General features: G+C 39.4%; 1 protein-coding gene across 6 annotated transcripts; it reads right to left on the bottom strand.

The window, feature by feature from the left end:
• Positions 1-17,761: 17,761 nt before the first annotated feature.
• MTX2 (metaxin 2) lies at positions 17,762-71,174 on the bottom strand. 6 transcript variants are annotated; one of them, XM_038422711.2, is made up of 11 exons: positions 70,990-71,044; positions 47,507-47,554; positions 46,474-46,520; positions 34,403-34,442; positions 27,360-27,432; positions 24,175-24,251; positions 23,206-23,298; positions 22,637-22,675; positions 22,099-22,224; positions 21,317-21,393; positions 17,762-18,279 (listed from the first exon to the last, which is right to left on the bottom strand). In XM_038422711.2, exons 3-11 carry the CDS (start codon positions 46,494-46,496, stop codon positions 18,069-18,071), a joined length of 759 nt encoding a protein of 252 aa, XP_038278639.1. In that variant the 5' UTR covers positions 46,497-46,520; positions 47,507-47,554; positions 70,990-71,044; the 3' UTR covers positions 17,762-18,068. The 6 variants fall into 6 exon arrangements, with proteins under 6 accessions (XP_038278639.1, XP_043361314.1, XP_038278637.1 ...); XM_043505379.1 differs by lacking the exon at positions 70,990-71,044 and adding an exon at positions 50,161-50,177; XM_038422709.2 differs by lacking the exon at positions 34,403-34,442 and having other exon boundaries at positions 70,990-71,174.
• Positions 71,175-72,089: the final 915 nt, after the last annotated feature.

Genomic DNA, 72,089 nt, shown 5'->3' with positions numbered 1-72,089 from the left:
GGTTACTGGCAAAAAGTAGCATCAGCCTCATATAATCCAATCCAGTGACTAACATCCCTGGTTTTGGACTAGTAATACAGATGCTGGAGCAAATTATTTGGGCTGAAGATGCCACTGGAAGATAAAATAAGGAAAATCCAGGGCAGCCTGCCCTAGTGTCATTTCAGGCTACTGCCCTTAGATTCAAAACCATTAAGAGGGATCTGGGATGATGGGGCTTGATACATGTAACTTGTCTACATAAGACACGTGAGTACAAACGCCTCTGCTCCAGGTCAATGAGGAATCACCATTCAGCATGAGCAAAGCCCTTTGAACCATCTAGGGATAGGATAACAATCGAACTGTTACTTATGTTAGCAGAGTGAATTGTATTGAACAACTTCTGCTATTAGTTCCCTGGCAAATCTGTATAAATTCTACTGATCATAGCCCACAGGCCAATAAAGGGAGAAATTCTGCTATCCAGGTTGCTAACATTTGGAATAAGACTTCTACATCCTTGCTGATGAAACAAACAGCCTTTTCTGAGGCACACTCTGCAGGGTTCTTATTTTTGCATACAATAGTGATCATGTCCCCAAACCTGCTTGGAGGCCAAGAAGAGAGGGAGTTGTCTAAGGTTTCAGTGAACGTGGAGACCAATATTTTTTCCACACTAGTTTGTAAAATTCAACCTTATGCCTCTCATGGCCCAGGGAGCCTGCTCTACGTCATCAGTCGAAATGTTATTTTCCATAATTCATGAGCATTGGAGCAAGGCTAGGCACTGGGATCTTGGTTAAGTACTCATTAATTTCCTCTGCGTTTTTAGAAATGTCAGAGGTGTAAAGCTGAGAATAATAAAAGTCAAATTTCTTAGATATATCTACTGTGTGAATAAGAATATTATACTGAGCATTTCTGATAGTATACAGCCTCTGCCGTGTGCTTGTGTCTTTAATTGGTATGCAAGGAGTTTATCTACTTTACCGCTGGCACTTATCAGAATAGATATAAAATGGTATAGCGATCATGGCTGCTTTCAAAGAAAAAGATATATTCTTTTCAAGGGTGTAAGTGTAATAAATCCTTCAGGTTTAAGGACTCTGTGGAAAAGCAGAGATTCTGTTCTGCTGACAACTGAATGTGGTAACTTTCCTCAAGGAAAATAAATCAGGCTTCTATATCAAAATATAGTAAAAAGTCATTGAAATGTGCTATTCCAGAACATGCAATACAGAATTTCTAACTAACTCATCTCACCAATTAAGATTCATTTACATCTCAGTTTGTTTTTCAAATAGTTAATGTAGGTGACCTGACATTGATTTAGAATATTTTCAGTCTGGAAATCTCTTGCTAAGCTACTGTTCTACTGAAAAACACTGTTTTAAAATAACCAACCAGCTTAAAAAAATACTAAAATGTTTTACAGGAATTAATTTACACTGAAAATAGGGAAAAAAGATTTAATCATCTCAAACTTTTGGCACTGCTGTAAAAAGATTAGCTAATAGCTTACTGTAAAATAACTACAGGAGACTGGAAGGATACTTTTATAAGGTTATTTTCTCACAGTATATTTGTGAAAATAATTAGATATTTTTGTGCTTGGATATTACAGTGATGAAGGCCACATAAATACCTAAATAGATGTGTTTAAATTGATCTGTCAGTATGGTACCTCCCAATGTGCACTTTTTCATATAAGCCTAGTAACTAAGGTTAACGTGAATTTAAATAACTTATTTTAGCCTGAAGAATGAACAAAAAAGTTAAATAACAGTATGGTCACCTCTGACAAATCTCCCAGCTATTAAAGAGCAGACTGCTCCTGAGTATCATTTGCTTGCGCTTTTTTTTTTTAAATCTTAGTAAGGCGCACCATACAGCATCTGACTACACATAATACAATTTGATTTGTGTTGCAGTGATCCTCCGAAGAACAAATCTGTAAAATTACAACATGTGAAAGTTTAACACAATGATATAAAATGGCAATGGCACGGTTCATATCTTAAACTGACAGTCTGATGGTGATTATTGCAAGGACAATGCCCTGCATATGTCAAATGATTTGCAAATAATGTATGTCACCTTATCCTCCATTATTGTTTTTGCAGAGGACATAAAGTGTGTCACTAATATTAAACTGTCTGCAAAAAAAAAAGCCTAGCTCAGCTTTTTCCTGGCTGAGAACGCAGAGCCATCTGCACAGAGACAAACATGCATATGGCCATCATTTGTCCAACATCTTACACAATGTGAAGGTTTTTACTTGAAATGCCAACCTGTGTGGCAGATGATGTATGTGTTTCCTCAGTCCTGTGATTACCAGCACGGGGCTGCTGTGCAGTGCTCTTCACCTCATCAGTTCCACAAGCTGCACTCCAAGGTGTGTGAAGCATTTGCAGCAAGATGGCTTCTGACATGCAGCAAGGCAAAAGCATTCTGGTGTGAATATTTGACTCCAGATTTTGTTCAAATCAGGGTCATATTCTGACCTGTAGACATTAGTGTGGGTAGAGATTTAGCACTACAAAACAGCAATTTGAAAACTAGAATGAATATATTTTAAAGATGGAAAGCAAAGGACAGTGCTGCTGTCTCCTGGGTGACTCCAGGCAAGGCGGGGAGTGGGGGTGGGGAGAGACTTTATAAATGACCTCCTTTTTTTGGAAATAAGCGGAGGCCAACACAATATTTATCATTACTATTTGTAAAAGTTGTACCATCCTCACAGCCAGGAACAAGATGGGTTCTTTGTCTAGTTCCTGAAATACTGAATTTATTTCTACTATAAAATACATTCAGAGAATAGCTTTAAAGGGTTATTTGCAGTGGGCTTTTGTTGTTCAAATATTATTAAAAGATGCAGTGTAGTGATCCGAGCAAGGAACTGGGAAACAAGACTCCCAAACTTCTATTTCAGATTCTGCCACTGACTCACTCTGACCTGTGACAATTTATTTAATGCCTCAGTTTGCACCTCTGTTAAACATATATAATGTCACCATTTACTGACACTACATGCCTACGTTCTGTGTGTGTGTTAAGTACTTCAAGATTGTTAGATGAAAATCACTAATTTCAGTGTAAGTTATTTATATTTTAAAATTACTATTGTTGTAGCCAAATGATTACAATTAACTTTAGTTCAACACAAAGCTTGACTTCACTAGAGTGTTTTGGAGGGTGCACTGAAAATATAGGGCTAATGAAGCTTCAAATCTATCCTTACCACTATGCATTGTCCTTTCTCTAAGTATTTTGAGCATTTTACATGTCATCATCTGTATGAAAAAAAATCCACTTCTTGCCCTATGCAGCTTTTCTGAGTCTGCCCATAAGTAAACAATTTATGCTCATTGTAGTTATTATACTATATAAGATAACTAAATGAGAAAATGCAAATGAAAAGGAAAAAGCTGCATTTTCCAAATGATTTTGCATCATTCATAATTCTGCTTTCCCATGTAATTTTCTCAAAACAAACAAAACCAAACCGCAGCATAGTGGCCTACCTAAATGAATTTGGCCCTTTCTGCCTAGTTACTGCAGTAACTGGAGATTAGAGTTAAATCTCTTACCTTAAGAGAGGTAGACATCAGACTGCAAAGCAGTCCATTGCACACACAGCGTGGTAACCTGCTTCCTGTAGCCATAGAGGTTTGAAACATTGCAGTCATGTGGCACTGTGAAGGTGGCAGGACTGCAGAAGCAGGCCCTGATATATGTATCTTTCATGAAGATGGCACAGGTCTCACCTCCCCTGCTTTTTCCAGTTATAGGATGAATGGCTGGCTCTGGGCAGAACATGCCACCGGGGCAAAAATGGACTGGAATTACAAAAGGCAGTCTGGAGGAAGGAGGGCCTTGGTAGGGTCCTGGAGACCCACAGGAAGCCAAACAAAATAGCATCCATAAGAACCAGTGGTGCAGGAGCTATTCAATCCTGCCACAAAGTCATTTCCGTGCGAACAGCAGCAGCTTCTGCAACAAAAAATAATTTTGGAGGAAGTTGTTTGACAGAAGCATGTTTGAGCATAACAATGTATGCCCTTGCACGCTGGCTCATGTTTATTATAATAGTGCTCAGAGACCCTACTCAGGATGGAGGCCTAATGCTGCGAGGCATTATACAACCAGTCCCCTTCCCCGCAAAATATTACAACCTAAGAAAGCAAGTGACATATGAAAGTGGGGGAAGAGGTAAAATCAAAACTACATGAAATGTAAATAAACAGATCAAGTACCAACTCTCTCCAGCTGGCCACCAACCTGGTGGTCACTGACTGGTTTTTTTAAAGTGCTGTAACAGAGGTGGGTCTTCAAAGAGTTAAAAGAGAAAAAAGCCCTTACAGATCAGTTCAGCTAAGACACTTCTTGATTAAGGAAGATTAATGGAAGAAAATGCAGACATGTTTGTGTGAGAAGCTAACCAATAGATGGAGTCCAGAGGCATTCTGGATATTAGGAAAGAGGTTACAATAATCAAGGCAGAAGACTAGGAGCTGGGTGAGACTTTAGACTGTATGGACAAAAAAGAAAGGACAGATGTTATAAACATTGTGGAGGAAAGAGTGGCAAGGTTTGGACAGTCTGGAAGTGCAAGGTGAGAGACTGAGGAAACAGAGATAAATCACTTTGTTAAGGGCTTGAGTGTCAGGAATAATGGTGTTGCTGTCAACAGTGATGGGGAGCAAGGGGGGGACGACCAGAGTTGGTTTAAAAGGAAAGATCAGTGTTCTTTCTTGGCAGGAGAGGTTGAAGTTGGCAGCGAGACATCGATGAGGAGATGTCAGACAGCTTGAGAAGCAGGATTAGATAGAGGGGGACTGGTCAGAATGCTGATCATGTGTCATTGGTGTAAGAAGGGGTAGTTGAATTGTACAATTAGATGAATTCACATAGAGAGAGGATGTGAAGTCAGCAGAGGAAGGGCCATAGGAACAGGCAGCTCTGGAGACCAGGCCATGTCAGAATTTGGTTGGATTAGCTGGATTTGGGACAGTTATTTTCCAGTACCTGTTGGAAGCTCAGTAATGAGGAGATTATGCCACTGCCTCTCCCCATATTGTCTGCAAGCTCATCCACTTCACCCACCTTCCTCACAACCAGTTCCGATGACAGCCCATTTAGGTAGATGGATGCTTCTTTCACTTGCAATGGCATTGGCTGTTTCTTCTCCTTGACCAGTTCATTGTAAAGCCTCTCATTTCTGCTTCTCCACTCCCATCTCTCCAAAATAGCATGCAACTCCACTCATGATTTCAAGTCAACCTCCATACATAGTAGATTGGAGGATACACTAATCTTAATGTTGACTAGAAGTAGTTGGTAGTTATTGTGCATGAACAGTAGGCACTTTCCCAGCATTAATAGCTTGTCTATTACAATGTTCTAAATTTGCAGCAATAGATAAGAGTACTTGACATTCTATATACAAAGAGCCTGCAACAGGACACGTTATAAGCAAATGAATTTGAGTTATTGGAAGCCACGGAGAGCCTCTAAAAACACTGAAGTTCTATTTTTCCTCTTCCCAACCTAGACAAAATTCAACCTGAATTTAGCCCTCATACACCCCTCTCCTTGGGTCAGACCCTGTTGAATCAAATTTCAGCTTGGTGTCAGTTTTTACATCTAATTGATAAATCCCTTGACAATAGAGTTTACAGGGAAAGTGCTGATTGACCAACCCTTCAAACTGGCCTTACTCAGGCAGGTCCAGTTACTGAGACAGGATGCGTTATGCCACCATAGCATGTGGGTTTAGAATTACAGGAGTAGATACAGAGACTATTCTAACATCAGAACCAAATGGCTGGTCTACACTTCAGATTTACTGGTATAATTGTCTGTCAGTGGTGCTTTTTTTTTTTTTTTTTTTAAAAAGCTAAACCAACTTAGTTATACAGGTAAAAGCCCGAATGTGGTTGCAGTTATACCAATATAAAGGTGCCTTATACCTGTATAACTTATTCTGTTCCCAAACCTTGTAAGCATTTTTATATTTGTATAACTGTATTCATGACCATGACAGGCAGACCTGTCATTCTGCTATAAAGGAAGCAGAACATCATTGTGCCACCTTGGACGACAGTCAGAGGAAATGTAGATACCAACTTGCCCTGGCAGTCTCCTGAACCCTACATGTGGAAATTGATTTCCAGACAGTCATACTGAAATACGAGTTGACGGTCCATCAAAAACAACTGTATCCTCATTAGGGGGGTTTGCTGCTTTAACCATACATGTATACTTAAAGTGTCAAACTTTCTGTTACAGGCAAACCCAAATAGTTAAGTAAACATTTCTTTTGAGGTATGCGCCAAGTATTGCATGATCACCCCCAAAACTTTTACTTTTAAAAAACATAAGGGGTTGTTGGGGTGCAAGTCCAATATTATGCACTTATTATGAGACTCAAAGATTACATGTTAACAAAATGGGAAGAGACAGAAGAGTGAGTAGCAAAGCATGATCTATATAGCAAAGTAAGACTAAGCAAGCTAGTATTCTTCACTTTCAACTCCTGCATTTATTGTAAGACCAGATAATGAGCAGCACTTTTTTCTTTTTTGTAACAATTCATTAATCAGAGAAATGATCCTTGCTAGTGTTTAGATGTTTTACTTAATTTGGTACTTCTGGCCCACTGCCCCACTAGTGCCAAAATTATTATTTCTCACCCAGCAGGTGATAAATAACTTCAGTCATGATTAATACCATGAATTTCTCAACCTGACTAATGCAAAAAACTTGAAACCTGCAGAACAAGTGGGTGATAATTGTTGCGAGAGCCATTGGAGCTATGCTCTGCTCCTAAAGAAAGTAAGCCACAGGAAATGAAGTGTTTGCTAGCAGCCCAGCTGATCCTAAGAGGCTTCATTAAGTGCAGCTCAGCAGCATTCTCCATGTTTAGATTTGTGATACTTCCCCCCCCCCCACAACACCAAGCTTTAATTATCTTTGAGAAACAGAAGACTGCCACGGTATTTTTTTCTGAAAAAGCCAGAGAAAATAGATAAATATCTCATTAACACAGTTCAATGTTGTAATATGTACTGGTTGCTAGATGTACAATATCTTCGCAACATAACTGAGAACTCCACTCTCAGGAAGAGGTTTTTAAATAAATTCAATGTTTCTGACAAAGCTGGCCAAAACATCGCTTATAGAACACAGCCTCACAGAAAGCCAAACAAAGTGGAACTATTTTCAGAGCGTGAAAAACAAACCACTGGCCTGGTATTGATGACCAGCTGAAACAAAACTGCATTGCTAAAAGAGCTGTGGGTGAAATCCTGCCTCCATTGAACTCAAAGGGAGTTTTGCGATGGACTCCAATGGAGCCAGGACGTCATCCTGTATCCTCTTGGCTATTTAGTTTGGCACAGAATGCAATAACCTTTGCTGCTAGGGACAGTGTTGCATTCAGTCTGCTTAGTCTACGTCCTTAAAATTCATCTCCTTGTTATTTTTTTTTCTTGCTTGTTAAGACAGTATTGGAATCCAGTTTCATTTATTGGTCCATAAAACAACTCTACAGCTGAAGTAACAATATGCTTGAGGTAACATAAGAAATTGAGGCTTAGTCAAAAAAAGGCTTCTCTTCCCCTTACACAAACAACTCCCAAACCATTTTGATTTATTGCTAAGATTGTAGACTTGGGTTCTTACAGCTTTCAGGGTGATAATCCCATTTTTATTAATTCTATGCAATAATGTAATTATTAGTTGCAGGAGTGAAACAGTCCATTGTAAAAAATTATTTAATAAAACCTTTACCTACAGAATACTCTAGATGTCTGATTACAGTAGTGCCCAGTAGCATTACAATTTTGTATATGGAGTCACAACAAAAATTATATTGTGTGGGTTCCATTTCTTTTCTCTCTGGCTTCCAGATCAAATGTTAGTTTGTAGGAAAAATGAAGCTTTGCCCAAATACCAGTGTTTGTCTTTGACCCACCATAAACTCAGGCTCACTAAAGGGTACTCCAAATCAGTGTAACTTTGTTTCATGCTTATAGGTACTTCCCCTTGTTTTCGGGCCCCAATTCTGGCCTGTTCCCTTTTGTAATTAAAGTGCATGATATAGTGCTGGCTGCTCTGAAAGAGGCCTTAATAGTGTCTGGAACCAGTCAGGTTGGTAAGCCACCAGGACCAACCAAGGGGTGCATCAAAGATAGCTCAACTTGCTCTAAGGGTATGTCTACAAAGCAAAAAGCTGTACAAAGGCTAGTTTATGTGAGCTGGCTTGAATCCACAGGTAACAACAGCACAGCACAGCCTCAGAGCCAAGTATGTATGCTGGGTCTGGGCTGGGATTGTATTACCCATTCTAAAGTCTGCGCTGCATTGTCTCTCATTACTATTGCTACCCACACTGGCTGGATTCAGGCTAGCTCGGGTAGCCTGTGCACAGCTTTTGCAGTGTAGACATACCCTTCATATGATCATGGCTCCATGACTTGGACAGTTAGTGAGACCAGTCCAACCATAATCCTATCAGCACTTATCGGGAAGCAGAACCTCTATTTTCACTAAAGCTTTTTGATTCATTTTAGTCACATCAAGGTGGGGAAAGAATTCACTACTTTTAAAACATTTAATACAGACTTACCATCTAAGAATCAAACTGTTAATTCTCAGGTGAAAAAGTCATTAAGAGTAAAACAATGTTCAAATATTCTATACACAATTTAAAATCAAGACTGTACACTCAGTTGTACGACACACGTTTTTACATATTTGAGTCTCATTTTAATCTTACCACTCAATTTCCAGTGGAATTAATCTTTGGAATGTTCAAAGATACCAAGTCATGGCATGAAAGCTACTGGTATTACTGTGTTAGAAGTCTTATTCAATTTCACATTTCTCTAAATTAAGTATATTTGTGATCATTCCAAGCCTTTGTGTTTTGTGTACACAAGGTAACCTTTGGGAGTTTGTTTCATTTCATAAATATTAAGGCCAGAAGGGACCATTGAGATCATCTAATCTGATTTTCTGCATAAAACAGACCGTAAAACTTCCCTGAATTAATTCCCACTTCAAATCCAATAGCTGAACTACAGCATTTTTTTTTTTTTAAAAGAAAGGACAGCCAATCTTTATTTAAAAAAGAGAGTCCAGAGATGGAGAATCTGCCATAAGCCCTGGTAAACTGTTCCAATGGTTCAATTACCCTATTCAAAATTTGCACTTTATTTCTAGTCTGAATGTGCTTAATTTCAACTTTCAGGCATTGGATCTTGTTATGCCTTTATCCGATAGAGTGAAGTACCTTCTATTTTCAAATTTCTGGTATTTACAGACTAATCAAATCACTCCTATGTCTCTTTGTTAAACTAAACAGATTGAGGTCTTTTGGGCCTGATCTACACTACAAAGTTAAGTCAACATAAATTCATGGAAGATAGGTCCATCAATGGCTATTAGACAGGATGGGCAGGGATGGTGTCCCTAGCCTCTGTTTGCCAGAAGCTGGGAATGAGCGACAGGGGGATGAATCACTTGATGATTACCTGTTCTGTTCATTCCCTCTGGGGCACCTGGCACTGACCATTGCCGAAAGACAGGATACTGGGCTAGCTGGACCTTTAGTTTGACCTAGTAGGGCCATTCTTATGTTCTTATGACATATGGTGCGTTAGGTCGAGTTAATAATTTGTGTGTCAACACTACTGCATCCCTTCCGCTGACCTAAAGAGCTTGTAAAGTCAATTTCTGTACTCCCCCTCTGCAAGAGGCGGAGCGCTTCAGTCGATATCCATGCATTGACATGGGGATAGTGTAGACACTGCACTACGTAATTCGAATGAATTGGCCTCCAAGTGGTGTCCCACAGTGCTCTGGAGAGCAATTTCAAATCCATTGCACTTCAGCCAGGTACATAGGACACAGCCGCCCATCTGTTAAAGTCCTGGGAACTTTTACATTTTCATTTCCTGTTTGATCGGCATGGAGAGCTCATCAGCACAGCTGACCATGGATGCTCAAGGCCGCAAACGCACTCCAGCATGGAGCGCACAGGAGGTGCTGGATCTTATTGTTGTGTGAGGAGAAGAGTCTGTGCAGGCAGGGCTCCAAACCAGCAGAAAAAATGCTAACATCTATGCCAAAATCGCACAGGGCATGGGGGAGAAGGGCTACACCAGGGCTACCCACAGTGCCGCATGAAAATAAAGGAGCTTTGGCAAGCATCCCACAAGACAAGGGAGGTAAAGAGTTGCTCTGGTACTGAGCCACAGACAGGCTGCTTCTATGAGGAGCTGCATGCGATTCTAGGCAGCATGCAGGACACGCAGGATGAGATGGTGCGGATTATGAGGGAGCAATCAGACATGCTGAGGTATCGGTTGAGGTTCAAGAAAGGCAGCTGGATGCCTGCTCCAACCTATGCTTAACCTGCTGCCATCGTCCCCAAGTTCCACATCCTCCTCTCCCAGACGTCCTAGGATGCAAGGGGGCGCAGGAAGTCCAGCATCTCTTGCACTCAACTCCAGTGGAGGGTACAAGGACCAGAAGGCGCCCATGCCCACACTTTGATTGTTATTGCAGTGAAATTTTAAGTAAGCTGTCCTTGTTTGTCGTTCCCCCCCACCACCAGTGTTATCAGCTCCTTAGCCCTAGCTTATCTCACTTTTCTTTGCTGTCTCTCAGTGTTTGTGAGCATAATAAAAATAAATGGATTGAGGAGAAAAGGCTCTTTATTCATTCAGTACACTGTGATTGGGTGGGTGTAGTTTACAGGGGAATACATGCAATGAAGGGGACAGCTTGGTAAGGAACAACACACAAGTGTCACATTACTGTGGCAGGTTTCAGAGTAGCAGCCGTATTGCTCTGTATCGCAAAAAGAAAAGGAGGACTTTTGGACCTTAGAGACTAACAAATTTATTTGAGCATAAGCTTTCGTGAGCTACAGCTCACTTCATCGGATGCATTCAGTGGAAAATTCCACTGAATGCATCCAATGAAGTGAGCTGTAGCTCACGAAAGCTTATGCTCAAATAAATGTGTTAGTCTCTAAGGTGCCACAAGTCCTCCTTTTCTTTTTACATTACTGTGGGTCATTGATGAAACTAGTTTTCAAAGCCTCACAGAGATGCAGTACACCTCGATGTGCTCTTCTTATTGCCCTGGTGTCTGGCTGCTCAAAATTGGCTGCCAGGTGATCTGCCTCAACCCCCCACCCCATCAGAAACTTTTCTCCCTTGTTTCACAGATATTATGGAGCACACAGCCACAACAATGGGGATATCGAGTGCCCTGGCTACTTGAATCACAGCAGATCTCACAGTAGATTTACCAACTCCGAACTGATTCCCTACTGATTCCTTCCACAGAGCTATTGCCACTTGCTTCTCCACAGTCACAGCAGCTCTCATTTTAGTATTGTTGCACTTCAGGGCTGGGAAAAGCTCTTCGAACAGTTCCATGAAAGCGGCCTTGAGCATTCAGAAGTTCTGCAGCCTCTGCTCATCATCCCATATCTGCATAACTATGCAGTCCTAGTCAGTGCTTGTTTCCTGGGCCCAGAAGTGGCACTCCATCGAGTCAAGGTGATGCGTGACTTACCAGCATCTGTGAATTGCTCCGCTCCATGGCTTCCAGCAGGGCTGCTTGTGTGGCATCACATTGTTCTGCGTGGTGACTCCTGCTTCTGCTGAGCAAATACTGCAGGATAAGGCGTGAGGTGTTTGTAATGCTCACAACAGTGTACAGCTGAGCAGGGTCCATGCTTGCTATGCTATGGCATCTGCGCAGGTAACCCAGACTTAGGAAAAAAGGCATGAAAAAGGCTTGGTTTGTTTGCCATTGATTTCAGGGAGGGAGGGAGGAATGCAAGTGCATCATCGGAGGCTAATGCCACGTTCCTATAACTACCTGCACAAATGTTTTCGTCCCATGAGGCATTGCAAGCCCAACCCAACATTCTACTCAACTCCATGCACTGTGGGAGCCATGAGTCGATGCAAGCCCTGCTAGTGAGGATGCACTCCACCGACACAATGAGCATAGTGAGCATAGTGGGGACATGCAAAATCGACTTGTTTAAATCAGAGGCTCATGTTGACTTAAATAAAATTGACCTAATTTTGTAGTGTAGACATACTCTGAGTATCTCACTATTAAGGCATATTCTAATCCTTTAATCATTCTTGAGGCTCTTTTCTTCTCCAATTGTTAACACTTTTCTTGAAGTGGGGATAGGTGTACACTTGGTGCTGGAGATGTGGTTTCCAGCTCGAGGAGATGTAAACGTTAGCTCATTATTTTTAGTGCACTAGCTCCATCAGAGCTAGTGTGAGTACATCTCCTCAAGCTGGGAGTCACCTCCCCAGCTCCAAGTATAGCTATACCATAGAATTGGATGCAATATTCCAGCAGTAGTCACACCAACACCAAATAGAAGCAACAACTTTCCTGCCCTTACTTGATATTTCCCCCATTTAGAGAGACAAGGTGGGTGAAGTAATATATTTTATTGGACTAACTTCTGTTGGTGAGACAGACAAGCTTTCAAACTACACAGCTTTCAAGCTCCCTCAGGTCTGGGGACACAGACCCACCTTGTCTCTCTAATATCCTGGGACCAAAATGGCTACAATAGCACTGCATAGAATATATTCCCGTTTACCCATCTAAGGATCACATTAGCCCTTTTGGCCAGAGCATCGCAGTAGACACTCATGTATTGCTGATTATTCATCAGGACCCCCAAGATCTTTTTCAGAGTCACTGCTTCCCAGGATAGAGCCTCCATCCTGTAATTATGACCTACATTCCTTTGTTCCTAGGTGTATGGCTTTACACTTGGCCGTACTGAAATGCATAATGCTTGTTTGAACCCAGTTTACCAAACAACTTGGGTTGGGCTCTCTCTGCCTCAGCAACCTGTCCTCTTCACTATATCACTCCCCCAATCACTGTGTCATATCAGTGTATCAGTGATTAAAAAAAATGCTTTTCTTCCAAGTCACTCATAATATAATAAGCAAAGGACCAAAAAGACCCCCTGCAGGATGCCACATCAGCTCAGTGACAATTCCTCATTTAGAATTACAGTTTGAGTCCCAGCAGCTAGCCAGTCTTTAATCCATTTAATGTAGGCCATCTTGATTTTGTATTAAATCAAACTGTTGCGCTACACCAAATTAAATGCCTTACATCAACACTATTAAGATTTACTGGTATCTTTTTTAATACACAAATTTGGTGGATAATCTCATTAAAGAGTGACAAATCTGTTATATTAGTGAGCACACAGAATTTCATAGGGTTAACGTAAAAAATATGCCGTATTAAAAACTAATCGTGCAGTCAGATTTTACACTGCAGTTTGGTTAAGTTTAATAGTTGTAATATATCAACATAATGGACCCAAAAGCACTTAAAATACTTTATAGATATGTGCCATATAGTAATCACTCCATCTACCATTGAAATGCAGCTACCTCTGAGGTAAACACAGCCATTGTACCAGTGCTCAAGAACACCACACAACACTTTAGGCTAGGAAGCAGAGAATACTCTTTTTCCCAATTGAAACTACATTGGGAATTTTGAAAACTCAATTACGCAAACAATAGAAAGGGTAGAGGAGAGGGTGATTAAGGTTACAGAAACTATTTAATTGAGCTGCAAAGTCTTATAGTCTTGCATCTCATCTTACTTTAATACTGAGTTTTCAATCTAATTCACTATTCTCTGCATCCTTAAGTGCAGTCTGAGTGGCTCAAATAGATTTACAAAAGCTTTATTTGTTTATAATAGATCCGTATCTTTTGCCAACCATTTTCATAGGGTTTGAATTTATTTTCTGGAACAGACATTCAGAGAGAGTTGAATATGCATATGGCTATCTCAGACTTTAAGGGGGAAAAAAGGTTGATTTGATGTTACTGAACAAGATTTGCAATCATTTCTGTTTCAAATTAGTAATGAGAGGATTGTACAAAAAGTAAAAAACCAAGTTTGTATAGTAACCTTCATACAAAAGGTTATCAGAGTGCTGTACAAAAAAGAAATTCAGGGCTGGCTGGCATCAGTCCAGAAAGAGTTATTCTAAAAAGCCATCCATTCACATAAAGACTAAATCACATTGCTAGGATTAATTCCCTTCAGAAGAAAGAGTTCCACATCCAAAGTGCTGCATTACTAATGTTCTTCCTCTCTCCTGAAACATGTTATTGCTAAGATATAAAAGGTTACTGCACTCACCGCTGTGTTTTCAAAGCACTCTAAATTTTTGCTACAAATCTGGTGTTTCACTAGCAGCCACTGCAGAGTCTTAAGAGTAAGTGGTCTATGTGCTCATATTTTTGTACCTGTGAGTATTCCTGCAGCTGGGTGCCATACAAGCTACTGTTCAGGCACAAAGGACAGAAGGGACCATCATGATCATCTAGTCCAATGGTTCTCAATCTTTCCAGACTACTGTACCTCTTTCAGGAGTCTGATTTGTCTTCCATACCCCAAGTTTCACCTCAATTGAAAGACTACTTGTTTACAAAATCAGACATAAAAATATAAAAGTGTCACAGCATACTATTACTGAACAATTGCTTACTTTCTCATTTTTACCATGTAATTATAAAATAAATTGATTGGAGCCTGTTTTTCACTTGTTGAGCCTTGTCTGAAGCTGGAGTCCTGGATAGCAAGGCTGGAGCCCGAGCCCCACTGCCCGGGACTGAAGCATGCAACTTAGCTTCGCGGAGCCCCTGTGGCATGAGGCCCCAAGCAACTGCCCAGCTTGCCATCCCTTAACACCAGCCCTGCACTTGCAACCCCCTAAACCCATCGCACAACCCCTCTGGGAGACGCAACCCCCAGGTTCAGAAACACTGATTTAGATGAGTTGAGTACCCCTCGAAAACTTGGGTACCCCTGGTTGAGAACCACTGATCTAGTCTGGCCTGCATATTGCAGGCCACAGAACTTGCTCACCCAGCCGTGTAATAAACCCATAATCTCTGGCTGAGTTACTTGAGTTCTCAAATTATGATTTAAAAGACTTCAAGTTACAGAGAATCCACCATTTACACTAGTTTCAAGCGGAAAGTGACCCATGCTGCAGAGGAAGGCAAAAAATCCCTGGAGTCTCTGCCAATTTGACCCAGGGAAAAATTCCTTCCTGACCCCTAAATATGGAGATCACTGCTTGAATATGATACTCAAGATTTTACATAGGATCTAGTCAAATCTGAAATTTCTTTCATCAGAGACTATTAGTTTTTATCTCAAGAAAAGGAAAAAAAGTATTGCAGTTAGGTATTAATCAATACTTCATTCACATCCATGATTTTTGGTTTTTGCATTCATGTGACTTATGAAAAACAGGTATTCAAAACGGATATCTGAATCTTCAGTGTAAAAGTTATAATTAATATTTTAATAGAACATCTTACCACATAGTACTTAAAGGGCTTGTTTTTTTGTTTTTTTAAATGGTAATGGGCCAACATGCAGACTTGGGAAATTCCTAAAAGACCAGAAGCAGGAATGAAGCTACATCTTCCAGTTTTAATAAGCCTGAACTGCTATGTTACAATCAAATGCTAGACCTGCGTAACACTCACGTTTGTGTACTCCTCTGGAAGAAACCCGGTGTTCTAGTACAGGATTGAAGAATTCAGTAACCACATTTCAACTGTGAAAGTAATAATGGCAACTTGTAACATTAATAATAGTAAGATCTCAGTTAATAATTAGGTTAATAGTTATCCTGCTGATGAAGCTGTGAAATGTGACAGGCTTTCCAGCAATTGGTCTTTGCTACCTTTATGAGACACAAGGGAACATAAGTCAAAACCTCATGATTAATGTGTAAATAATCAAAACCATAATTATTTTGATATTGACTATGGCAAACCAATGTAGCCAGAGGAGTGTAATTTCATAATGCAGTAGACCTTACCTTCTACATCACTGAAACACAACAGTTCAAACAAACAATCAGGCTATTAAGCTAGTGCCTCACTGTGCCTAGGTTTATTGAACCTAGAGTTTTTTGGCAGAAAGTTGACGTTTCTTGTTTTTGGACAGTATTTCTGAGCAACATTTCAACTTAAGTTTTGGCAAAATACCATGCACAATTTAATTTATAAAAGTAGCACAGAATGCTGCTATTAGATGTGCCTGGAGATACTACGTAAGCACCCACAAGGCAAGCAGGAGCCCTAAATCGCATGCTAAGTAACTTCATAAGTAGCCTCACTGAAATTAACAGGACTACACATGAAGTAAGATACTACATGAAATAAGGGTGGCAAAACCTGGATTTGTGCAAATAGTGTGGGAGAAAATTTGTCACCAGATTACTTTTTGGGAATTTTGAAGTCCAAAGACTAATCTGCTTTCTTATATATTAGCCACTAACAAACAACAAAACAAAACTGATTTTTAAGTCTAGTTTGGTTTTGTATTAAAAATCAAAGAGCAAGGCTTCTGGCATACCATAATGGAATATTTAACTTGAAGTGCTTTACTATCATACTAATGCACCTAAACATACCATAGGAAAAGCATCAAAAAAGCATAAGGAGCCGAGGGTTGTGGGGAGAAAGAAAAAATATGCCCAGAGAAAAGACGCCAAGTCCTTCTACTTGAGAGAGGAAGAAGAAAAAAGCCCACAAGTGAGCTTCAGAGTTTGGGAGCAATATTGTCAGGCTAGAAACAGAAACAACTGGACACAGACATTTAAATGTGCTGGAGGAGGAACAAGACAAGCTGAAAAATAGGAAAGACTGAAGAAACAAATATAAAAAATTCAGAAACAAAAGTGAAGAGATCAAGAAAAAGCAAAGACAAAAAATGAGAAGTGACAAAATTAAAGACCGATGCAGTAAAAATTACTGATGCCTGAAAAATTTGATTTGACTACTAGTTTTTAATCAGTTGGTTGCCAGAAAACTAGAAGTCTGTTTTGCCATCTGGTCCCAGAGAGAGAAGCTTTTGTTGAGGTGAAATAATTAAGATACTGTAAATAGTTCTTTCACTTTTAGCTCAGTAATTCAAAATTAGAACAGACTGGCGTGAGAGAATCAACACCCCAAAATGGCCTGTCAGGTTCCCTATCAAAAATGAGCTAATAATCTCAATGCCTTTTCCATATCCACATCACAAAAAAACAACTTCTGATACCTTTCATAGCTATCTGAGCAGAGGTCAAAGACTCATGTCCTTTCTTTCCCAGAAGTTGTCATTCTGAGACACCTTTTTGGGACAGCGCGTGGAAACTTGCATGGCTGATGCCTATGCTGCACTTTCTGTGCATTGATAGGAGGTTTCCACTCTCCTAGACTGTTTGCTTTCCACCTTTCACAAGCATTACAGTCACCTCAATTTCTTTTCTTTTTTTTAATTTCTCAAAACAATACAAACAAATCTTAAAAGGTGCTTTAACTTTATTGCATTGTTACCATTTCATTTAAAGTTAGTGGTACCGTACATTTGATAAAGCTGTAGGCATACTCTTCATTTATCCATTTGGTTTAGAATGCTAATCTCTTAAAAGAACCTAATCACCTTGTAAACACACTGACTTTCAAAGTGGAAACTTGTTAAAGCCTGAATAGAGTAAATTTTCCTATTATTTGCTCTACCTTCTAGTCAACAAGTTAATCCTACAGGGTGTAAGGCAAATTACTTTTCAGATCCTCCAAGCAGAAGGGCAAAAGGAAACACTGTTTCTAACATATGAATAAAACTTATTAAAAGGTTTTTGGAAAGATTGAACAGTCACTTTTAAAAATAGTAGTTTTTCATTTATTTTTATTTTTAATACAGATAGAATATTGTTCCAAGGTCACTTTAGTTTAATATTTAATAGCCTATATGGCATTTAAATGGCAATACCTCAAAAATCATTTCATGTTAAATGTATACAGTGAATTCTATAACACACAAAATGCAGTTTGAACTTCCCGTGCTCCAGAATGTTTTAGCAGCTTCCAAGAGGTTTTATTACACACTTTTGCATTTTCAAAGCCATCATCATCTGTTAAACACTTAAATCAAAATTTGTTTCAGAAACTGGGCCTCCCCACCACAAAATGAAGCATTTAACTCGGTAGATAATCCTTTGAGGATTTGGATGCAGCACTTGCAGAGCTGTCTTTATCATGATCCTCAAAATAGCGTTGCTCTATTCTCCTGCAAAAGGCCACGAGGTTGCTGTAGTTTTTCACTTTTTCAGAGAGTTCATCACTGGTCAGCTGAGTAGTAAGAATTGTGAACAGATGTCCAAATACCAAAGCATCTAACTCAGTTGGCCTATAAAAGAGACAGGGGAAAAAGTGGGCCTCTGGGAGTCAGAAAACACTGAAAACCTTATAAGGAAAATCCTACCGTACTCTGATTTTTTTTAAATATTAACTCAAAAAACTCCAAGTATTTTCACAAAGTAATCAAACTGGTCATATTTAACCAAATAAAGCTCAAAATTTAACAAATGCATAAAGCCTTAAATACAGTAGAACCTCAGAGTTATGACCACCAGAGTTACAAACTGACCAGTCAGCCATACACCTTGTTTGGAAGCAAATACAGTACAGCACTGTGTTAAATGTAAACTACTAAAAAAATAAAGGGAAATTTAAAAAAAAAAAAATTGACAAGGTAAGGAAACTGTTTCTGTGCTCGTTTCATTAAATTAAGATGGTTAAAAGCAGCATTTTTCTTCTGCATAGTAAAGTTTCAAAGCTCTATTAAGTCAATGTTCCATTGTAAACTTTTGAAAGAACCACCATAATGTTTTGTTCAGAGTTACGAACGTTTCAGAGTTATGAACAACCTCCATTCCTGAGGTGCTCATAACTCTGAGGTTCTACTGTATTTTATATGAACAACAACAAATTTTGGTCTGAATTCTCAATGTGCTGCTCAGTGCTCCCATTAACAAATGAGGGGTTTGGTTTTTTTTCCCCCAAACAGTGAAGAAGTTACAAAATACCTTTTCATAAAACGCATGCAGAGCCTACCCACTGACTCCTCTGTCCAGCCCCAACTGTTTCTCACTTTTGATTTTGTGGAAAGGGAGTCTATATTCCCAGTCTCCTCTGCAGATACTGTGCATAACAAAACTACCCCTTCAAACAGAATGGTGCTCTTCAAAACAGCAAAAACCCCACATCTCTCCTGGGCTTTTCAGCCACCAAAAATTCCTTGACTAGTGAGAAAAAGTTAACTACATGGTAGTAGCATTTAGGGCCATCTCTTTTGTGTTAGAGAGACTAAACAAATGGAAATAAACACTGTAACCAAAGCCACCTTAACCCAAAGGAGAACAGTGGTTTCTTGAATAAATCTGCAGTCATACTCATAGCTATGTGTACAAGCCTTCCATAGCTTGACCTTAGTGAACTTTTTGCAGCACTGGTCTATCTGCAAACAAAACAAAAAAAACCCCAAAAACATTTTCCTTACATATATTTTAACAATTTAGAGCTTTTCTTCACTAATGTCCAAGAACTACATACTAAGTATTAATGAGCTAGAAGAATATTTTATGAGACTAATTACTGAGAAACTTTATTACTATTTACAGACAAAAAACATTAAAAAAGTTAAAGGTTGAAAGCGTGTGTTATGGAGTCCACCTAACAACCCCAAACAATAGCACATCCTTTACAAAATAAATATCACTTTTATAGAAGACAGTTCAGAAGACAGTTCAGAATGCCTCAAAAATGAATAGTTGGAATAATTGTTCTCTACTACCATCTAATCCTACAGCACTCACTCTCATCCAATTACATTGCCCACCTAACCTTAACTTTGCAAAATCTTCGGAGGAAAAGAGGCAAGAAACAAAGTATTACAGCCTGCTAATTGAGGCATTTTCTCCATCCCCACCTAATGTACTGGGGATCATAAACTGGGCTTTCTTCGGTCTGGTCCAAACAAACAAACTAACAGTCAGTTGAAGTAAACTTAACCTATGGGAAAAAACAAACAATCCAATATACAGTTACTCAGTTTCCCAGTTCCTCCTTGCTTTCCGATTCTGTGACATTGCTGGACAAGACAATTGCTTCCTCTCACCCCTCTTAATCCCACTGGCTCCTTCATATATCCTTGCTTTAATAAGCCGTCAGTTAACCCCTTCCCTGTCTCTATTAGTGTGTAATGTCACAAGCTGATTTTATTTAAGTGTCTTTGTAATTTCCCCATTGTCACCCCACTAAAAATACCTAAAACTGGCCCCCAGATACTGCCATAATCAGGGGAATGCAAAGGCAGCTTTAAAAAAAAAAATCACATACATTGCACTTGGAATGTACATTCTTTATGTAACTTCATGGTTCATATGCCATGGTGATGGGTGCAGTACATGAATATATTCAACATTATTTTAAATCCACAGTTATTACAAGAATATTTTTGGGAAAGTACACATTTGCAACTGGATGTGACTGACAATAGCAAAGGACATCTGGTATAGGTCAGATCTGGGTCTGCGGTGGCTTTTCTACAAAGGCCCAGAACTGTACTTACACAAATCATAGCTGCTACTTTGTAATCAATCCTTTGTGGGGAGAAGACCAGCGTTTCCCCACAGGCATCTTCATGCAAACCCAACTCTTTAAAGTAAGTCTACGCTGCAATCCAAGGTATGACTCCTTTACCTGCCGTAGCACAGCTAAAAACAGTAGCGTCAATGTGGAGACGCAGGCTTCAGCACAAGCTAGCAACGTGAGTATTTACCCAGGGTCCCCAGTGTGCTTGTTCAGGCCTTGCTGCTATTTTTATCTGTGCTAGCACCCTTAAAGCTAGTGTGGTATGTCTATACGGGCTGCAATCATACCTTGGGATGCAGTTTAGACATAGCCTTCCCCCACCACTGTGTCACTTGAATTAACCTATGCAGGAAGTGCGGTTGGATCAAAATATGTTACATTCATTCTGCTTATCATGCATTAGCGCACTTACACTGATAGGTATCTATGAAATGCCAACATATGCTAATGTAATTAAGTGGATTATTGCTTAGTTACCTATTAAAACTACAGGTTTCTGTTTTTACATTATATGTTTTTAACTGACAAACTATTGTGTATTCTGTTATCGTATCAGTGGAAAATAGGATTAAGTCTAAAAAACACTAGAGAAAATATATGAAATATTTTATGGAAACTTAGTAGCTTTTGTAATTTCAGTAATTCTTATATATGCAATTTATGGGTTCATTCCCACATGTTCCTTAACTGCTCATAAGGTATTAAAATAAGGCAAAAATAGTCCCCATTCAGCTATGTTCTGGAGAGTAATATGCCTACAGTACATTACATTTCCATATAAAATAACTTACTGCTTATTGAAGAAATATGATTGTGTTCCCAGTCTTTGAGAGAGAGCTTGACAACACTGATCTACATCTTCCAACACCTAACCAAAACAAAAAAGATTAGTACAATACCTAAGTAGTCAGATGAGAACACAATTCTCTACAAAATAGCTCCCTTATTGCATACATAGGAGCAGTAGGCATTTGTAATAAATGACTAAATTAACTATATGGACCATAGATGTTACACAGATTCAAATTACAAATCTTATTTCCAGACCTTAAATGACAAGTATATTGTTGACATAAGGAAAGTTGCTAATTTCCCTATTGTCAGTAATTGGGTTAAAATTAATATATCCAATGTTTACCTCTAAACTTCTTTGTATTTTTCTTGGAGCTCCAAGAACAAAATTGCCACAATCCTGCAAAGGGACCCCATTATCTTCACATTGGAATCAGAATCCTTGTCTGCTAATCCCTTTCCAGGATCATGGTCTAAACTCACATAAACAGACATTCAGCATAGAGATACATATTCATGAGAAAACATCTTTCGTTTTTCTCAGACTATGTGTGTGATTTAAAAGTTTATTGCTGTTGAAGCCAGAGACATGGATTCCATAGACAATTGTTTTAAATGTATGGAGTTTCACAATACATATATGTTACGAAACATAGGAAATAAAATATTGCTTCTCTGGAATTTTGACACTTTTGATATTTTATTTATATGTATTTCATTCCTGAGAGGTTATTTAAAAAAAAAAAATGAAGAATTCAACTCTGGCTATTATCTGACTGACCTGTTCAAGTGACTTGCCAGCCCATCCAATAGCTTTCATCTTACGTCTGATCTCCCATTGTTTCTGATAGGCCAAAATGCGATTGAGAGGCCAAGGATAAGGGGATCCATACCTTGGATGAGTAATCTTTGTTTAAAAAAAGCCATAAAAACAAAATCACTTTTTTTTTAAAATAAAGCAGGTAAGTATGCTGTTATTTACAAAATAGCTATGGTTTTCATGGATCAAAAGGCATTCACATTGGCTTTTGTAAAATATTAAGAAGTTATTCTGCACAGAAATTCATAGTTTGCAGCCTAAAGAAAAAGAAACCATTTTACTCTATTACTCCACCTGAAAAATATATAAAAACATATCTACTTTTTCAGTAATGACACACAGCTTCCCTAAAACGTATATGCAAGCAAAAGAAAGTGAAAAACTATATCATTAATGGTATAAACCTCAATGTTTCATTTATGAGTAGGGACTTGCATTTGTGAGCAAAAGTGTTTTCTCATTAAATTTTAATTAAGATAAATGCTGCAGAACCACTCACCTCCTGTACTGTAGTATCATCACACCACTGAAGATACAACTAGGGGAAAAAAAACACTTCTTTATTCTGAAATTTCAGTTAGACTGCACAGAGAGTTATTTCTAACTATTGATGTTTTCTTTTAAGTTAAATTAACAGCATATCCCACAAATATTTTAAGTCTAACAGTGTCTTCCATGAACACAAAAGACAAGTTAATGGTGATGCTTACAAGACAAAAGCCTGGTTGCTAGTTCTCTTTCAGAACAGCAACCAGATCAGATTTGAAATTAAGATGAGTTCAGAATACATTATATAAATTATTTCTTTACAGCTTAGTCTTTATAAACTCACCGCTGTTTTGTACAACAAAAATCAACCTCAATTCATGAAATTTTCATATGACTATGTAAAAAGACCACAGAGAATGTGGAGTTCTGTTCTTGTAAGGACACTAGCCTATGAGTTGATGAACTATTTCCCAATCTAAGAATTTGAAAATAAAATACATTTTCCACACGGAAAAAAAACCCTACATTTTCCACCACTTATCACCTACAAAATCAACAAATTATTATGGTTTGCTGTACCTCTGCTGTCAATAGCATATTATTGACTAATTCTATGTAGGCTTTCATCTCAGCTTTTTGGACTTCATCCAACCCATCACTGAGTGAATGGCCCTAAGGGAATAAAAGAATATACAACCCTGTAAGAAAGGATATTACAATATTCAGCTAGGGCTTGAGCCAAAGCTAACAGAAGTCAATGTGCTTTAGATCAGGTCTTGATCTCTCTCTATAGGTCTCTAAATCATAAAATAGATGGGTAAATATTATGAAGTACCTTCCATACTAAAATTACCTTCAGTATTAAACAGAAAATGTTATATTGCAATATAATCAAACACAAAAGACAAATGTAGATTTATTTTCAGCTACAGAACTACTGTGCATTTTTTTTTTTAGCTGTGTACAACTTGATTTCATGGCTTCACTATTACTATGATTTCTTCTGTGTGAAGTAGTAAGTTGATGATATAAACAGTTTATCAAAATAAACTACTTAATAAGCAGACACTGCTTTACAAGGACAGAACAAAGTAAAAGCAAATATAAACATATATTAGCTGAAATGTCAAGACTTAAGCAAACACTGTATGTCTTTCTAAGAATACTATACTTGGGAGCCAAAAAAGAAATGCGATTGCAAGGTCTAGGTTATTTTTCAGCTCCTTGTTAACATGATGAAGTCCTGTACTTACAGCTGATTTCTATCATTTGAATAAATGCCAGAGGAAAATACCCCCATCATACCATCACAAACCCCCAATACACCATATTTTCCTTAAGCAAAAGGTTACTCCCTGCATTGGGTTAAAATATTTGCCACATTGTAAAAATGCAGATACCTTTACATTCATATGAGGTTTTTCTACCTTACTCTCTTAAAAACTAATTATGTCACATTTCATACGAGTAAACTAAATGAGTGCAAATGCTAAAAAGAGTGACTACCATATTTATCAGTTACTGATCAAGTATATTTAATATCCTTACCTTGGCTTTTACAAACTGGACTATGGGGCCAAGTTCAGATACTACTTGATTTCCTACACGAATAAAGGGTACTTTGCCTGCAGTGAGACACAGTATATTTTTAGTAAATTAAACCTTTCAATACATACGTAGAATTATTTTTGAAATCATGGCTTTGAAGTGTTTCAGCACAACGTCTATCAGATTGTACATGAGAGTTAACATACAAAATTTCATTTGAGAGACACTCACAAATAGAGCCTCCCCACGTCTATCGCTTTAGTTCACACATTTATGCTAAGACTTGTCCTATTGATTGGCTTTCATGCTAACGTAGTGGTCCCCAAACTTTTCACCGTCCCCCCCCCCTCCTGTTCACCCCTCCACCCCCCTAGGAACTAGGCCAGGAGCAGGGACGTGGCTCAGGGGGTAGGGCGGTGGTCAGGAGTAAGGGGGCTAAGGCTGAGGCTGCAGCTGGGAACAGAGCCAAGGCCAGGGGCAGAGGCTGGGAATGGGAGCTTAGCTGCAGCCAGGGCGGCGGAGGCTTGAGGCGGGGCTAAGGCTGGGTGCGGAGCCATGGTGGAGGCTGATAGCCAGAGCTGTGGCCAGGCTGTGGTGGGGGCCGGCAGCTGTGGCTGGAGGCGGTGCTGGAGCAGAGCTGGGATGGAACAGGGCTGCATGGTTGCTCCCTCCTTGCCCTCTGTAGGGGTTGGCCCGGGCCACACCATACCCCCTCCCTCCACACACCCCTAGTAGTTGGGGACTACTGCTCTAACAAATATTTGCAAGTTATTGTACAAATCGATAGGTCTCAATCTAATCATGAATTAATCTTGCTTTGCTGGGAAGATTGTTAGTTCAATGTTTCCCCAAAGCATAATTGTGGAAATCCCAGGGAAGTATATAGAGCATTTGGCCATCTTTATGAAACACCTACTTGACAGATACCATCTTTAAACACCAGTACATACACAGTGCTAGGCAATTTTAAGAAATTTAGATTATATATATGTATTTTACATATTGTTATTTAATCACCTCAACATGGAGGAGATATTGGACATTTTTTGTTTTACATTAGTAAACATAGTTCACTGAATATGACGCAAAACAATAGTGGAGTTAGCCAATAAATGAAACAGGTCACAATACATAATAAGCTCTCAAGGAAAGACAAGGAAAATGAGGACAGCAAAGTGCGTCTTCACAGAATATTTTAAAAGAACAAACCAATTTTAAATATTATTTACAGGGTTTTTAAAAGTAATATAATTTGAAAGATATTAATGAAAATATTAAGAAGTCCAATCATATGCCAAACACACAGAACCTACTACTAGACCTAGTTCAAATAGAGTTCATAACAGCATCAGGTTCAGTCATGATCTTTATCATGAGATTCACTCCTCTCTGATTCACAGTCAGCCTAAGGGTAACAGATGAGGTGCACTGCACCAACAAAAAACCTCATCTGAATCCATATGATGAAGTATTACAATAGAAATGCAAGGTTTTCTGAATTGCAAAAACTCTGTGGTTTATGTTGCTAGCATATAAAGATAATCTTTTGGTATTCCTATATCCACAGTCAGCATTTGACTCCCACAAAAGGATCTTCTAGTTGTGAAAAGTAAGTATCATTACAAAGTATCCTGCACAAATGTGAAGATGCACGTCTGAGAAACAGTGCAATCAGTTTGAGATTGTTTTCAGGAATGAAAACCTTTTATGAATAGCCTGTTTTGGTTGGAATTATTTTGAATGTTATTAAAACGATATTGAAGTAAACAGAAAAACAAGGAGAACACTGTGCAAAAATAGTAGGGGCTCTTAGGACGATGAATAAATCTCTACATTTATACTCCTAGCTGTATTAAAATGGAACCAGTCTGATAAATAGAATATGCTAAATGTGATCCGTACAGCGCAACTCTCATCAGCCCATGTCAGTCATGCTCCTTTCTGCATTATTTAGCCAGTGGTATAGAAAAAAAGCTGCCGACACAAGCAATGGTGTATTAGATAATAGCCAATGTGGCTGGGAGGAAGGGAGTGCGAGAGGTGGAGAATGCAAGTATCACCACTCCTATTCCCATGCATGTAAGATACTGGCTTGTTTCTACAAAAAGAGTCAGCCCATTCCGTTTATTTTGAAAGACTGATTTAAAAAAAAAAATCCTGGTTTTGCTACAAGAACTGTACTGTTTTCAGTGCTACCAATCACTGAAGATTTTTTTTAAAGCATTAATTAAAGACAGGATTCCCGCTTATTTTCCACTAACACCAAAGAGGAGGAGCAGAGCTAACCATTCAGGATACAAATACAAAGACCCATGTAGGCAAGCATTTTTACTACTCCATGCTCGAATCAAAAATTATAAAAGTAGCTTAATTTAACTCACACAAACGGATCCTAATGCAACGAAGAATTTTAGGATATCAGAATTGTGCTGTGCATTTAGCAATTCTTTTCTAGCAACCTTTTAGATGAGAGTGTACAGAAATTTCCAGCATAATTTGGGATAGCATACACATCAAATACTGAATCTGCGTTTTTTGCAATCAGAAGAGGACTGAAATACAACACTGTTCTTTGTACTGATAGTTTATCCATGATCTGTTCACAATTAACATGCTGACAATCACCTTCCAGCTAAGATTACAAAATGCATTTCTTCCCACCCTTAAAACAGTGGAAAATGTAACACCATTGATTGGCCAACAGGGTATTCCCAGGGGTATTTCCCTGGAGATCAGTAGAGATACTTCTGCATACAAAAATCTTTGGGCTTGAGAAGGCCAAGAGTCCCTAGGCTTGAGCTGTAGCTCACGAAAGCTTATGCTCAAATAAATTTGTTGGTCTCTAAGGTGCCACAAGTACTCCTTTTCTTTTTGCGAATACAGACTAACAAAGCTCCTACTCTGAAACTAGGCTTTTTTTGAGAGTGTTACCACCAGACTTCTGAGTAACCAAGTACGTGAATTCACTGCATGTCCACTGCATTTAAAATTGCAATGCAGCACATTTAAAAAATTTGTATTTGATTTATCTCATATAGAGAAAAATCGCAGTAGACTAAGGAAAAAAAAAGAGGCAACCCACATACACAAGCACTGACTGGCTGTTATCTGCGAGATGAGGTGCTGTTGCCATGGTATCAAAACATAGGTACTAACACAGTAATTTAAATGAACACCACACTTACCAGATGGGGACATATATTCTGCATTTGCTCTACAAACCACCTGGACTGGCAGATTGCACATTTGCAAAAAGGCCTGAGAACAAAGAGGAGCACAGAAATAGGAAAACACGTATTAGCTGATAGCAAAACATGGATTTGTTTTAAATATATTAAACTAATACTTAGCACAATGTTTATAAAGTACAGGTATCTGTATTCTGTTTTCGGGAAAATAGAAAAGGAAAGAAAGAAAAATATAAAACTTCATTGGACAATAGTGTATAAGGATATTGTCCAAAATCATTAGTAAGAATTCTTCTGTTTAACAAAGTTGCATCTGTTTTTCACATTTGTTGGTGGCATTTGACCACCAAAGTTACTGTTTATAAAAAGAAAAGGAGTACTTGTGGCACCTTAGAGACGAACAAATTTATTTGAGCTCACTTCCGATGATTCAACGGAAGCGAGCTGTAGATCACGAAAGCTTATGCTCAAGTAAATTTGTTAGTCTCTAAGGTACCACAAGTACTCCTTTTCTTTTTGCGGATACAGACTAACATGGCTGCTACTCTGAAACCTGTTGTTTATAAGTCACCAATAATCATTCTAAGTGACATTTTGTCAACCTGAACATTGGGACACAAATCTTTTATGGTTATTATTGACTAATATGGTTAGAGAACAAGCCCCAGCATGTGCTACATCTCTAACGTATTTTTTTTAAAAAAACGAAACCACATATACTACACGCCCTTCTGCTGCCATATTTTCACTACCAACATTTGCATGATTTTTGCTTTACAATTCTGCTAGCTTAAAAGGCAGTGTTTATTACCAGTAAAGTTTACTTGAATTAAGGATATAGTTGACCAACGTAATGGTTTTTTATATCTATCTATAACCCTGGACAAAGCCACTTCCACAGGATACTAATTTTTATCAGCGGCAGTCATCATCATAAAATACTTAGTGTTTCTGTGTAAGAATAAAATAACTTTCACAAGGTAACTCACACTTTTGATAGTGAGAGCATGGCAAGTATAAATAACCTTTCAAGCTCAGTGGTGAGGAACACAATGTTAAATCCTATTGGGTATTTGGCATTCACCTTTGCCAGCGAAAAGGCCAAAATCTCAAATTCCAAATCTGAAAGCTATTAATCCAGACTTGAGCCCTTCACTACTTTCTGAACAAAGGCAGGTGCAACTAAATTATTTTTAAAGAGAATTTACTGCACATAAAAAGAAGTTTCATTATGATTTTAAGGATGGTATATGGACTTAACATGCATGCACGACAGCTTCGTTAACATAGCAGACCAGTAGGGTCTATCTGTTATAGTGTGTGACACTGGTAGACCAGGTTTCAGCTCATGTCAGGGTCCCCATGTCTCAACTGAACACTGACAAACAAACAACTGGAATCAGTCTGGCTCACCTGTGTATTATCATTAGGACTAGGATTATATAAGAATATGTTTAGTGTTTACACTTTATTGAATGCTTGTAAATTGCTGCATGCATTAATCTCACTTATAGCATCTATATCCTATATTGTAAGGTTATATTTAAGAATTTGTATTGTAAACCTCTGTGACTGGGTAAATCATCAGACAGGAGAAAGACATTAACTAGTGTAAGGTACTGGTCTCCAACAGAAGGTGCAACGTCCTGGCCAACAAGGAAGTCCCATCAACACCAGACAGACTATTGTGCAACATTAAAGAGAACAATAGATTGTGATGCTCTGCACTCCTCCCCTCCCCATGAAGATGAGTCATGCAAGTAAATTCCTCTCATCAGCTGAGTTTGCAGCTCAGAGCATATGCGGGGGGGAAGGGAATAAAAAATCCTAACAAGAAGGAACGGTATCTCTATGCTACTTGGACTCTAGGGGGCAAGGTTTTCTAAACACAAGCAGGGAATCCCCAGCTGCTTAGCTCGGGTTAGTCCTAAAGGACATATAGAGCTTGCTTATTATAGAAGCTTCTATTACCTTTTGAAACTTAAGATTGTAACTCATTTGTGTATAATGTTTACCTGCTTTAATCTTGTAAATAACTCATTTTCTTTTCAAATTAATAAATCTGTCAATAGTTTATTTCAGTCTGCCCGGTACTTGAACCACAGCAGAACAGCTTGACTTATTGATCAAGGTGAAAAGGGCTATTTCTGGTTCAAAGTACACAACCTCCCAGGAAAAAAAAAAAAAAAAAAAAAAAAAAAAGTCTTTCTACCTTTATTTTGGAAACAATCCCACTCTGAGGCATGTATATTTTTTGCAGTTGTCTCAGCTCTACTGAATACAATTTTGCTTGTATTAAAAGACAAACTAACATGTATGAAAATAAACTAACTAAAGGTAAGATTGTCACATAAATCAAGAAAAATTCAAATCTTAAATTGACACTTGCCTGTTGCCCACTATGCACAAGTGTGCCATCACTGTGCGATTTAATGTACCAAATATTCTACAATAGTCAGGCACTAGGGGGCACGTTTAATACACGGCTTTATATTTTTGGCCAAACAACTCTTCTTTCTTTATTATAATTTTAGTTTAGTAAAAATATTGAAATTAGGATTAATTTAAGAACACACTTCTAAGCCCTGGTTTCCTTCTCCTGATTTAAGTTAGAGGCTGAGGAAATCTTGCTCTCATGTTTTGTGGCTAGAATGATGCAAGAGAGCTTAGAAGAGTATGTCTCAAATCAGTCTCAAATCAGTAGAGACTATACTAAAACACCATCTAAACTAATAGCATTTCCTTCCCTCCACTTCATTTAACCTCCTCCAAGAGTTTAGTCTGGGAAATAAGAATAAAGTTAGATCACTGATCTTTGGTAGGACTTGGGACCAGCGAAGTTAAGGAAGATAACCAGCAATCCACTGAATAGTTAGGAAAAGCACTGAAACTGAACGAGACACACAGAAAGGAGGTCTCCTCACAGACTGCCGGATGACGACCTCTCCAGCCATACAGTGCGTAGGCAGTAGGAAGAAGAGCATTTTACCCCCAGCCAGAGGACAGCCAGGAGCTGGGACAGTTGCCAGGAACCAGCTTCTTCCTTAGCTACTGTGTGAAGAGACTCAATTAGCATTCTTAAACTCACCTGGTTCCCTTCTGCTGTGCAGAGATACGAGGTGATTGCTGTTTCTAGGGAGCCCAGCTCTTATATGGCAACAGTCCTACCTCAGGGATAAAAATATGTTCACACATTTGCTCCCATCATTGCAAAAAACAAAAAACAGCTACTCAGCTGCTTGTCAACAGCAGTCCTCCTTTCCTATTTTCCTCTGCTCCGTTCAGCTCCATTCCCCACAAAACAGCACCAGGATGGTTGTCTCATCCCCATCTAGGGTGACCAGACAACAAGTGTAAAAAAAATGGGACAGGGGATGGGGGGGTAATAGGTGCCTATATAAGAAAAAGCCCCCAAAATCGGGACTGTTCCTATAAAATTGGGACATCTGCCTAAACATCCTGGTTCTGCTCTATCCTGCCCTAATTCCTGTGTTCAACCAGGAAGCATAAGCAATGGCTGGGAAATAAGATTTTTTTAAAAACCCAAAACTTATTAAAAAACTGATTGAAACCTTCAGCATAAGCCTCCTAATACCAAATAAGCTATTAGAAGTCATAAAAGCCTTTAATGTATAGGGCATTGGTCTTAACTTTGAATTTCCTTTCTTTGTTATTCTGGGACTATATTTATTTTTTTAAGTACCTTTGCATACAAATGAGCCCATTCTCTCTCCATAAGGTCATCTAAAAAGACTGGTATATAACATACTTTATAAAACCTGATATGCAAGGTCCACTAGAGAAGGGTCTAAATGTAACCCCAAATACAAAACACTCCTGAACTTCGAGACAGCGTTGGCTCCATATGTGCTAGCTATCTTATGAACTAATTAAAAAACAGGAACTTGATTTTATATTCTATGTACTGGTAGAGTAGGAGTACGTACAGAATTTTATACACAATATGCAGGTGTAATATACATATGTTACTAATTTTGCATGGCTTTCAAATCTATATCTGGACATGCAGGAATGTAAATAGCATTCAATCAGCAATACAGCATTATAGTGCTAACAGTGTACATCTCAAATGACAGCTTCAAGAAATATAACCTTTCAGGAGCAAAACATTCTTAAATTAATTTATCACACCTCAAATCCATGCTCTTACTCCCTAGCTGTTTATTTCTTTCTTGAAAAGTAGCTGAAGTTTAATTTTGTCCAGGCTTACCACAGTAATTCCCTTTGCAATAGGGCACTAAATTAACTTCAGGATTCTACATCTAGCTGGAGGTGAATTTTTATAGCTGCCATGTGCTGTTCTCAATGCTGGTTCTAAAAAAAGTGTCTCTGAATTATCCCGGAGTTAGCGCAGCAAGCAAGTCATCTCAGAGCTTTTAAATGTAGTGGAACATGCAAGGATAGGATTGTATGCCAAAGAACTATCACTGACATTTTCAAGTCTGAACAATGTAGCTAATTAGACAAAGTCGTAGTGTAGATCAAGCCATAGTCTTTTCCTTGCAGAGACAGACCTCACAAATGCAAGCCAATAATTAGGGAGGCTTTTCAATGAAAAAAAAAAAAATCTACAAAATTAAGCTGATCACACAAGCAGCAATGGCCATCAGAATTAGAAAGTTCTTCTAGTTCTTATTTTGCCAGATCTTAGCTGGAGAAATTGACATGGGAATCACTTCAGATAAAGTTAACTGGATTCATTCATTCATCCATCCATCCTCCCTCCTGCAGTGCCCCACCCAACAAGCCTTAGGTTCATTATGGTTTCCTCTTTCCCTACACTTTAGTAGGCTCCCCCGTGATGTTATTGACATGAACTGTGATCAGTGTTGCAACCAGGTCTTGTATAGAGGAGTTCAAGTGGGGTGTCTATTGAAAGGCTGTATGTAGTTTGCTAGTCATGATTATGCTGTCTGTATGCGTGTATCGTTTTTGTATTTGAAGTTATGAATATTGGCTATGTACTTGTTATCTCAATGTGTTTGATTCTAAGTAGCCTCAGTGAAGTACTTGGTCAGCTTCTTGAGAAAGGACTATTCTCAGTAAGTCCCAAATCAAGAAACACTTAGCTGACAATAGACTTTGGGAGACACCAATCCACATCGAGCTTTCCTGGGACCGTTCAAACTAACATGTAAACAAACAATGGCCTCGACCTGCAAAAAGCTAAATCATTCATGGACATGCGACTTGCCCAAGTGGCTACAAACTCCATCTTGTTGCTTTGACTTTGCACAGAAGAATAAAGGGGTTTCCACCCACAAGCGAGAGAATATAAAAGGCCCTGGAAGCCTCTCCATTTTGTCTTCAGCTGGCTCAAGATATGGCCTCTCAACCCCCAAGAGATGAAGGAAACTGGAACAAAGGACAGTAACTACAGGAGTGTGAGTGATTGCTGGACCCAGACTAGAAAGAAGTCCAGTCTGTGAAAGAAACTTACTGGAATATCTCTGAGAGTAAGATTTCATCTGTAATCGGTTTCTTAATGTATTAGGCTTAGACCTGTGTGTTTTGTTTTATTTTGTTTGGTAACTTACTTTGTTCTGTCTGTTATTACTTGGAACCACTTAAATCTTACTTTTTATACTTAATAAAATCACTTTTGTTTATTATTGAACCCAGAGTAAGTGATTAATACCTGGAGGAGCAAACAGCTGTGCATCTCTCTCTCTCAGTGTTATAAGGGTGGACAATTTATGAGTTTACCCTGTATAAGCTTTATACAGAGTAAAACTGATTTATTTGGGGTTTGGATCCCATTGGGAGCTGGGTGTCTGGGTGCTAGAGACAGGAGCATTTGCTAAGCCATTTTCAGTTAAGTCTGCAGCTTGGGGCACATGGTTCAGACCCTGGATCTGTGTTGGAGCAGACTGGCATGTCTGGGTCAACAAAGCAGGGTTCTGAAGTCCCAAGCTGGCAGTGAAAATGGGCTTAGAGGTAGTCTCAGCACATCAGGGCAGTCCCAAGGGGGTCTCTGTGACTGAACCCGTCACACCCTTATCCTCTACAAGTGTGAGCAGGATCATCAGATCCCAACAAGCCTTGGGTCTTGCCTTCAATCATAGACAGTGGGTGGCGAGGGCTAGAGGAGGCTCCAAATCTCCCCAGATCTCTGTCCGGCTGTGCCAGGGCCATGAAGAGGATGGCAAAGGAGAATCCTGAGGGAGAGGAGAGATCCTGAGGCCCCATGTTTAGTGGCATCAGAGCCAGGAAGGAGACAGGGCATCGTGAGGGAAGGGCCCCACCTGCACGTGGATATGCACGTCAAGTGATGCTGTGGCAGGTTCCTCCGAATCTACGTTGAGAGCCAACAGGCCAAAGTGGGGGAACTGGGCCCTGCCCTGTGGGACTGGAGCCGCCGCTTCAGAATGAGTGAGGAATGGGCTCAGAACATCCAAAGAATACTTTCACCAGCTGCCTATGCCTACACTTGGAATTACCTTTGAGTGGAACCATCAGAATTGCTTCACTGGTTCAAACTCCAGGCAAGAAAAGTTGTGATTTATACAGGTAGAGTTTTCCTCCGCTTGAAACTGGAGTAAGTTAACTCATTGTGAATTGCTGCTTTCTTTGCCTGTGCTAGAGATTTGCAATGGTTCAACCTCTGGTTGAACCGGGCTAACAGACAAGATTTAATTAAATGAGGAAGCAAGCAGGAGATTTGGAGGCCAACAGACCAAGGGAGGTTATTTCTCCATTCCCCACATGCAGAAGTCCTTCTAAGGTTCACTACATTAAGATTCTTCTATTATTTATTTGTATTACCATAGGGCTAGGAGGTCTAGTCACAGACCAGAACTCCACTTTGCTAAGTGCTGTATAACCAGAGAACAAAGGCAATATCTGCCCCAAAGAGCTTGCAATCCACTGTGGGCTTCCTCAAGTCTCAAGGAAACAAATCCCCCCCCCAGCAGACTTTTGACCATTTAAAATAAAATAAAATAAGAAAATTGCCACATAAACTTTGTTTAAAAAAAAAGGTTCCAGACACTTAACATACACTCAAAACACTAACTTACCAGAACATGAGAGTTGGAAGAACCCCGAAGTGTTAAAGACCTAGGAAATTCAGAGGTAATTACTTACATATTTTCAACTGCATAGGGTTTTAAGTTCACAATTAAGGTATCCAAATGAACTTAAAGAAATGGAACTCAAAAGTGCCTTATTACCCATCCACATCAGTAATTACAAAAACTAGAATGTTTAATCAATCACATGGCAGCTGTGCCAACTCTAGCTTTCTTTATGGAATCATAGATCTGGAAGGGACCTTGAGAGGTCATCTAGTCCAGTCCCCTGCACTCTTGGCAGACTAAGTATTATCTAGACCATCCCTCACAGGTGTTTGTCTAACCTGCGCTTAAAAACCTCCAATGATGGAAATTCCACAACCTCCCTACACAATTTATTCCAGTGTATAACCACCCTGACAGTTAGAAAGTTTTTCCTAATGCCCAACCTAAACTTCCCTTACTGTGATTTAAGTCTTGTTCTTTCCCTATTTTATCCTCTTCTGATCCTACCTCATTTTCATGGGTATTCACTACGTTAGACGTCCAATCCTGCCAACCTTCTTGGTGAAAACTGAAACAAAGAAGTCATTAAGCACCTCTGCCATTTCCACATTTTCTGTTATTGTTTTCCCTCCCTCATTGAGTAATGGTCCTACCCGTCCTCTTGCTTCTAATGTATTTGTAAAACGTTTCTTGTTACCCTTTATATCTCTAGCTAGTTTGATCTTGTTTTGTGCCTTGGCCTTTCTAATTTTGTCCCTACATACTTGTGTAGTTTGTTTACATTCATCCATTGTAATTTAACCTAGTTTCCACTTTTTGTAGGACTCTTTTTTGATTTTTAGATCATTGAACATCTGCTGGTTAAGCCAGGGTGGTCTCTTACCATATTTCCTCTCTCTCCTACGCAGTGGGATAGTTTGCTCTTGTGCCCATAATATGGTCATTCACCATTCATAGTGGGGAGAGGAGGTGACTGACACTTTTTCACAATCGTGTAATATCTTCCTAATCGGGAATTTATAAACATTCTTCTTCATAGATGCATTATCCTGTAAGGTGCGGAGAACTCTTAATGTATGTGCCAACCATTTAATCAAGTGCCATTAGACACACAGCTAGCATGCTTACAATGGATGGATATTAAACCCATTATAACTTAATGTGCTGCAGATTTTTGATATTCCATCCTCACTCTCTACCAGTACAGAGTCGTCTCCACATGTGATGAGCAATGCCATAACCTGTGGACTTCTCAAAACCTACTAATGTTCTTGAAAGGTAATTTACACTCAAAACAAGGATACGAGCTATAAAACTCTTAACTACACCTCAACAAAAAGTTTCTTTTTGGAGGGAATACCAGTAAGGTTCATCACAACATCAGTGACTTAGTGGTATTCACTGTTGACATCGTCACTTTCAAAAGTGTGACTCTTGGATTCTCCTTAACTATTTATTTGCTAGGATTTTGTTCTGACAAAAACATGAGCGTTTAAAAACTAAGCATTAGTGACTTAATGTGCGGTGTACATGTTGTGACAATTGTTAAAGGAAATAACACTACTCCTACCCACAGAGAGGGTGGAGGTCAGGGGTGCGATTATACAATTTCCCAGATTCCACCACCCATTCATAAATATTAGGGCTGGTCTACGATGAAAACTTACGTCAGCATAGGTATGTCTCTCAAGTGTGAAAAAATCCACACCCCTGAAAGATGTAGCTATGCTGACCTAACCCCCTATGTAGACAGCGCTAGGTTGATGGAAGAATTCATCTGTTGACCTGGCTACTGCCTCTCAGGGAGGTTGATTAACTACAGAGACAGGAGAACCCCTCCCATCGCTTTCATGAGTGTATACACTGAAGTGTTGCAGTTGTGCCAGACTATAGCGTTTTAAGTGGAGGCATAGCCTTAGACAATTTATTTCACTATTATAACTTTCACATTCTCCTGTATTAATGTGATTGACAGAGTTGGGAAATTATGAGCATTAAATCTTAACTGACTACCACAATTAAAAACATGGTAAGCACAGTTAATGCTTTTCATGCAAATGACAATTATGTTATCCCCTAGATAATTCCAGGGTAAGGGAATCACAAGCAACATATGCTTATAGGTATCTATTGCCAGAAAATTTTAACTGCTTTTTTGATACAGTAAACATTATTATATGAAGAGAAAGCAGTAGATTAATATATTTGGATTCTAGTAAGCATTTGATAAAGTGTCAGGGAAATTACTCAAAATTAGTTTAAATTGTCTGGATTTGAATAATCATGAGGAGAGAAAACAGACAAAGACCACAAACAAAGAGGCACAAAAAGTGACAATGGATTGAGTTGGGGATATTTGGGAGGAAGGGTCTAGTGGACAATGCAAAGATCTTTGTTAGGCTTGATCTTATTTAACATCTTCTTTATTGACTAAAAAGGAGTGAGCAGCATAAAGTGTATAAATGATACTAAACCGGAATGCATTGCAATACCAGCAAGAATAAAAAAATTAGAGAATATTGATGACTTTGCAGCCCCAAGCATCTCTTTTTCTCATCATGGTACCTTCCATATATGAAGAGTAGGAGGGGTGACAAGGTGGAGTTCTACTTCACCTTTTATAAAAGAGCCCTTGTGACAGTAGGGGATTACCCAACATTCTCTTGGGCTTTTCAAAGAGAAGAGATTGGAATCACTCCAACTCAATTCTGCCAAGGTCCACAAACACATCAGTTCTACTTCACAGTCAATGGTAGCGACGGCAGACATATTTATTGGTTCAATATTCATCAACAGAGATCAGTCAACCAAACCTATGCAGTTTCTGTCCCATATTCAGGCCTAAAACCCGAATACAAAGGGCCAAGGAAATTTGATTCTAGATGACACAAAAAGTTGCTATGCCAAATCCTTTAAAAAAGAAAAAAAAACGCCCCCAAAAGGTTAGGAACTGGGCAATAACAGGGAAGATGACTAATATCAAAAGATAGTTCACTGAAAGTGGGCACAACAATCACTTGTTGAAAAGATGCCAACACCTCTAATGGGAAGCATTAATCTCCATCAAGAATGCATCCAACTCCCCCCATAAATTATTTTACAAGCCAGGAGGGGTTCAGCTTGCAGGCCAAAATCTAACGTTCCCCCAAGACCTCCAGAACCTCATATAAGAAAAATGCAGCATTTGCACACATCCACTGACCTCAGCATGGATCTATTACCCAAGCAGCAGCCAAATCTTAGCAATCTTGCCAATGAACTCTTTAAGGGAGATACTCTACTCTGAGTGAACACAATGCAGATTCACCCCTTGCAACACATCTGCCACTCATAACTTCAGATGGAAAAGTTTTCACAGCTATTTTAGTCAGGAAAAATGTTCATAGCTTTCCAGGTCCCCCTCTAGGGAAGTCTTAGCCCTCTCAGCCAAAAATACTCAAATACCAATAGAAAAAGGAGAAAAGCTTCAAAATGCAAACTGAACTCCTATTTGGTAGCTTAGAAAGGGAAAATGTCTTTTTCTGATTTATTAGAATCTGGCCATAAGAGCTGGGGTAGATTAACAGAAATATTTAAAATCAAGAAGAATAAAGTGAAAACTGATCAGTCTTCTCCTTATTTCCCTAGCCTGTATTATAACAATAAGGGATGGTAGCAACAATACTAATGTCCAGCACACTTATAAAAGTAAAGGAAACTTCCTACAAGAGTAAACGTGGAATTCATTGTCACAGGAAGATATCAAGCCAAATATTCAGGCTGGATTTTAAAAAGACTCGATTTTATGGCCTGCATTTGCAGTTCAGCATGCTATGATAACAGTAATCAAATCTCATATTTCTGGGTATAAGATTATTGCCACTGGCATCAAAAATTCCTTCCCTATCCACCCATCCCACGGGTCTCATGGAGGGGTTTGCCTTCTTCTGAAGCAATGATATTGGCCACTGCCAGAAGCAGACCACCAAACAAGCTGGACCTGCAGTGCAACCCAGTATGGCAAGTCCTATATGACCAATATAGCCTCTGAGGGTTAGATTCTATTAAAAATTGTTCCTAAAACTGAAAGTACGTTGTTCTCTCAGTGATTAAAGTTATTAAGTTTGTGGCAGACAAACAACTCATCTCCTATAGCACAATGTATTCCCGTAAAGGACCTTAGTTTGCTGATTTCATGTGCATATTTGGTTCCACTTAGTAGTAGTAGAAGTAGCATCTATTTTATTTTGAATGTCAGTATGAAACAAAAAAGTGCATTTTAACTGTAAGAGAATGAACTAACAGCAGATATGCAGAAAGGGCTTACTTCAAGCTTTAACATGACACGTGTTATGAAACTAATAAACCTCTTTCACATGTCTTTCATTTTAATCAAGGGAGATTGCAAATCCTAACAAAATAGCATTGTTACCCATGTCAGCCAGTTCTAAGATGCTCCTATATACTGCCCTACAAAGTCAAGTTACTGAACACATGGTGTCTTTTAATATTAATAATCAGAAAAAAAAAGTTTTCAGCCTCTGTATGAGCTTTTGAAAATGGATTTCACCTGTAAATTTAGTTTGATTTTAGGTGAAAGAACTGTTAACTAAAAGCATGTGAGTCTATATTAATTGAGAGAATTTGAATGGGACAATGTGATTCAGTTAAAAGAACAAGAAACAACAACCAACAACAACAACAACATTGCTTAAAATAAGACCATCAACTTGTTTTATTTCCCCAATTTCAGAAAATCCAATTTTCTGATAGATCACCCTTTAAATAGCATGTGTTGAATTTTGATTAGCATTAAAAATAAAGAGAATACTCCTCCTGAACACATTACTAAGGTTCAGAAGGGATTTGGGGCAGGCCAAGAGGACAGGGCAGGGTTTGCTCAGTGTCCCTCTCCTTTCTCTGTATGCTCACACATGCCTGCCATTTTCACCTTTGCTGCTGCTTTTGAAAGCTCCCCTCAGAACTATGCAATAGACTGATGTCATCATACTAGGGCATAAGATGGGAAATGAAAATGACTATACACAGAGCTATTAGAGAGAGAAGGTGGGTGAGGTAATATCTTTTATTGGACCAACTTCTGCTAGTGATAGAGACAAGCTCTAAAGCTTACACAAAATTCATCTTCACTCCTGTTAAATGTATAAAGTAAAATAAACAAAATAGAAGATTTATTCTCTTTAGCCTTTTAGTTAGTCATCCTAGTTGTTATTTGAAACACTAGTAGGTACAAAAAAAAATTTCAAATAGAAATATTATTTTTCAAATTGACAATGTGACTACTACTCCAGAGTATCTCTTAGTGAATCATCCACTAGGTTTTTCCATCTCAAAGCAGAAAAAATACACACCCACTAAAAACAACACTCTAGACATAAATTCCAATTGAATGTAAATAATATCAAGATTTCAGTATTTAAGGTCAGAATCACTGCCTCCCGCCCTCTTATTCCAGAGCTCGGACAGTTCGCATTATATATCCCTGTATGAGAAACCCTAGGTTCAGATGACAAGCTCCAGGCTTCTTTCAGAGGAGACACACATTATCAGTTTCATAATTAAGTCCAAACCATTGTAAGTAATATCTCATTGACTAGTATTTTAAAAGCACTCACAGAATGCTACTATGAAGAAACAGATTTGTGTTTTCATTCTTATTCTATTTCATCAAGACACAAAGGAGAATCTGTGATGACAACTGAAGAATTATTCTTCCCCTTATTGAAGGGACGTGTTTTAAAATGAAAAACCATGAACAAATCTACAAAATAATTCAGTTTTTATATCAAACAGCTGCAGACCTTGTAATTGAAATAGTGTGTCTAAGGCTACAAATGAAAACTGTTCAGTATCATTCTTTGAGTGACAGATTAAATTCCTAATCCAGTTGTAGTAATGGCCACATTTGTAGTTTAACATAAATTAAGAGTTTAACTATATTTGCGACTATTTTAAACAAAATAAATTCCTTTGTACCTGTGAATGTAATTTATAGCAAAGCCAGATTCATTTTCCAAAACAATCTATTTTACACTGCAGCAGAACACTGCTATAATGGTATAATGTAATTCTTGTTGTAGAATGTGGAAAGAGTAGATTCACTGGTAGCACAGAGGAGGTTTTGAAGATAAATGAAGATGCTATTCATTCAGGGGTAATTTCATCTCAAAACTATATGAAAGATGTTTCACTCACATGCTGTAGTTGCATGGCTAGGGATATAATAAGTGTATTTTCAGCTACAAAGTAATGCTGCTAGATCGATTATGTTGATACTGTATTTCTCATCATGAAGAATTTTAGCTTTTATTCTGTTTCAGAATGGATTGTCAGATTTTCATTTCACTACTGAATCTTTGTTTTGTGTAGGGCAACAACTTAAAATTCAGCTTACTGTTTAGCTTCAAAAACAAAATTACACAATTCATATGCTAAAATCACAAGCCTGCAAAAAACTATTAATCATGGGTGATATATCTCAACAAGTTATCAAATAATTGTGTAAATAAGCAGTTAACCTGGGCAATTTAAACTTCTGTTGCATAAACGTCCCTCTTTGATGCAATACTACTAGCCAATTCTAGCCGCCTTCTTGCAGCAACACATAGACCAAATGCATGGTTTCTGCAACTGATACTGGATTTTAATATCACTCACTATGTGTTCTGATACCACAAGATAGTACCACACAATATATAGTAACCTGCCTGAAGGTTTTAAAGTATTAACATGTTTAGGCTTGTGTAAATAACATTTTGAGAGAGAGAGAGATTACGAAAATTGTTTATAATGTAAAGTGTTAGGAAACCTAAATATAGGAGCGTTGTTATACAATATACATAGTATTTAAAGCAATACATACATACTCAGCCTCACATTTTATATAAGAATGTAACAGAACATTCACTTCTGGAATTTAAAATTGAATACTAAAGAAGTCTTGATTCCCCACTCATCTTGAGCAAAATTCACACTCTCCCTTTACTTCCAGCATAATGTCCAAGTAATTTAATTTTGTGTGGGAAACACCATGGAGATTGTGGGGAAGGAATCTACTTCCAATTCACAGGCAGACTGCAAAGCAGCCTGTCTGTCTGTTATTCCGTCCCACAAGCTAGAATACTATCTGCAGACCCTCCATGCCCTCTTATTTGAGGCCCATAGATTCATAAAACGCACAAAGCCAATTGCCCCACTTCTGATTTCTCCTTGACTGTTAAATGTTACAGAGGTCTCAATAAATTTGGCTTCCAGACTTACTTAAGGTCACTGAAATAACCTTTATTCATTCAAATTTTAATTTCTGTAATTTCTCTTCTTTAATGTGTTTCAGTCATTATACGGATTACATCTGTGATTCACAAATAAAATGCCTTATTGACTTGAAAGAATACAGGTTGTTACAAGGAAATAAAATATAGGAAGTGGAAAACACCATCTTTTGCTTTTTATATTGCAGTAATGTCAATAAGGACTGGGGCCCAAATGTGGTAGGTGCTGTGTGAACTTGGAGGAAGACCATCCTGAAGAGTTTACAGCTAAAAATAACAGTTATTTAAATAGCATTATGTAAGTTATTAAAATTGAGAGTGTTAGTAATTTCCATTTTGTTTCTCTCTCTCACAAATATAGTAAAATGGTACCATACAGAATCAACACAAAATCCTTTTGTCAAATTCTTAAGGTTCTTCTTCCAAATTTAGAGACAGAGTGTGTTTAAAGGTACAACAGAATACAGTATGCAGAAATTGTAAAATTTGAGGCATTTAAATAAGAGTTTCATATCTGGGGAAGGATTTGGGGAACAAAAATTGTATCTTTATTTTTATTGCTAGGTGTCTGTCGAGTACTTTCTATTTGTCCATAGGATTAAATAAATGGCTGGGCAAGGGAGACCAGGAGAGTATTTTGCATGTATACACTGGTCTACAAAATAAAATAAAAATATATTAAAAAACCACTGCTTTAAAATCAACAAATTTGCAGTTTGCCAGAGGGAGTTATCTCAGGAGTATAAAATGTTCTTCTTTGCAATAATACAGTAGTGTGTGTGTGTGTGTGTGTGTGTGTGTGTGTGTATATATATATATTTTACACATACATACATACATACACACACACACACACACACACACACCCCATACTATATGTATTTAGGATGTCACTGATTAATATTCTGTTAATGGTTTTCATTGTTAACTAGATCCACTCCTTTTTGGATATATGGAGGTTTAGCTATTGAGATACTGTTTTTATAGTAAGCAGAAAGGAAAAACAGGAATACTGAGTAATGGAAAATTCCATCATAAATAAGGTGTAGGAAATGATTTTTGGGGAGGAAGATGATAGGAATACAGTTATATCACTTATCTTGATTTTTCCATGTAATTTTTCATTAACTTTAATGGGAGCAAGGCTGCACATATCATGGGAAGAAAAGAGACTTTATTCTATGTATGGCATTCTCTACCCTGTAGCAGGATAATCATCACTGAAATTACACCATTTTCCTTTTATATGAATTTCTTTGCTGTGAAAGTAAATTGACATTTTGTATCAAGATTTGCAGCATAAGATCAAATTATCTTCATTTCCAGTAGGACTGTATAATATACTACTGTAGTTTAATGGACAAGCAGTGTACACCAAACATCATGAAAGATCAACAGATTCACAATTAAATCTACTTTCAGGAATTGCAGGTTACCCAAATATATACATCTACAAGCAGGATCAGCACACGAGTTCCACAATGGGAATTTTTAATTAAAAACATAAGAAGGCATTAATATTCAGTATAATTAATATATCATATCCCTTTCTAAAAAGGTTACCCCCAGTCACATACACCCAGTCTTAAGTTTGCACTGCGATGAGCAAAGAATAGGCCATGTAACTCCATTCAATATTAAAAAAATGTACATAATCAATTTCTTATACTGAATCTTTAGCCATTATAAGAAAATGTATGCAATAAATCACTCACTTACACACAGAGAGAGAACTTATTTTGCTTTCCACAGTATCTGTTCCATAGCCAAGCAGAAACTGACATGCTAGATCAGGGGTGGGCAAGCTACGGCCTGCGGGCAGGATCCGGCCCATCAGGGCTTTGGATCTGGGCAGCGGGATTGCCACCCCCTTGGCGTCATGGGGCTAAGGCAGGCTGCCTGCCTGCCCTAGCCCTGTGCCACTCCTGGAAGTGGCCAGCACCACGTCCCTGAGGCCTCGGGGGGAGGAGCGGGGGCAGAGGGTTCTGCACACTGCCCTCGCCTGCGGGCCCCGCCCCCCACAGCTCCCATTGGCCAGGAATGGGGAACCGTGGCCAATGGGACCTTCAGGGGAGGTACCCGCAGGCAAGGGCAACGTGTGGAGCCCTCTGCCCCCCAAGGGTCGCAGGGATGTGGTGCCGGCCGCTTCTGGGAGTGGCGTGAGGCCAGGGCAGGCAGGGAGCCTGCCTTAGCCCTGCTGCATGCTGCTGCCACCCCGGAACTGCTCAAGGTAAGTGGTGCTGGGCGAGAGCCTGCACCCCAAACCTCTCCTGCACCCACACCCCAACCCCCTGCCCTGAGCCCCCGCCACACCCTGCATCCTTCTTGTACTCCCACCCCTTGCCCTAAGCCCCCTCTTGCACTCCACACCCATCCCTGTACCCCAACCCTCTGCCCTAAGCCCCCTTGTACATCGAACCCCCTCCCACACCCCATACTCCCTCCCGCATCCCCACCTCCTGCCCCAGCCCTACATTCATGGTCCTGCATGCAATTTTCCCACCCAGATGTGGCCCTCGGGCCAAAAAGTTTTCCCATTCATGTGCTAGATGCATGGTAGTGTTACCACTTGTAAAGACTGAGGTTAGCTTTTATTTTAACTAATTGCTTAGTAAGTCATTAGTTATGCCCTTTTATAGATATATATAATTTATTTGTCTATTCTTTGGGAACCAGCCACGGCAGACATCATAAAGAGGTGCTATGATGGAAAGGCGATTTCTAGAAGGATTTGGTGCAAGTGACAGCCAAATTATGGCAAGTTTAGGGTTTTATCTAAATCATCTTTCCTGAAGGATCTCCTAGCAGCCTCCCCACCAAACCCCATTTAATCAGAGGAGCACAGAACTCCAAGACATCTTCACCATGCGGAAGCCCAAAGAAGCAATGAACAACCTGTGTGCTACGTCTAAGGGAAATCCACGTACCATAGGTCAGTGGCTGAGAGATACTGGAGAGAAAAAGAAAGGCAGCTTGTATAAGAATATATTGAGGAAAGAAGTCCCAGGTATTGGCTTCCTCTCTTCCTACCCCAACAAATGCCTATCCACCCCTCCTTAAAAACACACACACAATTCGTCAGAAAAAGATACAACTGTTCCCGTTTTTGATGTTGCCTAATTCAATGTATGCCAGGTGAGCTAATTTTAAAACTGCCTGATGATTAAGTTTTTTTTTTTTTTAAATTACACATCCTAATATTTATATTTTGTGGACAACTCCTCTTTTTTTTTTGTTTTGTTTTTGAGATCACAATTGTGTTCTTAATACAGATTCTTCTAAACTGATATCATTCCCCCATACAGAATAAAATTGTTCCATAAAGTTTAAATCAGATATCTGCCAAAGTCATATTTATAGTCATGGCTACTATCAGCTGTCAAGCCAAAGAATATTGAAGAAAAACAGGCATTTTTAATATATTATGGTTAATATATCATCTAAGTGACATGTACAGGATAACAATAGAATTGGAATGGTCAAGCAAAATGCTACATTAGAAAAGGAAACTTCTGTTTTGTTTGGAAAGAAACCAAAACCACACCTGTAACCCTGATGGATGGATAGAAGATTCATGAGAACTCTATAAGTAAGGGTTTCTGGAGCTAAAGCTAACACTGAAATCAAATGCTCAACAAAACTCCTTATTTATTTCCACTGTAAGGAATTATTTAAAACATACTACACCACAGAGAGAGAAGGGTAAAACACTAGCATCTGCTTTTCAAAATAAATGGAAAACTTGTCCACCTATCAACGAAACAAGATACTTTGGAAGGGGCGGGGCTACCAAAGGAACACTGATATTTTCCAGACTCTCAGCAAAAAATATATTATATATCTTGGACCGAATAGGGTCCATAGAGGATTACTAGAGTGACCATAGAATCCTGAACTTTTGATTGGCATTTTTACAAAATACAGGTTAGTGGACCTTTTACATGATATCTCTAATGGTCCCATTCTGACCAAAAGAGATGCAGCCTTCTGGGATACATAAGGGTTATATTAACTACACCACATAGGGGGAACAAGTAGAAGTGAGGGAATAAATCAACCCTCTTCCACAGCCAATACTAGAGTTGTTTTGGAGGATGAGGAACTTTTCTTGCCAGCCAGTCCCTCTCTACCACTGGGAGCAAGTATCCCCTCAGAATAAAGAGAAGCCTCTGGGGTCACTGAACTTAACAGGTTAATGGAGTTTACATGGACTTTCCAGTCACAAAGGCACTTTTAAGCAAATTAGAGCCTTAAATTTGTCAATTATATGGACTACCTCTAACACACACTGGAGTGTACAAATATACAGTGGATTCTAACTCTTTACATACAGTGGATCTGGATTCCTTGCGTTTTGGGGTTATTGGCTTTGAGGATAATGTAACCAATACGCATATGAGTGGTCTTTGGGAGGACATCTTACCCTAAACAACCCAGAAGGTGGGCGACAGCTGGAAAGACAACAACAAAGGTCAAATATGAGCTGCCAGTAGTGCGTCCAATTCCGATTATAAATAGGTAGACAGATGTAAATATTAACAGATGCATAGGCACTAATATTATGAAACTTAAAAACAAAATCAGTAATACCTCAATGATAAAGACTAAATGGAATAATTTCAACTTGGAAAAGTATGTTGTGTCCAGGAACATAAAATGTTAAATCTACAAAGTACTTAGAAAATTTCTAAATATGTCATTTGAATATGTAATTTTTTATGTAATTTACTTAGGATTTAATCCTTCCAAGAAATATTTTAAATTTAACATCTCTCTAGTTTAAAAAAGATGATGCTTTACCTGAACAGCAAGAGAAGATGCATTGTCAGAAAGCAAAATTTGCTCCTCTGTAGAAAGAAAATGAAAGAATATAATTACAAGAAATAGTTCTTCTTTAGTTATTGATGTGTAACTGCATAACATTCTGTGTTAAATCTCTTGTATATAAATTAAAAGGGCAAATACTTCAACAGAGAATATATGCACCATTAGATTAGTTTTATGTTATGCTATTGGACAATGAAACATGAGATATGAATACAAAAATATACCAGGAATATTTCTTCTAGAAATGCCCTCCCCTTTATCTTATTTTACCAGAGATGTACAATTAGAAACCTCAACTTTAAAAAGAAAAAAAATAAGTGTCTCAATTTTAAGCCAATTATTCCTCTGCTAATCAAAGTTAAATAAAATAGCATCTTCATAATTCCTCTAGCTAAAAACTAAAAGCATTCAGAATCCTCAAAAAACCAGCTTGCAGTTAATATTGCACACTGTGTCTAGGTCTGTCACACAAAAGAAAGATGACAAGTTCGCTGCAATAAAAATTCCATGCTTAGAAGACTAGGGCTGCTACCTATTAGTCTTCATTACTTTGCAGTCTTCTGACAACTGTAGCAGGCTGCTGAGCCCCAAATGGGGGCCATAATGTGATCTGATGATATATGAAGAGCTGCTAAAGGGAGCCTGAACCATCCTAGCCTATACATTTTAACAGTTCCTTTTTACTGAGAGCCCACTTTACCATAAGACTTCAAAAATCTGCTGCTTCAGCTATTGGTGCAGTAAATCTGCCAACGGTGCCTGCAACCACATCATTTTACACTGCCTACAGCCGCCAATATAATGAGTCAATAATAAACCAAGAATCTTATAGGCCATGAATAGCTGGCTTATATTGGCAGATGCAAGCTTAGCTAAAACCTCTGACCAGACAAACACAAAGGAATCTCTTCTTAACAGTTTCTATTTTCCCTGAAGTTAATTATATTACTGTATATTTAATGTTTTTAAAAATAAAATCATTAATTTCAGAAAATGATGTACCCACCCTTCAGTTGCTGATACAATGCAGCATTTTCAGGCCAAGGTTCTGCAGCTGTGGAAAGAACAGAAATTCATAATTAAGCAAACCAACCAACAATATGCTAGCGGACGTGAACTGATCATGAATGTGACCTAGAGCAGAAATAGAATTTTAGAGCCACTAATGCAAAATTTGATCTACCTTAAAAATGGCCCACTGTTATTCACACTGCTCTCCTTTTCCCAGAGAATGGAAAGGGATGGGAGAAGAGAGAAATCTGATTCCTCCCAAAAACGAAGGCTGCAATATTCCTTAAATTCAAGCTATGCCAAAGGGTGACCTTACTGCTCTAAAACCATAGTAGCAGATATCTTCCTAACTGCAAGAGTTCTTGTACACATTACCATCAAAACATACCATGCTCCATTCTGCCCACTCACAAGACAAATAATTTAAAAGCTGTAAGATAAAGAATTCTGATAAGAACAGAACAGACACGCAGAGGAGAGATGGCACAACTGGCACCTACAAAACTAAGTTTAAGAGTTTGCTTTGGGACAAAAAGTTTTCTGCTGTTTTAATGCTGGTTCTTGATTTAGCACCCCCATAACAGAACCACTCAGCTAAGTGTTTCGGCACTTCAGAAGGCAACACATCAAGTAGATAGTAGTACTAAACGTTTATTTTGCCACACACAATATGTGACAGCACCGAGGTTGATATTTGTCAGTATTCTTTTGAAAGACTATCATCATTTGTTCAAAAAGGCAAGATAGTCCAACTAAGAATCTGTATGTTTAATCAATCATGTACCAAGTGAATTTCTGGCATAGCATAAATAATCATCAGTACCGATGTACTATTGCTAATAGTGGTTAGATAACATTACAATGAACTATTACATTTCTTTGTTAAATACATCTTAGATGTCCGTTTTAAGGTGTTAATTCAAGTTTTTTTGTTTCAATCAAATTTACTAGTTGTGATTAAAATTCATTCTACTCACATAAAAAATATTTTTAAAAAGCATTCAAGTCTACAAATGACTGTACGTAGAGCAAAACAGAAGCCTGCCACTAGCTAAGAAAAGGTGTATCAGTTAGTCTTTAGAACTCTAAAGAAAAATACTGCATGATTTCATAATTAAAATATTCTTTTCTACTACTCCTGCACTGTTAACTTTATATTTTATGACAGTTAGACAAGATTGTAAAACTTGTAATAATATATACACCATCTTGCAAAAGGTCACTACCCTAACATCAAGCACAAAAAGTCTACCAGTATGGGCATGAGAAGGTAACTAATCACATCCAAGTGTCATGACAAAGTGTTTTATGTTTTCTTATAGCATTTATTGCTTTTAAACCCATCCATTAAAGTTTGTTTCCTGAAATAATAATTCTTGAGATGAAATACACTCTTATTTATTTAAAGAAAAATAAGACAACACCACAGCATACCTGGCACCAATTGTTAAAATAATGTATCTAAATTGCATTTCTTTAATTCAGTAGAAGTCCAGGCCCATAGAAATGTTGAAATTTAGTGACACGACCACTATATGTGAATGGACCAACTACTATTTGCATGCTAAGAGGCAGAAGTACTGCCAAAATCAAATGATCTGTGTGGTTTCCACCATTTGGGGATGAAATCTAGTGAGATTTCAGCACCAAATTGACCTCAAAATGAAGCCTAATCTCAATACAGATCTGGATGTAGACACCATATTTCCATTAGGAGATGTGCTAAGAAGCCAAAGAAGCTCCTTCACTGAATATGCACACAATATAGGGCAAACGTGAAGATACCTATTTTTTGCTGTGACAACCTGCATGTCCTGTTCAAAAATGTCAATCATATCCCATAAAAAAAAAAGGATTGCCGTCTTCAACCTGCTATGTATACTCAGCTGTGGACTTCACATTAATTTTGCTAACCATTACATATAGCCCTTAGCTCCACCTCTGGTGTATGGACGAGCACAGTATAACTTCAGGGAGAAAGGTGCAATAGTTGTTTTAAGCCACAAATGTGCTCACGTAATCCTAAACAGACTGTGCACCAGTCCAGGCTCTGGAGGCAGAAATCCTCCATCTATTCTGTGAATAAATACAGCACAGATAGTAATGCAAACTTCCCCACACTGCATTGCCAATGTATCTCAAACCCTGATCTACAGTAACTACTTCAAGGAAAAAGAAAAGGAGTACTTGTGGCACCTTAGAGACTAACAAATTTATTAAAGCATAAGCTTTCGTGAGCTGTAGTGAGCTGTAGCTCACGAAAACTTATGCTCTAATAAAATTTGTTAGTCTCTAAGGTGCCACAAGTACCCCTTTTCTTTTTGCGAATACAGACTAACACGGCTGCTACTCTGAAACCTGTCATTACTTCAAGGAAATAAGAGTGTAATACCGTCTGTGTTCAGTCCAGGGCAACAACCACCACCGTGCTTACCTCTCTGCTAGGTGTGATGGTGCTTGGGTGATGTGGACGTTTGTCTGAAAGAACTGGACTGAATATCAATTTAGTTCTCACAGACTACTCATCAGATGGTAACAGCTTTTGGTCACTGAAATCTGGCCTAGGATAGTAAACAACAAACTTGGAAAAAGAGGCTTCATATTCTGTTACTCATATTCCAAAAAAAAAAAACACCTTATAAGATTTACCTTAGATTCTTGCACACTGGGCCAAGTGTCCTGGAAGAGTAGCCAAACTACAATACAAAGGGTACACTCTCAAAGGTCTGCACAATTCTCATTGACTTGACTGAGAATTATGTTATTAAACACCTATACACTACTCTATTACTCACCCTGTATCTTGTGGGCACCCTATATGCAGTCATTTCATATATTGCTTTGGACAGAGGTTTAATACCACAATATAAATCTAACAAATGACAAGCCATGAAAGATGGAAATTTAATTCAGAATAGTATCATTAGAGTCCCAAAGACTACTTAAAACTAGTCATAATCCCATAATCTACTGCTCAGGAAGACTAGAGCCCTTATTTTATGACAGCAAGGAAAAATTTTTAAAAAAAGAGATGCCATGTGTCTCCGTAACAGGAGAAAAAGAGTATAGTATTTTTAATGTACGGCACAACTCCTGGCTTCTATAGGTGAAGACATAATTTGTAGAATAATAGGCACTAATATTACACGCTGCTTCAGTTCTGTCATATTTCCAATCCATCAAATTGATTAATGCTATAATAACTCTACACAAACTTATCATTTGTGCACTAATGAAGTCAAATCCAGTTTATCCTTCAGCAACTAGATTATTTTGGTCTCCAGATGTTAGTTCTCCAGCTAACTAAGGACACCCTGGCAGTGATGGGGCAGAGGAAAAGCAACAAATGTGACATATACCCAATTTTGAAAGTTTTCTGCAGGGGATCAACTTCACAGTGTCTCAGCAGCATCAGATCCAATAGAACAGACAACCATCTTCATCGCTAGCTTACAGTATGAAATAATTGACTGGTTATGCCTTATGGATTGCAAGTTATTGTTGAACCTCAGGAATATGGACTTGAAAGAGGAGCTAAAACTGATGGTTCGGCAGATGGAGCATTGCAGTGATCAAAGAAGCTAAACGGTAGTTAAACCTGGCATGTAAAAGCTTCTTTAGTTTTTAAAAAGACTTGAATATAAAATTTAGTTATTGAAAACTTTACTAAACGTCATGTGCATTTGATTAACCATATCAGTTGTTTACTCATCACTGGTGGGTTTGGAGAACAGCAGCATATAGAACTAACAGGACATTGGCAGGGTTCATTGATACCAAATTAAATTCTCTAGAAAAAAATCCTGAAAATTAAGTCATCATATGACCCAAGAAGCTTTAACTACCAAGGACAGTGGCTATATATTAAGCTAATTCCCAGCTCCTCTTCTGTCATATACTGTCCTAGACATTCCTTGATATCATTTTTTCCTGATAGAAACAAGGTTCCATATAAATCAATGTGACATGAAAGTCCTGTCAAATTCTTTGTTGCTGGGAAAATATTGCATAAGGTGCACTTTTCAGATTTAGTAATGGAATATTTTACTCCTGAAGCATTACTGACTGGTTCAGCTAACCAATTTGTCATTAGATTTAAAACGATCATTTCTAGTGACTTCTGATTTTTAGTTCAGTTTATCTGTCTAGGCACTTACATGCCCTGTCCCATCATCCTAGCAGGAGCATCTCACAAGCACTTGTGTAAATATATTCAAAACTCTCCTGTCAGATAGGGAAGTATTATCCCCATTGTACAGACAGGGAATTCAGGCACAAGAGAATGAAATTCACCTCTGTTCAGAGAGCCCACACAAAGCCTATGCACCTGCTCAGTTCCCAATTAAGCTTTCAAACAGATCTGAAGTGGGCCGTCAGTGATATACAGGCCTTGCAGAGGCTCTCTGCACAAAAGTGAACTGCAGCTAAAGAGATCAGGTGAGGTGACTCAACCAAGTTCACCCAAAATGTCTGGAAAAGCAAAAGACTGAATTCAAACCCACCAAGTTCCAGTCCAGTGCCTCAGCATCAAGAATTCCCCTTTCTAGACTGTTAATTTTTAATGCAATTGTTTTAATTTTTGAAGTCTCTCACGACATTAGAGAAATAGCCACTGGATTTCCAGTCTGGCAATCATGAGCGAGTGTGAAAATTTCCAGCAGAATGGTATTGACACAGAATGGGGAAGGGAACGGAAATAATTCATCCATGCAGCATTAGCAGCAATTCTCTTCCATAAACTATTTACAATTATTCATTTACGTTTATTGCTTTAAAAAAAAATAAGAAACTGACTAAGAAACTACAAGATATTAAATAGGCTTTCAAGACTTTAGTGAGGTATAATATGTGCTAGGCCACCATTTTACGATTTTGCTTGCAAAATTCCACAGGATATAACTAATGTAAGATAACATAGTATATGGTGGTATGGCTTGCCTGCTGCTCAACCACCCATTCAGCAAATTTACTTCCAAACTGTACCATTCTTTTATATTACAGATAAATAAATAAATAGTCTTAAACCCACTGGGAGACTTCCAGATCCATCCTTTAAGCCCTTCACCTCAGAGAAGGAGATAGAGGTAGTAAGAAGAGAAGGTATTTTGTTACCAAATACATCCAACTTGAAAATTACTTGTTCCCTGCTTCTAGGAACACCGCAGAACAACAAAATATAATTTAAAAAGTAATGTTTTATTCAATATTTATGATAATGCCTACTTACACACTAGTTCAGCTCCATCTACAATCAAGGTAAAGAATTAACCACAGCACTGTCCTCTGGCACATTCATTACTTGTTAAGTGATTATACTATATATACTCTGTGCCAAATAAGATGCAAATAAAGACAATACCTGCCCCCAATGCCTACAAACTAACTCTCTGATATTTCCACTATGACACTAAATTTGCACTTGGTTTTCTTTCTTCTACTTCTAAAAAGAACAGTTATTTAATGGGCTACCAAATTAGTTCACGTGATTCACTGCATGCAATTATGTAATTGAGGACAGAATCTAGCCCTTGGTCATTTTGGTCCATTCACCCAGTATAGTTTTCTAAAATGCCACGTAATGTACATAGATCTCAAATGAAGAAAGGATGTGCACAGAAAAGAAATGTTCCTTCTCTGTGAAGTGGCGGCTACATGAATTAGTTTCATTTCTCTATTTTTACCATATTCTCATGGTATACTACAAAATTTAATTTGCATAAAAAGTAGGAAAAAGAAAAGCATCTGTACGTTAACAATTAGACATAAGAATTTAGGTTCACATAATGGTAAAGCCTGTCTTAAACTAGCTAAGAGGCAGACTATTCTGAATTAAGACCAGAAATGCTGTCCTTAATTCACCTTGCTGTTTAGACACTGCACCTGGTAAGATAAGTGAACTTGTATACTATTCTCGAAGGTTTCTCAAGAGTATTTCATCACAACAATGCAAACACTAAAAGCAATGGAATTGTAAATTTGGGCAATTGCCACACCTACCAATCTTAATATCCAAGTATTCGCTCACAAACCTTTCCACATTCAATCACACTGACACCTAATAGTAAAACAGACCATTTGTGATCTACCCAATTTCAAGTTGAGACTGGAGGCACAGGAAAAAGCTGCTTAGCAGTCAGTATCTTCTACCTTTAGACATTCCAAAGAAAACCCCATTGTCAGTCTCTTTCCTAGCTGAAATACAACAAAAGGAGGCAGATTACCAGTGTATTCTCCTTTCATAATGGAATAGCAAACATTTTAAGTTTTGGGGGTGCCAATGGGTCTAATTCAGTATAAATATGGAAATGCTGGTTATTGATTTTTTTAATCTCCCTTAAGATAAAAGTGTAGGAATAAACCTTGATTAATGCAATGATTCTGCAGTCAAATTGGAACCAAAGCAGTTCAAAGACATCTTATCCATTAGTAGTGATCAATAAAGGAAGCATAACTAAGTTATGAATTAGCTGCCTGAACACCAGCCAATTCAACCCACCTATGTGAAGACACAGATCAATTTTAAAAAAGGTACTCAAATCAATTTCATAAAATTGACCTAATGTTGTAGGCTAACAAGGGTCAAGAAAACCAGTTCATAGAGTCAGTAACTCCAAGGCTCTGCCAAAAATGAACACTAATTACTTTAAGGAAAAAATGTGTTATCCTAAGATTCATAGTTGTGCAAACACCCACCATTTGTTCTCAAATTGAAGTGCATGCATTAAATCATATACCAAGTAATTACATTATTTGGTTAAATCTATTCCCACAACTCTTTCCCCCAAAGAAGTTACAGTAGAACTTCAGAGTTATGAACACCAGAATTATGAACAGACCAGTCAATCATACATCTCATTTGGAACCAGAAGTATGCAATCAGGCAGCAGAAGAGACAAAAAAAGGCAGAGTACTGTGTTAAATATAAACTACTAAAAAATAAAGGGAAAGTTTAAAAAAAAAATCTGACAAAGTAAAGGAAACCGTTTCTGCACCTGTTTCATTTAAATTAAGATGATTAAAAGCAGAATTTTCCTCTGCATAATAAAGTTTCAAAGCTGTATGAAGTCAATGTTCACTTGTAAACTTTTGAAAGAACCATCATAAGGTTTTGTTCAGAGTTACGAACAACCTCCATTCCCGAGGTGTTCATAACACTAAGGTTCTACTGTACAATACAGATAGATCATGTATGTTCAGTGAATATTGATCAGCAACCTGGCCAAAGGAAAAACCCAATTTCAGCAGCAACTCTGGAATTCAGCGGCCAGCAACTTGTAGAAAAGTGTCATATGCAGAATCTCTAGCAGCCATTTGACATGATGGAATTTGCTATTTTATCCTACAAAAAGACTGACTAAATAAGTATGACCTTTAGTTAGCTTATTTGAACTGTGTGTTCTAGCTGGCATTTACTGCAAGGGTAGGGCATTGACCCTACAAAGCACTGAAAACTTTTGACTAGAGCCGAGTACCCACATCTCTCACTTGAAGTCAATAGGTATTGAGGGTGCTCAGCACCTCATAGGAGTATCTGACAGGATGAAGACTGAAGACCTAAAACCAGTCAGGTTAAAACCAGGTCAAAATTAAAATAAATAAATAAAATAAATAAAATAAATAAATAAATGCAGCTCCTAAAACAAATCTATATATTTTCCTGAGAGTGAGGACAAAGGGTTAGGCAACTTAAGAGGACTTATGAAGAAAATCCTCTAGAAATGACATACTATTACTTGTTCCTAATATTCGTGCCAAATCCTCCCTCTCAAAGAAATTCCATAACTCCTAGTTATACCTGTGACTCTGTATGGAATCTGAGGGTCACTTTAGGATATCATGAATACCAATACTCTAAAACTGCAATGTGTGCGCCAGATGTGTCACATAAGGTATCTGTGAAAATGTTATAATTTACCAAGTATAATAATCTTGTTTATATGTTTGCATCATCTTTGTATTGTAAGTTATAGATATGTGTGGTATATCTGTATTCCCAAACTTGTGCTGTGCATCTGGGCGACATCCCCAGACAGATTGGCATCAGAACTGCCTAGCCCGCTTGATGGCCGATCAAGGGACATCAACCTAAATCGGTCGACTTAGCTGGAATAAGTCGACTAAATTGGAGTTATACTTAGGTGAATAACGTAGCTGGAGTCGACATACCTTAGGTTGAGTGACCGTGGAGTCTACATCGTGGGGTATAGATGGGAGAAAATCTCCCGTCGACTTACCTTACTCTTCTAGTCAAAGGTAGAGTACAGGGGTTGACTGGAGAGCGATCTGCAGTCAATTTGGTGGGTCTTTACTAGACCCACTAAATCAACTGCCGGTGGATCGATCTCAGAGCATCAATCCCGGCTGTAGTGTAGACCTGCCCTAAGGCTTCCAGGCCATGTGCTGGGCATCTTGTGTTTAGAAAGGAAATAATACTTTTGCACGGCAAAAGACTATAAAGGGCAGCTGCATCTTCTCCATTCTGCCTTCAGTCCTGCTTCTTACCTCTGGAGTAACTTTTCTACAGACTGAAGTTCTGAACAAAGGACTGGATGACCAATGCAAACTGTGGATGTGTTCCAGAGGGACTTTCAAACCAGCAAAGTCACCAATGCTGCTAAGAACCTGATATATGGACTTTGATAGTCTCTATACATATTTGAGTGCTTTATCATTTAAGAACTCTCTTCTTGTTTTTTCTTTTTTCTATATAATAAACCTTTAGTTTTAGGCACTAAAGGATTGGCTGGCAGCGTGGTATTTTGGGCAAGATCCAACCCAATATTGACCTGGCAACATGGCTGACCCTTTGGGATCTGAAGAACATTTTGCATATGTGAGCAGAGTTTTTAAAATAACTTCTCACTATACTGCAGCTAGGTGTTGATTGGGAGCCAGAGAACTGGAATGCAATAAAGAGGGCTGCGTGATTTCTCTTTTAGCTTCTTGATAACCAGCATGGGGGATCAGAAGCACAGTTTGTGACTGGTTGGGGAGTTTAACTTCAGTGTTACCCACCAGTCTTGGGAGTATCGGCTCTCTCTTTTGCAGCCTGCCCTGACCTTGGCATTTCCAGTGAGGGCTACCCCAGGCACCCCCCGAGTCATGATACCTTCCTATGCCACTCTAAATACATCATCTTCCTGCCTTATGTGAACAGCCTTCAACTACGCTTAGGCTACATCTATACCTGCACTGCTACAGTGGCACAGCAGCAGAACTGCAGCTACAGCGCTTCAATGTAGACACTCACTACAGCGATGGCTGGGGTTCTGTAGGTAATCCACACCCCCAAGAGGCTGTAGCTAGGTCAACAAAAAAATTCTTCTGTCAACCTAGCACTGTGTACAAAGGTGGTTAGATTGGCTTAACTATGTTGCTCAGGGGTGTGGAATTTTCATGCCCCTGAATGACATAACTGGCTTGACTTAACTTTTTAGTGTAGACCTGGCCTTAGATTTATGTCACCTGACCCATTTTGACTATCATAGAATCATAGGATATCAGAGTTGGAAGGGACCTCAAGAGATCATTTAGTCCAACCCTCTGCTCAAAGCATGACGAATCCCCAATTTTTTTTGCCCCCAGATCCCTAAATGGCCCCTTCAAGGATTGAACTCTCCAGCCCAGGTTTAGCAGGCCAATACTCAAACCACCGAGCTATCCCTCCCTCCTTGAGCTACTATGATTCAGCAAAGTACTTAGGCATGTATGTAACTTTAAGCATGCGAGGTGTCCCAATGAAATCCATGGGACTACTCAAATGCTTAAATACCTAGCTGAATTGGAACTTGGTCATCTATTATCCAAGTTATTTACATTCACTGTACTTTAAACTTTCCTCTGAAATCAGTGTCTTCAGCCTCCTGATCATTTTTTGAGGCGAGCAGGGCGCTCTTTTCTGAACTCTTTCCAACTTGTCAATATCTTTCTAGTAATAAGGTGCCCAAAAACAAATGCAATATTCTAGGTGCAGTAAAATCAGAGACCTTTGCAACATCCCTACAATGCCCCTCTGCCATATACATTGGCCAAACCGGACAGTCTCTATGCAAAAGAATAAATGGACACAAATCTGACATCAGGAATCATAACATTCAAAAGCCAGCAGGAGAACACTTCAATCTCTCTGGTCACTCAATACAGACCTCAAAGTGGCAATTCTTCAACAAAAAAAACTTCAAAAACAGACTCCAATGTGAAGCTGCAGAACTGGAATTAATTTGCAAACTAGATACCATCAGATTAGTCCTGAATAAAGACTGGGAGTGGTTGGATCATTATAAAACCTAAACTTAATTTCCCCAATACTAATTTCTCCCTACTGTTACTCACACCTTCTTGTCAACTGTCTGTAATGGGCCACTCTCTAACCACTTCAAAAGTTATTTCTCCGCCCTTGGTATCCTGCTATTAATTGATTTCTCTCGTTAGACTGATCTGACACTTGGTAAAGCAACCCACATCCTTTCATGTATTTATGCCTGCTCTTGTATCTTTTACTTCATACATCTGATGAAGTGGGTACTAGCCCAGGAAAGCTTATGCCCAAATAAATGTGTTAGTCTCTAAGGTGCCACAAGGACTCCTTGTTTTTTTTTGCTGATACAAACTAACACGGCTACCACTGAAACCTATCCCTACCTATGGACTCCAGAAGGGATGCCAGTTTGCCATACAACAGCTAGAAAGATATTCCTCGGTTTGACATATTAGCCTACCACCTCTTTCAGCATTTCTATCTATTAGGTTTCACCCTTCAATTCAATACCTGTGTTATCAATAATTTCCCCCCCCCCATAAGGCTTACATTTTCCCCTCTACATTCTTTGCAATTTCATTTTGTTATTTTCTAATTTCTCTGATCCATTTTGCACTATTTGTCTTGAGTGTTATAAGCTTCTTCCAGTTCATAGTAAAATTAAATGTGCAGATTAACAGGCTATGTACACCCCCTTCTAATAGTTAAAGATGTTAAATAAGACTGGATTTAAAGATCAAACCCCATAGAATCCCAATGGACACCTTCTCTTCCCTGCATCCCTCTGCTTCCTACACCTCCAACACACACACTGCAACTTTACACACTACTGTATCTTTCATTATAATTTTAAAAAGCCAGTCTAAGGAATGTGCCAACAGCGTAGTGGTATGTGGTACCTGTTTAGTGCCCAGAGCACTGAAGCTTGGAATGGCAGCAATAGAGTTCCAGTTCTCCCACATACAACCCTATTTGTTTTAGTTTTAAAAGAGGAAAGGAAAGGAAAAAGAAAACAGGATTTTTATGGGGAGGTGCATGTATGTATCCCAAGGGGCAGAAGGAGGAAATTGGGGAGATAGATGGGAAAAACTTGATGCTTTCCCAGAGCAATTACTGCACTCACTCTAAAAATACTTTGGACTTGTACTAACCTTTGTTGCAGTCTTTTGGTCAGTTTTCAATTCATAGGCCACTGTTCATATTCAAGCCATTTTAAAACTAAAACCTAACTTTGCAAGTAAGTTTTCATAAGACCATACCAAATAAGAGAGTATAAAATGTTACTAACATCCAGAAATATATCTACTGTCTTTCCTTCATCTGTTAATTTTATAATTATATTTTTAAAAGTAATCAAGTTTGTCTCTCAAGAGACATGAGAAGCTGTTACTTTAACAGAAAACATGAGACTGTAAATACCAATTAGAAAAAGATTGCTTAGTTTTAATGTATCCAGAAACAACTACGGAAGCATTTTACATTTATGAGCTGTAATTGTATTACTTCTTAAACCAGGAAATAAGACTCTCTCAAGTGAAATGCACAGGGTATCAAAACAATGAAAGTAAATTATTTCTCCTCTGACCTAGAAGAGATTTGACAGGCAATCGGCTCAAACATAGCTATAAAAATATGGAAACTACACTAGCCTAAGGTGGTATTAGCATTATAAAAGTTCTGTTTATTAAAAAAAAAAAAAAACAACATTTAACCTGACAGTGCCCCTTTAAAAGAGCTTGCATTGATGTTGACTACAGCACAGACTGCTTAAAGCTAGTTTGAAGCAAGTACAACTACTTTTGCAACATACAAGCTTGAACTATTAACATGATATATACCCATATTTCTGTTATACAAAATGCCTTCTTACTTGGTGTATTATTATTTAGACTTTGAACTTATCTGTAAGAACAATTTATGTGGCAAGTTTTGTCCTCTATATTTATTATTAGCAAAATCATGGTTCATCTTAATACATAAAAGATGCAGACAGACAATTCATTTTTACACACACCTTTATTTCACTGGGAGTAGACTTTTTGGGAGTGTAAAATATATGTATGCAGAGGAAGCATGTTTTTCAAACTTTATTAATTTCCCCCAGTACTACAATTAGACTAAGGACTTGGCTACACTTGCGAGTTACAGCGCAATAAAGGCGCACTAGCTCACTGGGCGCACTAGCTCACTACCCATCCACACTGGCAAGGCACGTAGAGCGCTCTGACTCCACGGCTACAGTGCTACTGGTACTCCACCTCGACGAGTGGAATAACGTTTGCTGCACCCCTGTTGGAGCACCGCGGCGCCAGTGTGAATGAGAAGTTGCATTACTGTGCTCTGATCAGCCTCTGGAAACGTCCCATAATCCTCTTAAGTCAAATGGCCACTCTTGTCATTGTTTTTGAATCACTGTTGGAATGCAGATATGCCCTTTGAAAGTTCCATTTCTGACAGCCGGCATGCTTACATGCTCTGAGACAAAGCAACCATTAGCGTGGAATATTGTGTGTGAGAGAGAGGCGGGGGGTGAAAGGGGGTCTGCTGCTGTCTGAACTTACAAGACAGCATGCTGACATGCTCTCAGCCCCCAAAAAACCCACTCTCTCTCCCCGCACATACACACAACATACTCGCTATCACACCCCACCCCACCCCATTTGAAAAGCAAGCTGCAGTCACTTGCAAGCTGGGATAGCTGCCCATAATGCACCATGCCCAATGCTGCTGCAAGTGCCGCAGTGTGGCCACACCAGTGCGCTTGAAGCTGTCAGTCTGGACAGACTGCAGCGCTTTCCCTACTGCGCTCTACGAAGGCTGGTTTAACTCAAAGCACTCTACATTTGCAAGTGTAGCCATGCCCTAAGAATCTGGGTACAGCACATGAGCAATTAGCAATCCTTGGTCTAGAACCAGTGCTTGGGAAAGGTTTTCTTTCCCCCTACTCTTTGTCCATCTTTGCAATAGTCTTTCTAGATGATTTCAGCATCTGATATCTCACAAAAACAGATTGAGTTAAGAGATTAATATTTTACACCATTTCAGAGCTGGGCTCCTAAAACTTTCCAATGCTATAAGAACTCATTTACTATCCTTATAGCTATTTTGTGATTGATTCAGGATTAGTCTGTATATGGTCTCTTTCATATCTATGGGAGAATATACTGTTGGATGTATTTCAGAGATAGGTTTGCATTACTATAATCGGTTTACATACGCACTATCTGCCATGCATGAAACATTTATACTTACAATTCATAAAGCTACAGAAAAATGTTATTTTTCCTCTAGCTTACAGCAGCAATATCTTGTATATTCAAAAGAGAAAAGTGTAAGTGAATGGTTTTAGCATTGCACAGCCAACATTACCATAAAAAGCTTCTTACTCCACATAAGTGATTTGATCATCATTTTATATTTAATCATTAGTGCATTAGAGCAGCAGACTATACTCAGCATGTTCAAATGAACAAGAGTACTCGTGGCACCTTAGAGACTAAGAAATTTATTTGAGCATAAGCTTTCATTAGCTACAGCCCACTTCATCACTTGCATAGAATGGAACATATAGTAAGAAGATACACACACACACACACACACACATATATACAGAGAACATGAAAAAGTGGAGGTTGCCATACCAACTCTAAGAGGCTAATTAATTAAGATGAGCTATTATCAGCAGGAGAAAAAAAAAGCTTTTGTAGTGATAATCAAGATGGCCCATTTCAGACAGTTGACAAGAAGGTGTGAGGATACTTAACATGGGGAAATAGATTCAATCTGTGTAATGACCCAGCCACTCCCAGTCTCTATTCAATCCCAAATTAATGGAATCAAGTTTGCAAATAATTCGCGTTAGGAAGTTTCTCGGAGTCTGTTCTTGAAGCTTTTCTGTTGCAAAATTGCCACCTTTAAGTCTGTTACTGAGTGACCAGAGATTGAAGTGAAGTGTTCTCCTACTGGTTTCTGAGTGTTATGATTCCTGATGTCAGATGTGTGTCCATTTATTCTTTTGCATAGAGACTGCCCATTTTGGCCAATGTACATAGCAGAAGGGCATTGCTGGCAAATGATGGCATATATCACATTGGTAGATGCGCAGGTGAACGAGCCCCTGATGGCGTGGCTGATGTGATTAGGTCCTATAATGGTGTCCCCTGAATAGATATGTGGGCACAGTTGGCATCGGCCTTGTTGCAAGGATAGGTTCCTGGGTTAGTGTTTTTGTTGTGGGGTTGCTGGTGAGTATTTGCTTCAGGTTGGGGGGCTGTCTCCAAGCGAGGACTGGTCTGTCTCCCAAGATCCGTGAGAGTGGGGGATTGTCTTTCAGGATAGGTTGTAGATCTTTGATGATGAGCTGGAGAGGTTTTAGTTGGGGGCTGAAGATGATGGCTAGTGGCGGTCTTATTTTCTTTGTTGGGCCTGTCCTGTTGTAGGAGACTTCTGGGTACTCTTCTGGCTCTGTCAATCTGTTTTTTCACTTCAGCAGGTGGGTATTGTAGTTTTAAGAATGCTTGATAGAGATCTTGTAGGTGTTTGTCTCTGTCTGAGGGGTTGGAGCAAATGTGGTTATATCGTAGAGCTTGGCTGTAGACAATGGATCGTGTGGTGTGTCCTGGATGGAAGCTGGAGGCATGTAGGTAAGTATAGTGGTCAGTAGGTTTCCGGTATAGGGTGGTGTTTATCTGACCATCGCTTATTAGCACAGTAGTGTCCAGGAAATGGACTGCTTGTGTGGATTGGTCCAGGCTGAGGTTGATGGTGGGATGGAAATTGTTGAAATCATGGTGGAATTCCTCAAGGGCTTCTTTTCCATGGGTCCAGATGATGAAGATGTCATCAATGTAGCGCAAGTAGAGTAGGGGCGTTAGGGGATGAGAGCTAAGGAAGCGTTGTTCTAAGTCAGCCATAAAAATGTTGGCATACTGTGGGGCCATGCGGGTACCCATCGCAGCGCCGCTGACTTGAAGGTATACATTGTCCCCAAATGTGTAATAGTTGTGGGTGAGGACAAAGTCACAAAGTTCAGCCACCAGGTTTGCCGGGACATCGTCATGGATACTGTTCCTGATAGCTTGTAGTCCATCTTTGTGTAGAATGTCTGTGTAGAGGGCTTCTGCATCCATAGTGGCCAGGATGGTGTTTTCTGGAAGATCACCGATGGATTGTAGTTTCCTCAGGAAGTCAGTGGTGTCTCGAAGATAGCTGGGAGTGCTGGTAGAGTAGGGCCTGAGGAGAGAGTCCACATAGTCAGACAATCCTGCTGTTAGGGTGCCAATGCCTGAGATGATGGGGCATCCAGGATTTCCAGGTTTATGGATCTTGGGTAGCAAAAAGAATACCCCTGGTTGGGGTTCTAGGCATGTGTCTGTACAGATCTGTTCCTGTGCTTTTTTGGGGATTTTCTTGAGCAGATGGTATAGTTTCTTTTGGTAATCCTCAGTGGGATCAGAGGATAATGGCCTGTAGAATGTTGAGTTAGAGAGCTGCCTAGCAGCCTCTTGTTCATATTCCAACTTATTCATGATGACAACAGCACCTCCTTTGTCAGCCTTTTTGATTATGATGTCAGAGTTGTTCCTGAGGCTGTTGATGGTGCTGTGTTCAGCACGGCTGAGGTTATGGGGCAAGTGATGCTGCTTTTCCACAATTTCAGCCCGTGCATGTTCAAATGGATACAACTCACACAGAGCCCTCAAGAAATTACCATTCACCAGTCTGCTGAAATATTGCAGGTATTCAAGCATGTGGGCAAGTGATTAAGTATGAGATACTGTACCCACTATCTTGATGGGAATGCATGAAGTATGGTAATGCAGAGGATAGGCAGTACTTTAAAAAAGTCGATATCCTCTGAGAAGTTATGACACGTTCCTTGACAGAAAAAAATCCTCTGCTTCTAATACATTTCTAGAAAATAAACTATGCTGGGCTGATTCTATTTAAGTGCACACGTGAAAAAGCCATGTTTTATGGCTGCTATATTGCTAGGGCAGTTAGAGTTAATTGGAATTGCCATGACAAAATGATTGGCTAATAATAGAGGGTCCTGTTAATGAAAACGATCAAATTTCATTTTTATTACTAATGTAAAAAATTCTTAGTCATGATTACATTTACATGAATGCATAATAGGAAACCAGTACTCACAAACGGAGACGTAGAATATATGAACATTTTAAAGCAATCATAATTTTAAAATGGTATTCTTTCTAATATAGCACTTTTTTCACCCTCAAAAACATATTCTTACGTGTGTGCACAACTGCTTGTCTTTGGCATAAGAATGATAAACTGTACTTCATCTCTTCAGATTGCTCAGCACACAGTATGCACTGGAGCATATTTGACTATTTTTATTTTGTTTTTTTTTAAATCGCCTCTTCTAAAATTACCAAGATAATACCCTGGGGCCCTCTTTACTGAGTAACTTCTTGGGAAAGCTAAGAAATGTAATGTGTTATACCAATAAAATAAAAACCAGCAGGACCTTATTAAAGGGGAAAAGGCAAAATGCCACATTTATTGTGAATACAGAAAGAATCATAGTAAGCAGGTAGTTATAGTTATAACATTCCATTCAATTTCATCTTTATTCACACATTCATTCATTCACACACACACACACACACAGGTTCTGCAAGGTTGTTATCATAGTTACTAGCCTTAGAGTTGCTCATGCCAAGCCACTGGCAGGTGGCCTGGACATGAGGAGGGAGCTGGGCCTTGTCAGATGCTCATCTGATGATCCTGGAAGTTGGTTTGCAGAATCAGACCCCAAAGTTCTCACTTTCTAGAGTCCATTTTTATAGGAATTTCTTCCTATGCCAGTCTATGGGAATTGCTTCATCATGCTGTTGCTGAATCCATCAGCAGATGGCACATTCCTGATGGCTCCGTGCTGCCAGATGTTATCTTGTTCTTTGGTTCTCCCATCCTTGAGGTTGTTGGGTGGATTCCAGTCTGCCCTCCGGGGGTCCTCTAGTTATTTCCACTTGACGCCTTCTTCAGCCGATGGACACTGGATTCTTAGGCTGGCACCTCCCTGATCATTCAGTTATTATCCACACCAAGCATCCATCCACATACATCCTCTATCTCTATTTTAATCACAATTGTTAAAGCGAGATGAATACAACAAAAGGGCGGGGAGTCTCTGGTGCTGTTTCTGTTGTTACAGAGTATTGCTTTGAGTCTCTCTCTGTGTGAGTAGTTATTGTTACAAAGAATTGCTTTGAGAACAGACTCTGTCTTAGAATGTACTAACACAATTAGCAGCTTGCAAGTTTCACATAGAGAGGGAGAGAGAGGGAGAGAAACTGTACCAAAAACCAAGAGACCTCTTAATTAGTAATACCCTGGAATTTAAACTATGGGGAATCAAACTCATTTGTGATTTTAATGCATAACTTCTTTAATATGATCCAACATAATTCCCCTTTTGACATTAAGATTTATAATCATCACTGTCACTTTCTATGTAGCCTATTCAAGAGAAGGTACTGTGAGGCAATTTGAGTTTGTGATTCCAATTCATGCCACATACATGATCCTAGTGATGTATCTTTACTAGATTTACAAGATTCTGGGGCAACAGGCAAGGTGAGCTCACCCACTTTTGAGGAGTCCATTCGATACAACCTCTAGTGTCCAATAGCTTCCCTCCCTAGCCAGCCCACTGGCTCGAGGTGAGTAGCTTCTTGGGAAAGCTAAGAAATGTAACGGATACTGGCCAAGATACTGCACGAGTTAATCTCCCAAAATACTTATTTTGTTCATACTGGAATATTTTCTGTTTTCATTTATTTTCAGTCTATGACTGTACAGTCTAATGTAGATCAGCTATGAAAACTAGAATCATAGAATATCAGCGTTGGAAGGAACCTCAGGAGGTCATCTAGTCCAACCCCCTGCTCAAAGCAGGGGGTTGCCCAAATTTTTGCCCCAGATCCCTAAATGTCCTCTTCAAGGATTGAACTCACAACCCTGGGTTTAGCAGACCAATACTCAAACCACTGAGCTATCCCTCCCCATCCCACCTGAGATATCCCTCCTTCAGCTTTTTATGGCTGAAACATCTATTATTTTAAGGCCAGATAAGTGCTTTGACACTGAGCATTTTCTGACAAAGCAGAGGTCAGGTCATAGAAGTTTGTTTTATAGAATAAGGTTCAACAGACTGTAGAGGGCTCTTTAGATCTTGTCATGCCTTTGCGAGCTAGATTAATGAGCTGGACAGTGAAGCTGGACAAATTCAGACTAGAAATAAGGTACACATTTTTAACAGTAAGTGTAATTAACCATTAACTTATCTAGGTATGTGATGGATTCTCCACCAGTTGAAATCTTTAATCAAAGTTGATGCTTTTCTAAAAAATGCACTGTAGATCTGCTAGAAGTTATGGGCTTGAAAAATTTCACTTGGTGAACTTGGTTATGCTGGATATCAGACTAGATCATCATAAGTCTTTTCTGGCCTTAAAAATCTATGAAACTACAGAAGACAGCAGGAAGGTGGACATCTGAGGAATTCATTTGGTGCTGAGTTTTATGCAACACCTTAGCTAAGAGGAGAGTTATTCAGCCATTTGCAGAGTCATAACCATATTTTCTACAAATCCCTATCTAAAACTGAAGAACAACTTGCCTGACTAACTTCCAATTTGCCCAAGACATTCTCATCTGGAAAAAGACTAAATAACATAGAATCATAGGACTGGAAGGGACCTTGAGAGGTCATCTAGTCCAGTCCCCTGCACTCATGGCAGGACTAAGTATTATCTAGACCATCCCTCACAAATGTTTGTCTAACCTGCTCTTAAAAATCTCCAATGATGGAGATTCCACAACTCCCTAGGCAATTTATTCCAGTGCTTAACCACCCTGACAATTAGGAATTTTTTCCTAATCTCCAACCTAAACCTCCCTTGCTGCAATTTAAGCCCATTGCTTCTTGTTCTATCCTCACAGGTTAAGAAGAACAACTCTTCTGCCTCCTCCTTGTAACAACCTTTTAGGTACCTGAAAACTGTTTTGTCCCCCTCTCAGTCTTCCCTTTACCAGACTAACCAAACCCAATTTTTTCAATCTTTCCTCATAGGTCATGTTTTAAGACCTTTAATCATTTGCGTTGCTCTTCTCTGGACTTTCTCCAATTTGTCCACATCTTTCCTGAAATGTGGCACCCAGAACTGGACACAATACTCTAGTTGAGGCCTAATTAGCATGGAGTAGAGCGGAAGAATTACTTCTCGTGTCTTGCTTACAACACTCTGGCTAATACATCGGAGAATGATGTTCGCTTTTTTTTGCAATAGTGTTACACTGTTGACTCATATTAGCTTGTGGTCCACTATGACCTACAGATCCATTTCTGCAGTACTCCTTCCCAGGCAGTCATTTCCTATTTTGTATGTGTGCAACTGACTGTTCTTTCCTAAGTGGAATACTTTGCATTTGTCCTTATTGAATTTCATCCTATTTACTTCAGACCATTTCTCCAGTTTGTCCAGATCATTTTGAATTATAATTCTATCCTCCAAAGCACTTGCAACTCCTCCCAACTTGGTATTGTCCACAAACTTTATAAGTATACTCTCTATGCCATTATCTAAATCATTGATGAAGATATTGAACAGAACCAGACCCAGAATGGATCCCTGCAGAACCCCACTCATTATGCCCTTCCAGCATGACTGTGAACCACTGGGAACAGTTTTCCAACCACTTATACACCCACCTTATAGGAGCTCCATCTAGGTTGCATTTCTCTAGTTTGTTTATGAGAAGGTCATGTGATACAGTTTCAAAAGCTTTAGTAAAGTCAAGATATACCACATCTACCGCTTCCCACCATCCACAAAGCTTGATACCCTGTCAAACAAAGCTATCAGGTTGCTTTGACACAATTTGTTCTTGACAAATCCATGCTGACTGTTACTTATCACCTTATTATCTTCTAAATGTTTGCAAACTGATTGCTTAATTGTTTGCTCCATTATCTTTCTGGGTTCTGAAGTTAAGCTGACTGGTCTGTAATTCCCCGGGTTGTCCTTATTTCCCTTTTTATAGATTGACACTATATTTGCCCTTTTCCACTCTTCTGGAATCTCTCCTGTCTTCCATGACTTTTCAAAGATAATTGCTAATGGCTCAGATATCTCCTCAGACAGCTCCTTGAGTATTCTAGGATGCATTTCATCAGGCCCTGGTGACTTGAAGACATCCAATTTGTCTAAGTAATATTTAACTTGCTCTTTCCCTATTTTAGCCTCTGATCCTACTTCATTATCACTGGCATTCACTGTTAGACATGCAATCACCACCAACCTTCTTGGCAAAAACTGAAACAAAGAAGTAATTAAGCACCTCTGTCATTTCCACATTTTCTGTTATTGTTTCCCCCCCCCCATTGAATAACAGACCTACCCTGTCCTTGTTCTTCCTCTTGTTTCTAATGTATTCATAGAATGTTTTCCTGTTACCCTTTATGTCTCTAGCTAGTTTGATCTCATTTTGTGCCTTGGCCTTCCCAATTATGTCCCTACATACTTGTGTTATTTTTTTCTATTCCTCTTTTGTAATTTGACCTAGTTTCCACTTTTTGTAAGACTCCTTTTTGATTTTTAGATTATTGAAGATCTCCTGGTTAAGCCAGGGTGGTCTCTTGCCATACTTCCTATCTTTCCTATGCAGTGGGATAGTTTGCTCTTAGTAATGTCTCTTTGAAAAACTGCCAACTGTCTTCAATAGTTTTTCCCCTTAGACTTGCTTCCCATGGCATCTGCAAGATTTCAGGTCTCTCACTCCAAAAAAGTTATCTCCCCACCCAAAGCGGGGGGAGGGGAGGGGAAGGAGAGAACAATATTGTCAGACATCTAGATGAACATAATTTGTTGAGTAAGAGTCAACATGGTTTTAGTAAAGAGAAATCATGCCTCACCAATCTACTAGAATTCTCTGAGGGCATCAACAAGCATGTGGATCAAGGGGATCCAGTGGATGTAGTGTACTTAGATTTGCAGAATGCCTTTGACAAGGTCCCTCACAAAAGGCTCTTACATGAAGTAAGCTGCCACAGGATAAGAGGGAAGGTGCTCTCATGGATTGGTAATTGGTTAAAAGATAGGAAACAAAGGGTAGGTATAAATGGTCAGTTTTCAGAATGGAGAGAGGTAAACAGTGGTGTCCCCCAGGAGTCTGTTCTGGGACCAGTCCTATTCAACATATTCATAAATGATCTGGAAAAAGGGGTAAACAGTGAGATGGCAAAATTTGCAGATAATACAAAATTACTAAAGATAGTTAAGACCCAGGCAGACTGCGAAGAGCTACAAAAGGATCTCTCAAAACTGGGTGACTGGGCAACAAAATGGCAGATTAAATTTAATGTTGATAAATGCAAAGTAATGCACATTCGAAAGCATAATCCCAACTATACATATAAAATGATGGGGTCTAAATTAGCTGTTACCACTCAAGAAAGATCTTGGAGTCATTGTGCGTAGTTCTCCGAAAACATCCACTCAACATGCAGCGGCAGTCAAAAAAGCGACCAGAATGCTGGGAATAATTAAGAAAGGGATAGATAATAGGACAGAAGATACCATGTTGCCTCTATATAAATCCATGTTACGCCCACATCTTGAATACTCTGTGAAGATGTGGTCTTCCCATCTCAAAAAAAGATATATTGGAATTGGAAAAGGTTCAGAAAAGGGCAACAAAAATGATTAGGGATATGGAACAGCTTCCGTATTGAGGAGATATTAATAAATCTTGGACTTTTCAGCTTGGAAAAGACAGCAAAGAGGAGATATGATTGAGGTCTATAAAATATGATTGAAATCTATAAAATCATGACTGGTGTAGAGAAAGTAGATAAGGAAGTGTTGTTTACTACTTCTCATAACACAAAAACTAAGGGGTCACCAAATGAAATTAATAGGCAGCAGGATTAAAACAAGGAAGTATTTTAAGTATTTAAAAAGGAAGTATTTCTTCACACAAGGGACAGTCAACCTGTGGAACTCCTTGCCAGAGGATGTTGTGAAGGCCAAGACCATAACAGGGTTCAAAAAAGAACTAGATAAATTCATGGATGATAGGTCCATCAATGGCTATTAGCCAGGATGGGCAGGAATGGGGTCCCTAGCCTCTCCTTGCCAGAAGCTGGGGATGAGCAACAGGGGATGGATCACTTGATGATTACCTGTTCTGTTCATTCCCTTTTGGGGCACCTGGCACTGGCCACTGTTGGAAGACAGGATACTGGGCTAGCTGGACCTTTGCTCTGACCCAGTAGGGCCATTCTTATGCAATCATGTATGAGGAATCATGGGGGGGGGGGGGAATAAAGAGAATTTATGGTGGGTATCTATAATTGCTGCAGTTAATGTCAAGGGCAACTACAACGTATGGATGGGCACCATTTTAGCATTTCTAGAAATCAAAATAAAATGATTTTGGAGCGGGAACTTAATGTTTTGGTAACCAGTGTCAAATTGTATGCATCTCTGGAAAATGAAGAGGAAAAATAAGAAAGAGGAGAAAGTTGGCCTCTACAAGATACAAATAAACTTCAACTTCTGATGGAGGAAAATGGCCTAGCAAGTTAAAAAAAGAAACAAAAACATAACACTTTTTGGGGTGGCAGGGCAACCAAGTCGCAGTAAGATATTCAACTAATAATATGTGATATGTGTTTACCATTGTAATCCGCCACTGTAGAATACACATGCTGTTGACATCAGGCTATTAAACACTCTGAGCTTCGCCTGACAACATTTCCAAAGCATAACATATACCGTGGGACACCCACACAATGCCACGTAGTATAGTTACCGCAATAAATAATCCAGCTCTTTAAACACCACAGCAAAACTACCTCCGACAGCATCATCAATAACACGGTCAGCACGCAGGCAACGTTTCCAGACACCGCTTACAAGACGTGCCAATCCTCTACCAGAGCCTGACGCCAGGATGGCTGGGTTCTCGGGGTATGGGGAGCTGGGCAGGGCCCACTGGCTTTTGCACCCCGCTCTCTCCCCCCTTGCTAGTCCCATGCCCCCCTCTGAACCCTGCCTGCCTCCTGCCAGCTCCAGCCCCCCCCCCACGCACCCATCCCCCCTCTGCCACCCCGTACCCCTCTACTCCGACTCTCTCCTCCTCCCCCGCCCCGTCCACCACGCCGGCCTCTCCTGCCCGCCCATTACCTGCTATTTGAGTCACAAACGCTTCCGCCACCAGAGACATGATCCCCTCCGGGGCACCGCGCTCCGCAGGTCCGGCCGCGCCAGGGGGCCGCGGTGGCAGCCCCGCAAGGTTAAGGGCACGCACAGGAACTGGGAGCCGGCCTCGCAGCGCCGGGGCAAGTGCATCCGGGGCCCGCTCCGCCCCCCGGCCCGCCCCGCCCCGCAGCTCTCTCCCCGGAGCGGCGCAGGCCGCGCTGGGCCGGCCCCCGTCCGCCGCCGCCGCCGCCGGGAGCCCCGCAGCGAAGAACTCGGAGTCCCCGGAGGGCAGAGCCCCCCCCTTCCCGCAGTGGCACCGATGCGGCGCTATGAGCATGACCCTGGCAGCAGCCAGCACTTGTCCTACACTGGGGATCAACCCCCCCTCCCCACACACACACTGTACACCCCCTTTTGGGTGGAGGATCCCATGGACTGGGGATCAACCCTACACACACACACACACTGTACACCCCCTTTTGGGTGGAGGATCCCATGGACTGGGGATCAACCCTACACACACACACACACTGTACACCCCCTTTTGGGTGGAGGATCCCATGGACTGGGGATCAACCCTACACACACACACACACTGTACACCCCCTTTTGGGTGGAGGATCCCATGGACTGGGGATCAACCCTACACACACACACACACACACTGTACAGCCCCTTTTGGGTGGAGGATCCCATGGACTGGGGATCAACCCTACACACACACACTGTACAGCCCCCTGCTGGGCAGAGGATCCCATGGGCCAGAGATCAACCCCCTCCTCTCTCCCCCCCCCACCATACAGCCCTGTGCTGTGAAGACGCTACCATGGACTAGGGATCAACCCCCACACACACTCCACACAACCCCATGTTGGGCAGACATTCCCATGGACTGGGGATCAACCCCACACACACACTGTACAGCCCCGTGTTGGGCAGACGCTCCCATAGACTGGGGATCAAACCTCCGCACATCATAGAGTCCTGTGCTGGGCAGAGGCTCCCATGGACTGGGAATCAAACCTCAAACACACTGTGCACCCTCAGTCTTGTAGTTCTTGGATGTATCTGGATCAAATACCACA

Source organism: Dermochelys coriacea, chromosome 11 (assembly GCF_009764565.3).
Source record: "Dermochelys coriacea isolate rDerCor1 chromosome 11, rDerCor1.pri.v4, whole genome shotgun sequence".
In the NCBI taxonomy this organism is placed as follows: domain Eukaryota; kingdom Metazoa; phylum Chordata; order Testudines; family Dermochelyidae; genus Dermochelys; species Dermochelys coriacea.
Note: the sequence above shows the minus strand (reverse complement) of the source record. Positions and strands in the feature narration are given on the sequence as shown.

Coding starts and splice junctions, on each gene's coding strand:
- MTX2 (XM_038422709.2), bottom strand. CDS start 71,029: ATGTCTCTGGTGGCGGAAGCGTTTGTGACTCAAATAGCAG. Junction 27,433..46,473: donor CATCTTCTCTTGCTGTTCAG/GTAAAGCATCAT, acceptor CTTTGTTCTCAG/GCCTTTTTGCAAATGTGCAA. Junction 23,299..24,174: donor TCCAGTTTGTAAAAGCCAAG/GTAAGGATATTA, acceptor TTATTCCCTTAG/GGCCATTCACTCAGTGATGG.